Source organism: Sinocyclocheilus grahami, unplaced genomic scaffold (genome assembly GCF_001515645.1).
Source record: "Sinocyclocheilus grahami isolate Dianchi unplaced genomic scaffold, SAMN03320097.WGS_v1.1 scaffold806.1, whole genome shotgun sequence".
Classification (NCBI taxonomy): domain Eukaryota; kingdom Metazoa; phylum Chordata; class Actinopteri; order Cypriniformes; family Cyprinidae; genus Sinocyclocheilus; species Sinocyclocheilus grahami.
The window spans coordinates 122682-176041 of NW_015505985.1; the positions used below are offsets into that span (position 1 = coordinate 122682).

The window sequence follows — 53360 nt, forward strand, 5'->3', positions numbered from 1 at the left end:
TGAAAATGCAAAGTCATTCTTTGCCACTAGGTGCCGCTTTTGGAGTAGTAAAAATAGCGTTTTTCCCCCCAGTAACGCTGTACACAAAGCAGCACTGCTCTCACAAACGCTGCTTTATCAGGCATTAAAGGCATGATGACATGAAAATGAGACCAATCACCGCGGATTAGCATCACACATAGGGGCTTGGAAAAATTAATCGTTGCGTGAATCGTTTGAGAGTCGTTGAGCAAGTAAGGTAAAAACAAATGCATATTATAAGACAATAAAAGTGTTTTTTGACCTTGCGTGCATGTCAACCTGTTGTTGGGGACTCCCAAAACCAAAATATGAACCTTTCATTACCCATAATAGGGGCACTTTAAACGAACCAAACATGAATGTTGTCCAGAACAACATTGGACCCCATTGACTTTCATTGTATGGGAAGGGGGGAAATAGACTGTAAAAATAGATTTTTCGGAAGTTGTAAATAAAACAAATATTATTGGAACAGGCTTTCATGAGTGAAATTTGTTTCTGCACCCTTTTTTAATATCCTATTTTTGTGAATTCCCTTTTTTGGTGAACTATCCCTTTAACTCTTTGCATGTTGTGTGATGACAGATTGATGTGGATTGGGCTTTATTTTCCAGGGTGTCATTGAGAATCATCAATGACGGGCCTTAAACGTGTCAAAGAATATATGGAGTCTGAAGGCTCAGATCACATGGACGCTCAGATCTGACAGGAACTTTGACCAGTCAGATGCTTGACAGCAGCTTGACTTTGAGAAGACATAGCAGGTTCCCCTGAAGCATGTCCACTGACTGAGCTAAAGTCACTCTTCTGTCTTGCTTTTAAGATCTGACTCAAACGCTGAGCTTCAGGTGCGAAAGCCTGAACAATCCTCAAGCTGTGCTCACCAGGCCTGAAAACAAGCAGCGGGCAAGAGTGAATTCATATACTATATGCTCTAATTGGAACATATGGTCTATGAAAGCCATTAGAAAATCTGGATGATGGCATGTGATATCTCTTTGCCGCTACAGAGTTTTCATGAATGTTAACCCTGTAAAGCCTACTGTCTCATACTTGATAGCCTACACACATTTCCAAGGTCTCTAAATTATTAACATGAACAAAATCTTTGATGAAAAACCTATTGTACACAATCTACTACATGCTTTCTGTCATCTGATTGATAATTTACACTTTTTTAGCAAGTAAAACGCATTTTTGTATAATTGCAAAAATGACTTTCATCATGTAAATGTAAGAATACATTTTATAGTGTCAGTAATATTTCAAGATGAACTGATGCAACTTCAGTTTACTTGATTATCCATACATCAAATAAAATTTTGATACACCAAATGTACCAAAAAACATGGTACATCTCACATCATCATTGTACTGTATTTCATTGCACCATTGCATTATATGTTTTGCCCCTTGCAAAAAAAAAAACTACAGAGCTTTGATCATAAAACTAAGCTACTGTATTTAAATATAATCTTACAAGACATATTATTGGCAGTTATAGAATGATGATCAGAAACTGCACCAAATTGCATATTTGTTGCTTAGTTTATAGTTTTTCTCCTATATCATACTATATGAAATGATACTATATCAAGATGTGTTTTTGTGTGTATATACTGTATATATACAGTACATACACACACACACACACACACACACACACGTGCGTGCAGGCAGTATATATGGTTCAATAGATTTTTTTTTTGACTTTATATGTCAAGGCTTAATGCTAGAGCGTTTTTTTAGCATTTCGTAATGTCTTAACTAATAAAGTTGCAATGTAACGGAAATAACAAGAGATCTTTTCTTCCATATTGTGATGTACATCTGAGATTCCAAGAGAAAATGATAACGATTTACCTGATAAGACAAGGGATGAAGCCGCATCAATTGGGTCTAATATCAAGACTGAAAGAATAATGACTGATTTTAAACAAGCTGGGATATTATAAAGCGTTTTTAATACTGAACAGCTTTAAGAACAAATGATCCAGTAAGCACACATATGTTGCCAAAGTGTCAGAGACAAAGCAAATCATTTGAAAATCACTGTGTGTTACTTAAAAAAATTATATTTTGGGTCAAGAATTCTTAAAAAGCGGGGATTCACATATATTCAGAATCACAAACACCATAAAACAGCTGAATGTTGATTGTGCTAGCATGCGATTTTGCACGTTTAACATTTTAGCATTTTTAAAATGACATATTTAAGATGAAATCACAAAGACGTCTTGGCGATGTGCTATCATTATGAAGGTCAAATCGGACGTTTCAAACATTTTTACAACGACATGATGGAAATGACGGGTGTAATGTTTGTATGGATGGACTACATAAATCTGCAAACTTTAACAGATGCTTTATGTCTCCGAGGACTCAATCCACATTTGCTCCTCTACTGGAGATGGCCTACCAAGACTACCAAGACTTGGTGGAGAATTAATCACTTGCTTTCAGCCTGAGGCAAATCCATAAGTGCATGGGAATACTGTGGTGTGTTTCTTTGTTAGAAGGTATTTTTGATTTCCCTGAACAGGCTCATATCTATTTAGCCTTAAAGATGTATGCATTAAAATATAGGACACCGAAAACTAACCTTGAATCGCATTTCTTCCTCTGTCAGCTGGGAAACATTTGTGGAAGACATGCTGAATGGAGAGCAAGGCTCACTCCCTCATCCATATCAGAGGAGAGAGCGACATCTAGCGTTTGATTTGACAAGTGCAACCAAACTGGAGCAACGTGTTTCTACATTTATGATTTACTGCAAACCTTCTTCAAACTTAACACAACTGCTTGAAAATATCAATTAACTATTTGCATTTCTGTCATTTGTTCATGAACGGAAATATTAGTGTTCAGTTATAATCATGGAAATTAGTACTTTTGGCACTCTAAATAATTTGTATCCCGAGGAGAGGAACAGAAGGAGGAAGCTGGTATGTTTGTGTTTGTTGTGGTGTTGTGTATGCCACATAATTAATAGGGAAAGTGAGAGACAAGACAGGCAATTGTAGCAAAATCAGAGGGAAAAGGATCGAGATATGACGCAAGCCAAATTCAAACTCATATTTTCCAAATAAGCACCATAGCACAATGTGTCTAACCACTAAGCCACAGTTCCAACATTCTCTTTCCTCACCAACATTTAAAAAAAAAAAGCTGCCAGTTGATGATCATTATTTTAATCACGATTAATCGCATCCAAAATAAAAGATTTTGTGTACATAATATATGTATGTGCACTGTGTATATTTAGCACGTTATATATAAACACACACACATACAGTATATATTTAGAAAATATTTGCATTAATATAAATGTATAAATTCATATTCTTATATTTTATGTTATATATAAATACATATATTTAATATATTAACATAACATTTTTCTTAAATATATATACATGCATGTGTTTGTATTTATATATACATATTAAATATACACAGTACACACACATATTATGTAAACAAACATGGTTGTAGAAAGCGCACGAAGGAGTAACCAAAATAGACTTTAATTCCACTTTAACACAAAGAACAGGAGAGCTAAATAGCATCAGCGCACGTGTACCATTGAATCAACATTAATCCAGGGGCCTGTACCATGAAGCCGGATTAGCTGGTTTAGCCAGGTAAGTTTCAGTTATGACATTTCATTTATTAATTCCTTCACCTATTTATTCATCACACCGAGGCTTTATTTGGCAACACACCTAGATGAAATGCACCTTGTGATTGATTGCATCTCATCTGAAGCTGGCTTACAGCAGGACCTACATTTTTATCTAAAATGCAATGTCATCCACTTGTGGCTAAACTCGACTGAAAAAGGGGAGATCAGCAAACCTTGAACCAGAATGGAGATACTGCAGCAGAGCTATCCATCACACGCTGCCCTACCAGCATGGGGTCATTTATCTAAGTAGATAGTGTTATGCTTAGCGACACAGATTGAAACACTGATTAGAGGAGCCATTACCACAGTTAAACTCCTGTTGTGCTTCCACCAAGCACATCTGTCATCATAATGGAAGAAAGCATACATGTTTTGCTCTATTCACAGAAATCAAAAGATTCAAAGCTGCTATTAGGGTCAAAATACAGCCTTATATTTAGTATATTTATAAAAGTGTGCTGACATTTCGAGTAAATTTGACATTTTATTCTTTTCTTTTATATACAAGTTTTACTTCATGTAATATGAAGTGTATTAACATAATTATATTATATAATTATAATGATTCGTTATTTGGCCAAGGAATGCTGTGCAAAGCATTTGGCTCTGTTGTAAGAGCTCTGAACTATGAACAGGGAGATCTGAAACCAAACACTGTTTTAGGGACTTTGATTGCTTGTGATGAGTACATTTTGTACCAGGCAGCCTTCCCATCTCTGTCCTGACTCTTTCTGTCCATGTCCCAAATCATAAACACACAAAACTATTATATACAAGGGTTAATTATTCCTAAATAAACTTTCAGTCCAAAAGGTGGCAGCAAAACTTCAGTTTTCACAGCATGGCTTCCAGCTTTAAGCCTGCAGTAAAAAAAAAAGTAAAATAAATTTTAGTATAAACGCATTAATTATTAATGTCTTAAATGACTGCCTTCTGACATTTAAGCAATATTGGGTGAGTGGTAGTGCTATATTATGAATATGAGTAATCAGTATATATTCAATTATTATATATTATTATTAAAACAGTAATTTTAATTATGAACCTACCTGAATTTGGATAGATTTATGGCTTAAAAGAAAATCAATTTACCAATAGGGTAACAAAAATAAACATAGTTCAAGATATATTATCTAAAAATGTCAAGCAACTGCTTTTCAAGGAAACGTATCTTGTTTGAAAGATAATTAGTTTTTTTTTTCCTGGAAAACCTGAAAAAATACTTTTTTTTGGTGGGGTGCCTTATTGTTTTTCAAAATGACATTCATTATTAAAAATTATTAAAGATTGTAATATTCATTCAAGAATATTTCATTAGTAATGTTCATTAAGTGGCACATTTCTGCTAAAGGATAGAGTCCCTGACAGGTGAACAGGTGTTTTGTGTATTTTGGGACAGGAAAACTGTATTGACCAATCAGCATTCAGGACAGGCACCATATGTTTTTATACTGACTGCAGAAAAAAAAAACAGTTAGTAGATAACGAACAAAAAATATCACTCACTTTAGAACGTACTGACCTATCATGTGCCATTCACACGCTCAAAAGCAAATAATTTGGACATTTTAGGCTGAGAAGAGTGCACTATTTTAAACATAAATGTCTAGATATGGAAATGATAATTGACTTTTGATAATTTAGGGGATTCGTGGCCTAATGGTTAGAGCGTTGGACTCGTAACCCAAAGTTTGTGGGTTCGAGTCTCATACTGACAGGGATTGTAGGTGGGGGGAGTGAATGCAATACCATGCTTTCTCCCACCTTCAATACCATGGCTGAGGTGCCCTTGAGCAAGGCACTGCTCCCTGGGTGCTGCAGCATAAATGGCTGCCCCACTGCTGTGTGTGTGTGTGTGTGTGTGTGTGTGTACTTACACTCTTAAAAATAAAGGTGCTTCTTGCCATAGAAGAACCTTTTTGTCTAAATGGTTCCATAAAGAACCTTTAACATTTGAAGAACCTTTCTGTTTCACAAAAGGTTCTATGTGGAGAAAGAAGGTTCTTCGGATTATAAAAAGGTAAGAAAGAGATGGTTCTTTAAAGAACCTTTGACTGAATGGTTCTTTGTGGAACCAAAAAGGGTTCTTCTATGGCATCGCTTGAAGAACCTTTTGAAGCACCTTTATTTTTAAGAGTGTAGGATGGGTTAAATGCAGAGCACTAATTCCAAGTATGGGCCCCAGACACCATACGTCCCCCCCTTTTTTTTGACTGCTGACCTGTATTGTGTGCTTGGATTGATCACTGCAAGATTGTGGTTTTACCTGAACATGTTTACATCTCTGCAAGCTGTGTTTTGGAACAAGACAGTTCCACAGTTTCATTTGATTTAATTCTTATCTAGGCAGTGATAATGACAATAAGTCAATAATAACAAGCAAAGGCCTGCTTTCCAAGCAGAACACAGCATGTTAGCCTGGATAACAGTCACTGTTTGTCTTTGCATGCATAGAATCAAAGTAAAGCTTTGGTGTATTGTACACATTAGGTAACATTCAAAGAGAGCATTTGTATTACACATTCTCCAGCCTCAGGCACCTGCTGTATATTCAACCCGTCAGTGTCACATTATTCACCCCAGGTTCAGTGTAACAGTACAGCAGGGAAGGACTGGGACTACTGGGACTGGGAAAAAAGCCCAGAACCTTTTCCGGCCCAACGCCACCCACAGTGAAACATTTTCCACCATATGTATTCTGTGTGCACATAAGGCAAACCATTGCTTGCTGCATTATATATAGGCAGCACAATAGCACATTTAAATTGCAGAAAAATATAAATGATTATATATAATGGAAAATTGGTATACATACAGTATATACATATATATTCCACCATATCTTCTACATACATAATACAATTTATTTTATCTGTGAAAACCATTTCTTGATGCCTTATCTACAGCTATAGCTATCTAGCCATCAATCTGATCGATCGATTGGTCAACCTATCCATCCCTTTCTCTCTTTCTCTCTCTATAAACCACCAGTCAAATGTTATGCTCACCAAGGCAGCATTTATTTCATGAAAACTACAATAAAACAGCAGTATTGCAAAAATATTATTATTTAAAGTAACTGTTTTCTGTTTATATGATGCTGAAAATGTTGCTTTGATCACAGAAATGAATTCTATTTTAAAATATATTGAAAAAAAAAATCAGTTATTTGAAATAGTAAAAATATTTCACAATATTACTGCTTTTGCTGTATTTTGGATCAAATAAATGCAGGCTTGGTGAGCAGAAGAGAATTCTTTAAAAAAACATGAAACATCTTAGTGTTCACAAACTTTTGACTGGTAGTGTATGTAATGTAATGTATTCCTGTGATCAAAGCTGAATTTTCATATCATATGATCATATGTCATATGATCCTTCAGAAATCATTCTAATATGCTGATTTGCTGATTTGACTTTTGCCGCTTAATATTTTGTGAAAACTGTGATACTTTTTTTTCTTCAGTATTCTTGAATAGAAAGTTCAGAAGAACAGCATTTATTTGAAATAGAAAATTTCTACAAATCAGATTTGAAGGATAATGCGACACTAAAGACTAGAGTAATGATGCTGAACATTTTAAGTTGGAATAATATTGTACACACGTCGTACTGTTTTATACTGCATTTTTTATATCACGTCAGTTAATCTGTTTTTGCAGTAGGGCAAACGGTCCAGTGTTCTCTGATGACAGATTGCACTCACCAAGCCTATACAAGAAACTCTTCATGTTTGTCTTTAAAGCAATCTCTCGTGTGACGCACTTGATGTTTTTTGTTCTCAGATTGTGTTACAAAACCAAAACACTTGGATTCAGAGAGCTTATTCAGCATATAATGGAATCATTTCATATCCCACAGTCTGTTATTCTCTGCACTTCACAGCTTCTGCCAGCAGAGGGCCAAATAACCAACCCATATGACCCCATGCTGGCAAAGTCCTTAAATGCACCAACATGTCTCAACCGCTTTACACACTCAATAAAGCAATCTTAATTCACCTATTCTCTGCTAAATTAAATTTCTTGAACTCCTATTAAGGGGCTTTCGATAAGTCTTATTACACCATAAATTACATTTCAAGCGATGATCCAGAAAAGCATTTAACACGCTATTAAATAAGCACAATGCATTGAATTGAGGAGCTCTGCACTAGACATACAATGCAATAATTAAACATCATATTATATAGTATTATCAGACTGTCAAATTTCAGAGCTGGCTCAGGCAGAGCACTGGCCCTACAGTAATAACATGTGCTTTATAATCGGTCTTTGATTGAATTTCAATGGAAAGTTCAGCTACAGATGTGACGAAATCATATTTCACACATTTCAAACATGCTCAGTGGAACATTGCAAGGTGTTCGGAGAATTTATTGACCATTGAATGATTTTTAAAGGATGTTTATCTCATGTTAAGCAATATGATGGGAATCCTATTGACGCAAAGTTCTAAATCTGATTCACATAAATCTCTCCCTGAAATAGGAATTTAATAAACAAAACAGATAGGATTACTGACCTTTAACCGTTAACAAATAATGCCAGAGAATGATACGCTACTAAACAATTTCTAAGGGACATTAAACACTTTTAACTCATACATATAGGTACTTAAGCAACATTTCTCTCTTTAAAAGGCAAGGAATGGGAAAAAAAACTGGTAAAAGGCAAACAAGACTGATAGAAACATTTTAGCAATGAATCACTGGACACGGAACACTGCACACAAGCAGTATTTGTACCAGCAGAGTCGAGTTTGAATTTAATAGCCTTAGGAAAGCGAGACCAAACTAACTAAAAAACTACATTTGTGTTGATATAAACAGGGGAAGTACTATGTGTTTGCTCTCTCTCAGGGTCCCGCCCGTGGCAGCACTGAAGTGCACATGTTAAAGAGCATGCTTTTACTCCTTTCCTAACTTTGCTCCTCCCTCAACATCACATGAGGGGAAAGTAGGCGGGATATTTTTGTGAACTGATCGGCATGCTTTGCCAATCAGAGCGATTGCTCCTCCCTCTTTTCCAGCCCTCTCCTCCATCCCTCCACCTCCTCTTTCGCTGTCTGCACTGTATGCACGCACAAGGGCAGGGAAAAGTGCGGGGCAGGAGACAGCGAGAAGAAAAAAATCAACAAAAAAACAGAAGCTGCTTCTGTGTTTTCTTTCAAACGCATTCCCGCTGCATCATTACCAGAGAACAGGCACCCCCGGCTCACAAAACCTGCGTTGCGTATGCGTGTGCGCACAACTCAGTCGAGAAGAACCAACTCACAGAAGCTTCTTCTCCTGTAGCACCTGGCACACTTGGTGGACTTGAGAAGGAGGCAGGTGCCCTTGAAGATCACCTGGGAGCAGGTGGAGGAGAACCTGTCACGGCTACCGTCTGACTCCCACGTGGGGGGACTTGTCCTGATGTCAAACGAGGAGTGCCGTTCGCCCATCGGCCTGGACTGCTGCAGCTGCTGTCTGGATCTGGCCAATGGCTGTGAGCCTGAGCCGGGCCGAGCGGGTCACACCAGCCTGGGAAGCCCTACATCCGTCAACCACTTCAGACAGCTCCGAGACCAGCTTCACTTTCAGAACCTAAACACAGATAAGCTCAACAACATCATGAGACAGGACTCGTTGGAGTCGGTGGTCCGGGACCCCTGTTACCTGCTCAACGAGGGCATCTGCAACAGCAGCATTGACCAAACCATGCTGTCCATACTGCTGTATTTCCACAGGTATGTGAAACTACTCGTGCATTCACACACCTGCTCTGGCACACTCGTCTAGCTCAGCTCATAAAAACTGTAAAAGTCTCTGCCAGAGCTGTGATTTCCGGTTAATGGCCAATGTTGGGATGTTTGAGTTTGATGACAACAACATGCTGTGGTTTCACTTGTGTAATTCTGGCCACCTCCTGACTGACTGGTTATGGATGACTTTAAGTGGTAACACTACCATTTAGTTTAAACCAAGCTCATTTTAATGTAGTTCATCATTTACTAATTGTCAACCACCAGCCAACACCAATAAGTGTTGCACACACACTGAACACTACTAGTTATTTACATTTCTTGATGAGTAACATGATTAAGGACCACGCTCAACTGTGCTATTTAAGAACAGGGTGGCTTGCAGTCTCAGTAGGGTTCCAGGAATGTGTAGATTGGTATGAAGAACATGCCTTTGCACAAACTTAAGAGGATCTTGACTCTTGAGTCAGTCCGGTTCTCACTTCTTAAATACACCCCATTCATTGCAACTCATCAGGTTCATGCAATGGTTTTGTGCAAATATTCTAGTTTTTTTTTTTTTTGCACAGAAAGTGCATGTGGATTTTTCTCCCCAACCAGTCCGATTTGCAAAACACACTTACAAAACACATGGGCAATTTACATACCATTCTGGCATAGTCTATCGCCCCATAGCTGAAGTATGCAGCAAAACAAATTCCTTTCCAGGTAATATGCATGTTTATAAAATTTAATGGTCACAGGAGTTTCCAAAACAACCATGGATGCATTAAAATCTCATAAACCTTTAACACTCGCTTCAATCTCAGTGTGTATGCATAATATTGAATTTTGGAACAATCCGATGTGATGTACTACAGTGTCAAAAATGGATCGCAAGCTATCCACAGCAGGTATTTGGCAAAAGTGTCTAATCAGGATCAAGCTCACAGCGCATTTTTCCATGAAACCATGCTCTCCAAACTGAAAATAAACATATATGGAACATATATCAGGATAGTTTGCTAAAATCCGATAGTGTTTGAAATGTTTAGTCTGCGGAAGATTTAGAAATGAGGACTAGTGGAAAAATAGACAGCTAAAGCCAGGTATTAGAAAAAAGACTGAACTATATTTAATTGACATTTGCAGCCAAATGATAAGAATGTATTTCTATGTGTTGTTATTGTAACACACCACCTTTGGATTTGACTTTGGAAATATTCACTGTCAGCACAGCTAAATGTTTATAGCTAGTCTGCATATCTGCTCAAATTGCTATCTTAATTTTTGACAGCAGTAGTAAAATTGGTTAATAACCATCCAGATATCAACAGTCAGAAAATCGTTATTTCTTGGGGTTATAAAATTCATATTTGAAACAGCTATTGTAAACGAAAAGATTGCAATCTGAATGACTAATGAAAGGAGCATGGCATGACATAATAATGAGACATATTGCATATGAAAAAGGGAGTTGCCATAGCAACTCTTGTCTTAAAACTATCTCATAATATTGCATTTAAAAGAACAAATATGCATATGAAAGTAGGGATGTCAATTGACCTTTTTTTGCAATTAATTTAATGACATGCTATGCAGATAATGATATTATTTGATATTAATTAATAACAATAATTAACAAAATGCATAAAATAAATAAATAATCCAACAACCCTAATAAATATTTAAAACAAGAACGTTTAAAGTTCTAAATACGATGCAATAAATGATATGCAATATAAATGTACTCTACTGTGGAATCTTATTTATGGCTGTTCTGATTCTTAAAATGCGATAAAGTTGCTCAGCATCTAATCTTGTCTGTTTTGCGACAAGACAATATACCTCTTAAACTTACTGGGACGCCTCTGAAACAAGATTCCTAGTGTGCCGGTTAATGTTTAATCTTCTTTATCGGGGTGTACTCAGTTTTATACGTGGCAGTGAAAGGTTAGTCTACATAATTAGGTTTACTTTATGAGCCTGGTGTCGGGATGCAAACAAGAGCAGTCTGCATGGGACCTCTGGCCCAAAGACTCTTCACAGTCTCAGTTACTAAATACACAGAGTTCAACAGCCCTCTGTTCTAATATCATCAAATAGCCATTGTTAGTCTGTACACCAACCCGTTCTTGTATTCCATGACAGGAAAGGCATCTTTTTCATGTTGGACTGTTCTATGCCATGGGATACTTTCCCTGTGATCCATGATTTCAAAAAGTAACACTCTATTGTCTTATTGATGAGATGATTCCTTTCTCTCATCCTTTACACTGTATAATATTTCATATTTCACACCTCTTGCAGACTAAATACCGACTTGTTTGTGTTTCACACAAAGGTCCTTGATGTCTTAAGAAATGAACATAGTGTTATTGATGGAACAATTATAAGAAAGGTGTGTCTGTTTAGTAGTATGCACGATACAAAGTAACAGAGTCCTGCCAACAATAAGTCCTGTCCACTAAACCCTCAGATAAATTGCAAAAATGCCAGTTTATTTACTTAATATGCAGAAATGTAATCCACATCTCCAGGCATGCAGAGACATGGATCCAGACATGCCAAGCAGAACAGCTCATGATCTACACTATAGTGTCTGGAAGCCAGTGTTTTTGGGAATTATCCGTGGGGATTTAAATAAAAGGTGTGTTTCTGGTGCCTGGTGAATGGAAATAGGTGATTGCATAACACATTAAAAGTGCACTATATATGTATAAGTGTGTGTGTGTGTTAAATATTTTTGTTTTAAACATGTATTAGGGCTGTTGGATTATTTATTTATTTTACACGTTACTTTTTAAATTATTGTGATTAAATCATTTCATGATAATGCAATAATATCAGTTAATCTCATTATCTCCATATCATTTAATTAAATGTATTAATTAAATATATATATATGCATAATTAGTAGTACTTACATTTTTGATTTACTAATTTTAATTGAATGCTATACTCAAAGTTTCTAAAATACAAAAATTAAAAAGACATTTTTATTGCATTAGTTAAAAAAATAAAAATAAAATAATAATAATTCTGACAGCTCTAATCTTTAACACAAACAAATATTTAAATATCCTTGGTGAGCTCTAAATATAGAGCAATAAATATACATTTTTATACCATATATATTTATTCTTCAGTGTAATTTTGTATGACTCTTCTGATTCTTAAAATGTGAAGTTGTTGCTTAGAATCTGATATCACTATCTAACTGGTTCTATGACAGTTTAGGACAATAAACTTCAGATGACTGAGAACTGACATATGATGTCCACAACCACTACACCACAAAATATCTGTTCCAAAAAATGTTAAGCTCATATATTGATGCAACATATGAACAGCATTTGAAAAATAAAGAAAAAAAGTGTGTCGTGTCATTATATAAACCAGGAACATAAACAAAAATGTAAAGAGAATTGAGAATAAGGCCGTTCACCTGCAAAAAAAAAAAAGTAGTATGACTCATAAATACACAAGACTCTTGGAAGCAATGTTCTACTTAAATCACACCCCAGATCCAAATGCTGAATAGGCAAAACCTTGCAAAAGGCTGTCTACGCCCTCATAAACATCATGAAATGACAACACTGTACCACCCTTCAAGGACGATGTCCATGTGAGATAACATCTGAACCCTCAGCCTTGCCCAGACTGACCCCAATATCTCTGACCAAACAGATTAACAAACAAAATTCAGAACTGCTCGTTCTCAAGCTTCTGTCCCAAGTGAGAATTTTTGGCTGCTCCTTAAAATTCTTTTAACAAGAATGTTGAATATGTGCTACAGAGATTAGATAGATAGATAGATAGAGAGATAGATAGATAGATAGATAGATGTTCACTCAACTATCATACAAATTCTTTGTCTGCAGCCGGCATGTAAAAGGGTTACATTACGTTCTTTCTCAAGACGTTGAAGACTTGTTGAAGCAGAGACTTGAGCAATCTCTATCAATATACGCAAGTAGTACTGATATGTCAAAAATACTAACAATGAACCTCTGTATACTGCCAAGTCTACAGCACAGGACAAAAACGTATCAAAAGATGCAACTATTTTGCAAGAGGTCCTCCTAAAGCCTGCAGGATATTTCCCGGAAGGGAACACGCAGCAGACTGTTACATAAAACCCCGGGGTCATTAGGGTTTCGGTGGTTTTGGCTGAGTGGTCTTTCTCTCAAAGTTGTTTGGAGAATGTCAGCCTGATCCTGCACTATAAGCGTGAAGAAATCAAGGCTTTGATAAACCCATTATTCCCATCCATCCCTGGCTCTCTGTGGCCTCACAGGCCTATTTATTTGACATGGTCATCACTATAAAGAAGATCAGCTATACACACATTACACCGCAATCTGAAGACATGCTTACCACTCCCAGCTGTGTCAACAGAAGCAGGAATACTTCAATAAGACTTCTGTTTCAAAAGAATAGCAACAATCTAAATGCTGATTGGATCAGATTTGGAACAATCAGTGACGATGTGGAAAATTAACCACAGACTGCAATGCTGTGACATACCATTTAGCTGATATACAGCACTGGGGTTTCATTTTTATTGTTTATCACTCGATTCGTAATAACATACTCTTACTATTTTTTATGCTTTATTGTATCTGAAATGTATCGCAGAAGTAGCAAGAGTAGTATGCTAGTATACTATTTCAAATTCAGCCACTGTTTGAATCACCATTTTGCATGAAAAATTGGCAATGCGACTTCTCCTTGGATAAGAGCATATAATACTAACATAATATGAGTACAGAGTTATAAAACTGCGTTTACCAACCTGCGTTTATTTCACCATTATGTGTTCTATGTTTGTGATGATGCTAGATGAATGGAAATGCACAAGACTAACGCTGTGCGGTTTGCTGCGAAAAATCATGCTCAGATTCACAGCAAATGTGCACACTGTGAAAACCACCAGTTTGTGCATTAAACATTAGCTATGTTTTCTTTTTAGTCAATCTTTCTGCAGGATAAATGAATATGCCAGTAGGTGGCAACAAGTGACAGGAGTCATTGACTTATTCAATAAACTGATTCATTTAAAAACATTTACTGAATTCTTGACATAGAAAGATAAAGAAAATACTAAGCAAGTGAATAAAAAATAGTAAATAGTACGCGGTTCCAGCAATTAATTTACTGAGGAATGATGCATCATTCACGTAACCAATTCATTCATTCTGAAACGAAATTGATTCTCTTTATGATTGAATCATTCACTCCGCCAATTTGTTCAAAAAACGCTCTCTAGCTGTGTTTCATTTCGTTGGCTGCATACATCATCGAGTATGTCGCATTTTAGAAAAACAGCCATTATAAAATTGATTGTTGCCATTGTGAGGCATAAATTATTGTAATTTCCTTTCTGCTTTATAATATAATGGTTATTTTTCTGTAATGAGACAGTCCCAATGATGTATCAATGACAAATGCAACATTTGTTGGATTCAGCCTTTAAAATGAGACACAGCATGTGTGTCTGAGGCTCAACAGCTTGTTAGTGGAGCAAAAGTAAACAAAGTAACTGGCAGTAGTAGCTAAAACTATGAGTTACTCAATATTAACTTTGTGTTTATTAAACTGTTGTATAAAAGCAAAAACAATCTAAAAATACAGAGTAGGTATGCACATCCAAAGCCCAAATAGAAATAAATAAAAACGATGCCTGGTAAAGACCTGACTGGTTGAAAAATGCTACACTGCTTTATGAATAAACATTCTGGAGCTTATAGTCTGCAGTCATATCGTTTTTCAATAGAAGCAATCAAAATTGTGCCATTGGTCTGAATAGCTACACGGTTCTTGTGTGACGTTGTTTATGGCACTTGCCCTATTTCAAAAGAAACATTAACGCTGATTTAAATTTAGACCAGCTTACTAAAGAGAATAGCGAATAGCAGCACATGCATTCCACCCGCCTTAGATCATATGCCATCAATTTTCCCTATCATACACATAAAACCTAATGAATTTATAATGTCTCCGCTAACTATTTGAGTGAGATGCAGCCTTTTGATGTAACAGCTGGTCTGAAAATTAAACCTCCATTGAGCTCGTGCTGTGAGAACAAGTCATTTGCATTGATGATTCTGATTATGAGTTCACACGCACTTCTCCGTGTAGCGAGCGCTAGCCTCAACACAAGCTGTTTGAAATAAATGACTTGCAGACAGTAGATGGGGAGTTGTAATAAAATGCAACAGGTGGATCAAGTTTCACAGTGGCTTAACAGGTCAATTGTCTTCATGGCAGAGGCTTGTTCAGTAATTTACTTGTCATAGTAAGACAAACACGCACAGAGGTGTATAATATCCATTTAATTGACTGACTGAATAGCAGCATTGTTGTGACTGGGCCGGTGGAGAGTTGACAGCGAGCCAGAGGCTGGGGGCCAGCCCAGGCTTTGTTGTCTGGTATAAGGTGCTCCTGTTCCCAGAAGCAGGGTTCAGGGTAGTGACAGGCACTGTCTGCAAGCCCACCCAGCACTGGCATTCACTGATCCATAGCGGCCATGCTACTGTATAGCCAAAACACAAACATACTTATTGAGGGCACTGGAGTGCCTCAGAGTCCATGACCTGGGACAACGGACTAAATGTTAAGACAGGCTAATAAAGAGACATTGTGCTGTTATGTAAACTAACAGGGACCGAATAATGTCACTGACAATCATGTGATGTCATTTTAAAATGGAAACAAAGGTGGGGTTCATTCAAGCAATGAAGAAGGAGGCTTATAAATGTTGCCTAAAAATAGCTTACTCTAATAGTAATTGGTGGCATTTGTAAATGACAGGTAAAAAGAAGCAATGCATATTTTATACGCACCATCAAAAGGACTTTATTTCTTCTGTCAATCACAAAAGGAGACCTTTTGAAGAATGTACTTGTCGCTCTTTTCAGTTTTGAGCTTTAAAAAGGATGGAAAAGTACTAAAAGTATAATGAAAGTGGCCACTTGACTCATATGCTGTATTCCAAGTCTTCTGAGGCTATATAAGAAAACTTGATATTTTATTATTATTTTGTCTTCCTCTCCAGTGAGCTGATAACTGTGAACTCGCTCAAAAAAATAATTCATGCACAAATCATACACTGTTATTTCTCTCACAAGCACCATGGAGAGCTACAGTAAGATGGATTTTTCAGTGAATAATGACTTTAATTAAATGTATTTATTTATTTATTTGTTTGTTTCTTTTTTAATATGCCTATTTTTATTCAGCAAGAACACAACAAATTTATCAGAAGTGATAGTCGAAACTTTAGATTGTTTAAAACACAAGGAATTCTAAACAAAAGCTGTTTTCAGCATAATAATTATATACATATATATTAGCATTTTAGAGTAATTTTTGAAGGATCATGTGACACTAAAGACTGGAGTAAAGATGCTAAAATTCAGAATGAATTTAAAAACATTAAAATTACGTCAGTCCCAAGAGGTCATGGATTATTATTTTTTTTCTTTCTTATTTTCTTGCGATCATGACTTTTTTTTCTAATTTCCATTGTTATGTCGAGATCACCAGAAAATTAAGTCATGATCACGAGAAAACAAGAAAGAAAGAAAAAATATGAATGTATGACCTTTTAGGACGTCTGAATATACAATAGAAAATAGTTTTTTAAATACCTATATTTTACAAATATATATATATATATATACACACAGTTTTTACTGTATTTTTGTTCAAATAAGTCAGCATATGAGAGACTTTTACCAAACGTAAACTTTGAATGGTAGTGTCAGTGTACCATAGTTTGTGCACCAGGTTTGGGATGACACAAGAGTAAGTAAATGATGACATAACTGTCATGTTTGGGTGAACTGTCCCTTTAAAGCCAGTGTTCAAGGTGTCTTTCTGTGAGGTAACATCATGTTGTTGATTGTGGCAGGCCTTCAACAAAAATCTATGTCCACAGTATTAGCAGAGAGGTCAGATCATTTGCTTGTGAAATAAAACTGCCCTGGTAGCATGTGAAACAGCCTCATGGGTTCATGGTTTGTTGACTTGATAAAACACTCTTTTGGATGGCTTCAGCTGTGTTTACCTCGGGGCAAAAGAGAGGTCTGATCATGTTGAAGTGGTTGCCAAGGCAGACATAATAGCGTTATGATCACAGACATTCGGGACTGTATCCTTAATTTCCCCCAAGTCCTTTTTAATTGAATGCACTGTACAAAACACCTTCGCTGCAGTCAAAAGTGAAAGGACAGTTATTCTATTGTACAACTTAGTACTGAAAGTGAAAAAAATGACAGTCATTGGCTGAAAATCAATGATCGCACAAACTCTGAAAAATCTGTGGCCAGAGTTCGATTTCATCTAAGGCATTTGTTTTTACGACCTCAAAAGTCTCTGCCGGTAACTGTCTTGTAGTGGAATAACTTGCACCACTTCCAGCGCTTGCATAATGTCCTGAAAAGAAAAACAAGCCCCAGCCCTTTTGCCTTTATTTTAAAGATACACTCAATATTTTCTCATTTACGAACAAATAAATTAATAGTACTTTTGAAAAGTATGCTTAAAGTCACATATCAACAGTAATATTGGTAGTCCATCAAAATATATTTTTATTGTACATGGAGCAGGTTGCACATGGAGCACATGACCTATTATATTATATTATATTATATTATATTATATTATATTAAAGGAACTGTTCATATGAAGACGCAAATGAAGACACATTTATTGATATTTCCCAGTGATTTTGTTTTGCCTTTGTTTATGAGAATGGAATGACTTGGAAAGCATCTGCAGTTGTTGTTTATATGATGATACAGAGGTGAGTCCTGCGAAAAGTGCTTGGCCTTTATTGTCTTATCTGCTCACACCCTGCCAATGACGTCCATTGAGATAATGACAGAACCTGTCAACTGTAGTCTGCCATCTCCAGCGTTTGCCCTTGTTATATCAGTGCCTGGGAGCCCACGTGGGCCGAGCCGAATCTGTGCATGACTTGGGCCTTTCTCACACCACACGCAAAGCAGCGTGTAATTATTTAAGCACCCATATTAACAGATTATAGTATTCAAACTGTCCACACTAGCAGAGCTGTGCTGTATACTGTATCATAACCGTAGCAAAAGGCGCAAATTGAGTTTCGCTGCTGAGTCCACACCATTTTTTCCACACATAGTGAGCTGAACTCAGCAGAAAACATGTTGAAATGCACTATAAACGTCAACATTATCTTTTGCAATATGGAATTTATGAAGGAACATAAAATAATACTGTAATTTACTACATTGTTGGATCAAAAGGCTAGAAGTTTCTGTATTGAAACTGAAGTTCAGTTGAATGCACAAGCTGAGCATGCGGTTGTCATGCTTTTGCTTTGCTTTCACACTGCTTGAATGTCTGCTTTGAAGAGAATTTAGCCATTGTATTAAACCTAGCCATATACGATGAGATAAAGCAATTTTGTATCTATTGCATCACACTGGATGGACCCAACCAAAGTGAAATCATGCTGTACATTTGTTATGCATTAAACATCAAATACATTTTTTTTCTGTTATTTCATAATAAAAAGTAGTGGTAGTAAAATAAATATTTATTATTATTAATAATAAAATTATTCTTATTCTTATTATTAAATATTCTTCTTCTTATTATTATTATTTTATGCATATTTTATGCATTTTAACAACAACAATAAGAAGAATAAGAATATTACAAATATTATTAATAATAATAAACATTTATTATTGTTGTTATTATTATTTATTTGTTTTTAAATAATAATACCAATAACAAACTATTATTATTATTATTATTATTATTATTATAATATTTGTATTTTAAATAATAATAATAATAATAATAATAGTAGTAGTAGTAGTAGTAGTAAAATGTATTAATATTTGTATTTTAAATAATAATAATAATAATAATAGTAGTAGTAGTAGTAGTAAAATGTATTATTATTATTATTATGTTATTTGTATTTGTATTTAAATAATAATAATAATAATAATTGATTATTATTATTATTATTATGCTCAGACAAATTAGCTTTCATCGGAAAACAAAATAGTCATGAATGCACATAAATTCTAAAACTAATCTATACTTCAACTGGCACTTTTTGTCAGTGTAATTTAGTCTAGTTGATTCAGTGTTTTTAAATAATGCATTTGTCTTACATAAAACAATTTTTTTAGCTGTTACCTATCACATTTTAGATTCCCTGACAAAACACTTTTCACTATGATGTATGACAAAGAACACTGTACTGGCAGAGCAGGCCTCTATGCAAACCTCTATGTTTTTCCATTATGCTAGTCTGTAAGATTAACTGTGACACACCATGGGTCATCATGGATTTGTCTTGACTGGTCTGGAACACGGTGTCCTCTGAAACACCTATAGAGTGAATGAATCAGCCTGCTATTACAGCTCATCCTGATCGGCTGCAGGCCTGCGTAAAGCTTCTGCACAGGGTTGTCGCGTTGCGTAGCATCCAAGCAGGATGTACATATGGACTTTGTCAAGTCTTCACCAGTCACATGCTACAAACCAGCGACGAGTCGCCTCTGCACTGGCGTGTTGGGCATGTGTACAGCAGCTTGCAGTAAAATATGTGTGCGTGTGGCTACGCAGTAAACAATTTCCAGTCCAAAACAGCCCTTTCACAGTAAACAACTCTCCGTTTGGCTTCTTAGATTTGGACGGCTAATTAAAGGATCTTGGTTTTTCAAAACACTAGTCTCATGCAACAGAACTAAGACGATATTTTAGGCAGTAAAAGCTGAGATTGTTTTGTGGCGCATAGAGTTGCCAAACTTTAATAAAGTTGCCAAAGCATTATGTTGGGAACTTTGAGTCAACATACAAAGCTTGTCAAATGCATATTATGAGTTTATCTTGATGTACTGAATCAGGATTGTGGATATGGTATATGGATGCCACCCGCATTAATTTTGACTGATAACATACATAACATACAACCCCAAAGCATTTCTTTCCATAAGCATGTAATTCATTATAAACGGCAAGCTTGATGAAGGAAAGGCACTGTGTCTTCACATAAATGAAGAGTGCTTATGTGAAGGGATGTTGACTAATTGTTAGATACTGCTAAAGGTAAACAGATATTACTTACAAGCTTTATTTACGTCGGTTTAACGTTTGTTGCCGTCACTTCTCAAAGACTAAGAGCGGAAGAAAAAAAGAGTCAACAACACTGATTCATCAGGCTTGCTTTTTCATTTGAATCAACTTGTTTGTATTAATAACCCAAAGTACTGCTGTTCTTAAGAAACCTTCCTCTCCTTTTATCGGAAATGTTTGGGTGTCCTGGAAAGCTATTGTAAAGCTCTTTTGCCAAGTATCCTTCCGTAACATGCCCATGCCAGTAGACCGCTCTGTCTTTAATTCTTATTGACTCCAACAGTCACTGTGATAAATGCTATCCGGGTTCAGTGTTGGGTTTCTTGTAAACCGGATGAGGTTGCGCAATCAAGCAATAGCAAGAATAATTACTCTTCACCTTTTTTTGTGCAGTCTGATCAGTAAAAGGGTTGCGTAAAATAATAGTAAATTTGCGTAATGTGAGTCATATGCTATATTTCAAGTCTTAGTTTTGTGTGAGATACAGACGGAACATGTACAACTTTATTCATTGAAAACATCCATAGCTCTTAGTTAATTAGTGTTTATTATAAAGGTAACAAATGTCTTTTGTGTAAGATTTCTTCAATGAATTGGTCATTTCACAAATCTGATGATTTTTTTATCACATTTATCAATTATATATTTTTTTAGTTTTAAAGCTTGGCAGTCCAATTCCCTATTTACCTTCATTAAATGTACAAGAGTTGCAAAGATATTCTTTAAAGAAAATCATAATTTATTTGACTTTTGGGTGACCTACCCCTTGAATCACAGAAGTTAAAACGTGGCCCTGAATCAAAAACCTGTGAACAAGACGCACTTTGTAAGCCATTGTTTACAGTATCTGCCATGTTAAACATGCATGGCTAGTGTTAGCGTTTAGTTTGTTTCTGCATTTCTGCGTCTTGCGTTGTGCTAATTACCAGTGTCATTTACCACGTTTGCAGTAGCATTCTTTCCACTTATATGTCATGGAATGGATCATCATGATGGGTTGGTCATGCAAGCAAATGCAAATAGACAAATGAGTAAACAGAACAGTGAACTCTGGGACAGGCTAATGTAACTTACGAAGCTCTGCCAAAAAATCAAAGACACTGGGATCTGGAATGTGAAACACTCTGCTCTTAGCCTTGTCCAAAGGGGCAATTGGGTTCTTGTTGGACTTAAACTACAGAGCTGTGGTCCAAATTTGCAATCTCACAGGGCCCGCAATTCATGATGTGTCATTTGTTAAAGAACTGGGCAGCTCTGATGTCCAATAACAGCAAAGAACGTTCTAGTCTGTCTTCATAGATACAAGTGTGGCCGGAAGGGTCGTCAGAGGCTCTTCAAGACTGTTTTAACACCACTGACTGGAATATGTTTAAGCAGGACAATGATGAAACAAACTACAGGAGCGAGGTGAGCCGCCTGGCCGGGTGGTGCAGTGACAACAATCTCTCTCTGAATGTGGAGAAGACGAAGGAGATTGTTGTTGACTTCAGGAGAGTGCGCACTCAGCATGCTCCTCTGACCGTCAATGGTGTGACTGTGGAGAGGGTGAGCAGCACCAAGTTCCTGGGTGTGCACATCACAGAGGATCTCTCCTGGACTGACAACACCGCAGCACTGGCCAAGAAAGCACAGCAGCGTCTCTACTTCCTCCGCAAACTGAGAAGAGCCAGAGCCCCGGCCCCCATCATGTGCACCTTCTACAGAGGCACCATCGAGAGCATCCTGACCAGCTGCATCACTGTGTGGTATGGCGCCTGCAACGCGTCCTGCCACAAGACACTTCAACGCATAGTGAGAGCAGCTGAGAAGATCGTTGGTGCCTCTCTCCCCTCCCTTCAGGACATCTACAACACCCGTCTCACCCGCAAAGCCCTCTGCATTGCAGGTGATCCCACCCACCCGACACACAGCTTCTTCAGTCTGCTGCCATCAGGGAGGAGACTGCGGAGTCTCCAGGCCAGGACCAGCAGACTGAAGGACAGCTTCATCCATCAGGCTGTCAGAAAGCTGAACTCCCTCCCGACCTTGCCCCCCCTCCCATCTTTTGCCCCACGCACTACTGAACTCTGACCCTCTGATGGACTCTCCCCCTCCCCCCCTCCCAAATATACACACACACTGTCACTTTAATCAGTCTGAAATAAGCTCTTTTGCACTACAAATCATTTTTTTTGCACTACATCACTTTTCTGCACTGTTGTTTACTTTACTGGTTTGCACTCTATCTTCCATATGCCTTGTGCTTTATATATATATTTTTACATTTTACCTTATTTGTATATTTGTATAGTTGTATTTTGTATTTTTGTATAGTTGTATTTTGTATTTTGTATTTAATCTGTATTTGTTATCTGTATGCACCCAAGGGTCTGAGAGTAACGCAATTTCAATTCTCTGTGTGTATGTGCTGTACATGTGGAAGAATTGACAATAAAGCAGACTTGACTTGACTGATAGACTAGAACATACTTCTCCAGAGACAGCACAGGAGGAGGAGACGGGCCTCCCATACAAAACTTAATGGGGAAATCATAAAACCTCAATATGGCAGCAGCAGCAATGAAAATCCCGCCTGCTACTACAAGAGCCAATCAGACTTTTTTTCTACAGAACATGCAGCTTGATTATTATTATTTTTTTGCATGATTTAAGCTCAAGAAGTATTGATTATGATAGCATTGGTTTCAGTTTATATTGATTTGACTTATACTTTTGAAATGTATTATTTAGGAGACTGGCTACATTGGAAAATATTGTCACGTGACAGGTGCAGAGTGATCTTATGTGCCTTTGCCTTATGCAACATAACCCCACGCTCTCTGGTTTGGTGATGTAAGTTCCTCACTGAAGAAATGCATGATCCTCTATATAGCTGTACCATGTATACATATGTTTTAGAGGTTCCTGCTTTTGATTTTTTGGATCTCAGCATGTACTGTATAGTGTGGTCTTCTCCACAACAAGGCCATGAGTTCAACAGGAACACGCATATAGTGTTTGAATGCACTAAAACGCTATATTCGGATGGGAATAGTTTTCCTTATAGGTCGGGTAAATTAGTGTTTTATTATTTTATTTTATTTTACGAAAGAAGTCATTTATAGTAGTAGTAGTAGTAATAATAATAATAATGCAATTTAAAACACCTGATTTCTATTTTAATATATATAAAAAAATGAATCTGTCATTTCAGTTGTCAGTGTCACAGCATCCTTCAGAAATGATTATCACAGTTTAATATTTTTGTGGTAACCAAAGATTGTTTGATTAATATAAACACAATATAAATAAAAAAGACTGTATTTGTTTGAAATAGATTTTTTGTAACACTATAACTGTTTTTACTGTCACTTTTGATCAGTTTAATGCTGAAAACTTAAGACTTGAAAAACATATCCCGTTGGAATAATGCTTAAGGTGCTTTGAAATACCTGCCAAATATGTAAAAGTAAACATAAGCATGACATAATTATTTAGCAAAATATACCAAGTTGTTTTCAGTAACTGAGGAAAACAGGTGACATAATATAAGTTACATAAAAATAGTTTAATTAGTTTTCATTGTGTTATTTGAGACAGATGTTTTACATTGGATTTCCAGAGGTGAATGTACTTAACATCAGTCCAAAGTTCTGGATGATGTTTGGATTTACAGGACATTTATCTTTTCCTCCAAAACAAATATTTAGTTTAAAATGATACTATGCCAGTCCACTGCAGCCCAGACACATGGAGATTATTGTAATACTCGCACAGAAAAAAAAAGAGATGGATTTTCAAGGCAAGGCATACTGATAGCTGTTCCTTTTTCCCTTTGTTGCATGAAAAACAAGAGTTACTGCATTATGTAAGCCTGACGGTGCATATGGAAATTTGTAACGTAGATGAGACACACCTTTCTATTACTTTAACTAGTAACAGTTATGTTACTAGAGCAGTCTGACAGACCATATCTGAGAGTAAAAGACCGGACTTGCATGAGAGAAATGTCTTGGCATGTTAAATGGATTGCAACAGTGTTTTGCATATCTGTTCTTAAATGGAATCCATTACGTAGGCATGTGGGCCTGTTATTTTAATTCTTTTCTTTTCTTTATACATTTCTTTCGAGTTACTGGGCAAATGTCCGTAAGAGACATTCGAAGCACATTGAAATTCAAAAAGACGTTATCTTTCAGGTTTTAAGTGTTGCCATGGTCACCTGGGGAATCATGGGTGAGGGCCCATCGGGTGCTTTTGTTCCCCTCAATTAGTATTCTAGAATAAGTTCCTTCCCTTCAACATCCTGGCCAAGTGCAACTAGCAAAGGGTCACTTGTGTAGAACAGATTAAAGAATTATAGCGTGCACCATAAGCTGATCTAGATATAAGAAGCACATGTCAGCACTGTCAGCATTTTCACACATGTGATGGGAGACAGCTTTATAAGAGGAGGAAAGTGGAGTTAATTCTTGTATATCTAAAGTATATCCACAATAATATGCAGCATGCCTTGAATATTTAAAATATAAATGTAAAAAAAAATAACTTATGCATACAGATTTGAGAGAAAAACATGTAATAAAATATATCGGTGCAAATCCAGAATGAGTGTTGCTTTGCATACTTCCACCTTGTCTTTTCATAAAAAGGCGTTGAAGGTAATTGTGTTTTGAATCTTTTACCTAAAGAACTGGGAGTACAGCCAAGTCCACTATCAGAGGAAACACAGCAGAACAACAGCTGTGAAAGCCCTCCCACCCCACCGCTTTCTCTTCCTCATTTTTTTTTATTTCCCTGTTTCTGTGTGCACTCTCTCTCGCTCTCTGTCTTTCTAACGCTCACAGTCATCCAGATCTGAAAGAGACACAGGACATCCTTCAGATCAATTTTACGTTATATTACATCACATGTCCGTTTAGATCTTGACAAATGATATAATAGCACGAATCAGAAGAGAACTATATTTGTGCCACCCACACTTCAAACCATGGAAAAACTCTTAAGGATTTATCACGACATCAGCTCTCAAAGAATAGTAGTAACAACAACAATGGCAAAATAAAGAACACTTTGCCCATTTTTAACTCTTTTTACTTCCGTAATATGACATTTCCAAGTGAAACAGGATATTCAGGGAGCAAAACTCCAGAATGAGAACTTTTATATGATAAGATCTTTAAAAATGAGTATTACATGTCAGAATTGTTTCATCCCTGATACTAAAAAAAGTGCTTTGCTAGTTAGTATCGCAGTACATTAATAGAGCTGTTTTGTATAACACAACAGAGACAGAACAGAAATCTAAAAAAGATTAGTCAGGTTCAAAATGCATTGTTTAAAAAAATATATATATAATAAAATGATATATGACCAAGGCCTTTTGTAAAATTAGGAATATAGGAATAAATGTTCAAGTTGGCTTTGATTGTAAAAACCTGCAGGATAACACATTTAAGGTGCTTCATTTTGTTGGAGTCCATCAAATTTGTTTTCAAGAGAGCAAAAAGAGTAGTGAGGGTCTTGCACGGCAAAAACCACAACTTCCATGCCAGAGTCTATCACAGAATGTCTAATAATAGGGCCCATGTCAACCAGCTTCCTTGTTGTCCTCATTTGAGGGTCATGTAGAGTCTCTTCCTGTGGTCTGTTTACTTGGACAGAGTTTCTGAGAACCTGCTGGTGACCATGTTTATGTCACAGGGCCGTTTGAAGTGAGTCTGGCCTTAGAGGCTCCCCCACAGTCAGAAGAAGCGAGATTAATGTTTTCAAGGGTGTTGTGAGGACAGTGAAGAGAGTTCTGTTTAGCAACAGAGAGCGGCTCATAACAAACAACAGGGTGAAGGTATCCAGGTAGAAGTGACTCACCTTGTTATAATCCTGCAGGTACTGTCAGTGTCACACCAAACACCTTCGCTCATGCCAGAAATAGCGCCCGAGCCAGACAACAGGCAAACACTTGCAGACATGCAAAGCACGGAGCAGGGAGGGGCATAAGCAAAAGCACAGACGGGATGAGCTTAGTATGTAGACAATTGCTGAAGTGTTTGACCTTCACAATCTGTGCAACTCCGAACATAAGAAATGCTTTTAGGGCAACTGAAGGTGTTGGAGCACATTTCTGAAATGACAGCTATATTGCAGTCTGCTGTTTGACTTGAGGTTCTGCCTTTGTCATTTTACAGCTTTAATTCCAGTCCTCGAGCTCTCCAAATGGGTTTTTGTCCCATGGTTGGGCTGTGCGTTGCGAGACGATAACCAAATCACTCCATGAAAATGTTAAAGGGCTAGTGCACCCAAAAATTAAAACTGTCACTCCCAATATTTTAATGCCATTCATGTCCCTCCATTGACAGTCTTTGCAACTTACCACGTTGATGCTTTAAAAAGTTCATAAAGAGATCATAAAATGAATTCATATGAACTAAGTGTTTTAGTCCACATTTTCTGAAGAGATTCAATCGCTTTATATGATTAACAGATTTAATTTAGTCTTTTATTCACATATAAAGGTTAATCAGCGCACACCTCAGTTACAGCAAACAGAAGCGCAAGCAGTGAGGTTTGTTCTTATGCATCAAGCAAGTACTGTTGAGCTTCTGTTTATGTTCACTGATCAATGTAAATATGTAAATTAAAGCCTAAATTAAATCTGTTCATCATGTAAAGTAATTGTGTCTCTTCAGAATTTGGACTAAACTGCTTGATTCATATGGATTCGTCTTTTGGCCAAGTTAAACAGTATATTCAGGGAGGAAAATGGGTGGGACTTGATTTTTATATATTTTTTTAGCCTTTAGTTACACCTAAATTATCTAATAGCCCACCTGGAGTAAGTCTAAAGGGAAATATTGATGGGGAAAAATGAGATGGAAGACAATTATATTTCAATGCTTTTGCATTCGCTTGAAAAACGTTGCATTCCCTCAGAAACCTCGCATTCACTCCCTCAAGAAAATGATGTGATGATACAATAACAACTGTATTTAAATGCTTTTATGGGCAAGTTCCTCTAGGGAACGCAGTACTTAGAGAATAGAGAACCCAAAGGTTTTGCAAGCAAATGCAAAGTTTCTTGGGATACTCAAGTTTTGTGTGAGTGCAAAAACATTTCATTACCATTTTTCCTCCATCTCATATTTTTTTTTTCCATCACTGTGTCCCTTTGAAGGCCCTGTAACTAAGTGTCGTCAGAAGAAAAGGAAAGTTGTCTCAGAGAAGGAGCAGGTTATTTCATTTTGATTAATGATTACAAGGACTCTTTTTATGAAGAATACCTTGCATGGATGAATCATTCACAATAACACTAGGAACATGCATCAAAGATGTAAATGTGGTCAAGTCTTATTTTATGTCGAGTATGCACAGAGAAAAACAGAGTTCATGTTCAAACACATTATGTGTTAATACCTTTAAAAATAACTCGAAACAGAACAAATCTAGATGCAGCTGGTGTTTTAAAACGGCTTTCTGCACTTCTGCATTACTCTGGGTGTGGCAGTTGACTTGGTTCATTGTTATGTAAAACCATGTCTGTGTGCCTGCATATCTGAAAATAATAAAGAAAGTGATTCATATTTTAAATATGAATAAAGGCCATACAGAGATATCCTTCACTGCTTCTGATCTTTAGCGTTGTGCCATATATTGGAGCTAATCACTCCTATCAAGTCATATTTTTTATTTAATATTTAATAATATATAAAAAAATCATGGACAGTGACTTAGAGAGAGAAAGTAAAACTGTGTGCAAATACACTGAACTTGCTTTTACCCTTTGTGTTTGCATTAGATTGAAACAGGCTTTCTATTAACTGTCTTGTTTTTACAGTGACTAAGAACTGCAAACAATGTCTTGAAAGACATTCTTGACAGCATTGATCCGCTTCAATCTCAGTATTTGGAGTTTGCAGAGTAGAGTCAAACGGTTGCATGCAGATACAGTCTTTCAACACGCACTATTGGCACATTATGGAGCAAATGAAAGTTGTGCCACTTTTGCACACTCTAAAAATCTGTGTGTTATTCAATAACTATCTGCAATCCAATTTAGTCAAGCACACTATCCGAATTTTATAGCTAACTGAGTTGCCTGTATTGCTATACAGTCGCAATAAAGTACAGCAGACTGCGTCAGTCTGCTACGTACAAGATTGGAAATTGCACCGTGTAAAATGCATTCAAAACTAATTGATGGGTGTATGTGCGACATTACCTAATTTACATAATTCATTCCCACCGATGTACATTACATAACCTAAGGTCATCTGAGGCCAATAGGCGGCCTCATCGAAGTTCAGAAGCCGTGTAACATGCTTTTGCATAGCAGCATATGGCCTCCACCTCCCCTGACTGCTCTGAACATCGCGTGTTTCTGCAAAAGTGGCTGCATGCCAGCATATCAGCATTCTTTGGACAACTTTCTCAAGTCTGACTAGGCTTCTAGATTGTTTTGGAGATATGCTGACAGCTAATTGGCTCAAACGCTGCCTACGTGTAAGAAGCCTGCACATCAGATAAAAACATGTCTGCACCGTTTAGTTGACCTACGTATTTTTGTCCGGTTGGTTGATTTTGATCAGAGCTTTTACGTCACCGCCTCTGTTACCTGCTCATGTATCATCTTTCAGTTCATACCTTTAAACGATTTAATCCTTTTGTGCGGAGAAGATTAAGAATGCACAAAGCCTCAAGATAACACATTTTCATTCTGCAGAGGTAATTGCTTGAATGCACATACATAACCGTACGCAAGTGCACAAACACCAGTACTCAGGCGGCGGTTATGGCTCAAGGTGAACAAGGTTACTCTATTTCTGGGAAATTCCTTTCTTAGCTAGGATCCATTCAAGATGAAGACAGAGGAATGAGTTTGGGGCAGTGAGTTTGAGGCGGCCCAGGTGCTGTAAATCTTCGCTGCCTGGCTGCCAGCTTTATCCAGCCAACTCATGGATCTCATCCGGCCTGATATAGACTGAGAGGGGGAGGATTTTGTGTGGATTTCTCTTGTCTGTTTGTGTATATCTTCAAATGTGCTGTGATGACAACATGTGTGCGAGCTAACACTATTTCTTGACCTTTGCTCCTGTTCCTTAGTTATTTAGACATCAGTGTTTGCCTTAAGGTTTGTGGTTCAATTGTGTCAAAGGCATGTTGCCTGTGTTGTCTTTGGAAACCATCCGATGACAATATCATATCATTTAGTGCAGATAATACCATGCAATAAAGTAAATAATGAAAGATTGTTCTCAGCACTCATTTAATGAATACAGACGCTTTGGATGATTTATGGTGCCCTTTTATTGCACAGATTAACACAATTATGTTTTAAATGGATTTACTTTTGTTTTCAAGCCTCATTGGTCGCAGAGAATACAAACAGGCACTTCCCTAGCCAACAGACACTGAAGTGTACCTGATCAAATAAATTAGTACTGCTCCAGACACGCACATTTTGTTTTCAGTTGAGATGAGATGCACTAATAAATGGATTTAGCAGGAGGCCCGTTGCCAGGCTCTGCACATTGTGTTGATGCCAGCTGATCTATGTTAAAGCGGATGTAATGACCGTGCCTTATGCTCCACCCTCTTTCTGGCATGTCCACTTATCTTCTGAGGCCAGAACACTGGAGCTTCACTTGCATTGCTGCCACTTTGCAGGCAGGGAAGTCTCTGTCTCTGTGGCTCACATCAGACCACCATCAGACACTTTCTACAGCTCTCGCCTCCTCAAGAGCTTTACAAACAAATAATGTTTAGTTTAGTGAGATTATGATGATGATGACCATTCAAAAGTTTGGAGTCTGTAATGTTTTTGAAAGTCACTTATACTCATCAAGGTTGTATTTATTCAAGGAAAAATACAGTAAAACAGTAATATTGTGAAATATTACTAAAATTTGAATTTAATCTATTTTCTATAATAACATATTTTAAAATGTGATTTATTCATGTGATGCAAAGTTAAATTTTCAGCATCATAACTCCAGTCTTCAGTGTAACATGATCCTTCGAAAATCGTTCTAATATGCTGATTTGCTTAAGAAATATTTCTTATTATTATCAATGCTGAAAACAGATGTACGGCTTTATACTTTTGGGGAAACGGTGATAAAAATTTTTTTGTAACATTATATGTCTTTACTGTCACTGTTGTTTAATTTATTGCATCCTTGAAAAGTAAAATAAAAAAAAATCTATTTAATATAAAATTAATTTAATTATATAAGATTTAAAAACATACACAAAGTGTTTTTCTGTGGGTGTAACTTTAGAATAATATCACATGAAATTGAAAACCTAAAACAAGTTTGTATTGTAGACAGTACAATTACAATGATGACGTCAATGCTGACTTTAATTATAGTAATTATTTTGAATACGCGTAAAACCACTGATGTTGGAAAAACATTGACGGAACATATACAGAAGACTTATATTAACACATTTTTATGATTTCACTGCTGTAGAAGAACTGCTGCATTGACAATGATTTCGTGACTTGGCTGTCGACTGGGTACATAAGCACTTTCTGAGGGAAGGTGCTCTTCCTCATTGCCGAGCCCGTGGGTGGTCACGGCCCAGCGAGAGGCATTGATTAGTATGACCTGTGAGCAGCCGTGCAAGAGTAAAGCGCTCTGACGGCTCTCTGCACAAATCAATGCATTATTAATTAAGAGTGTGTGCAGCAGTACATCCACATCTGGTGCGATCTCTTTTCATGTCTGCACAGCAGGGGCCTCTTGAACACGTGGATCATTGGTACATACCGTACAGAGCTGAAGACCGATCCATTCATAGTTTCACCATATCATATTTGTATGAGAAATTAGAATAATCACTTCGAGACTGCTTGTATTTACACATCCCACTATACCAATTTGTAAATGCATGAATGGAAATGGAGGTTTTATTCAACGTAACCTTGGGACTAATGCTCTGAGGTTATGATTATATTAATAATGATGACACTTGCGTCATCAGAGCGCTCTCTCCTTTTGCTGCTTGAATATCTATGACAGACTAATTAGAGCAATTTAATATAACTGCACAAACTGCAGAACAGCCATTTTTGTTGGACCAAAGGTTCTCCCACTGGACTCCATTACTTTGATTTGAAATCACATCTTGCACATTTTGTGAAAAGGACACAATCTTCTTGAACATTTTGTCAGTCTGTGTTACTCTAGTTTATTGCTGGGACAATGATATTCATAGATTTATGCCAAGAAACATTTTTTTGGAAGCAGTCATGACTAGCCAGTTTGTTTCTCCAACAATGCATCATACTGCACCCCAGACCGACACAGAATCATTGGCTCATGCATGACTTCAGGCCAGGACTATCTGTTTGACGAAAGATGGGTGGGAAAGATGCAAAAGGGCAGAAGATGAGTGTTTAGGATTTTAGGAATTTCATTTAGTGACTTTACCTTTAACACCAGTTTGCTGTTATCAACACTCCCATTTAGAGTAAGACTGACATAACAGAACATTTCTCTCCCCTAATTCATATGTGACTCCTGCATTTCATACTTTAACATGCACTTTCCATGCATTAGTCAGATTGATGCAATTAGTTATGCAATTTGAAAATGGAGACATGGAACAGACAAATCATTTCCATAACATTGTGTATGCACAGTAATAAGACTGCAATGTGGATTCAAGAGAATCAAATATTGCGTTACATAATATTTAACTGCTCCAATCAACAAAAAATATGAAATTATGTAGCTAAAACACTACAGTTCAAAATCAGCATATTAGAATGATTTCTGAAGGATCATGTGAGACTGAAAACTGGAGTAATGATGCTGAAAAATCAGCTTTATCATCACATGAGTAAATTACATGTATCTATACCAATATTTGAGTAATCCAGGATGAGCCCAGCATTGTTGTTCCTTGTGAATCTGAAAATAAATAAATGCAAGACCATAAAACAGGAGAGGGCAGTAGATTCTCTTTAGTGGGTAAAGACAGATGAGTGCATTTGCTGAGCTGACACAGAACTCAAGCGTGTGTAAATATCCAGCAGGAATAGGGGCATTGAATGTCCGCAACTGCCTCAAGTGTATTACAGACTCGGGCTTTCTGTCATGAAAAAATGAGATCTTTAGTAGAGACTGCGCAAAATTTCCATGAGGCCGTTGGAAACAGAGTAACCACAGGTGTTAGTATAACCCATAGGCACTGCAGTCCACACTGAGTCTTGTCTAGACAGATAACAAAGCAACAAAGAGGGTCGGATATGTGACACACCTGGGCTGTAAAGGTACAGCACCTGCCAATACTTGCTTTATGATTACAGGTGGTTTTATAACTGTTCGAATGTGGTCTTATGTAAGCAGCTCCTCCATGCACAATGATAATATTGCCACTGACATTCTGACCGTTCCTAATTGCTCAGTCAGCCAATGCACAAAACTCCGAGCATGAGTGATGTAATGACTTGTTTTGCACCTCATTTCATCCCATGCCAGTGGGAGCGTGCATTCACGAGCATTGCACAGGACCGCAATCAAACCGATGCTACCAATCAAAAGGTAGATTATTTGGATTTTAGATTATGCATTTATTTGAAAAGAAATAACTTTTACTCAGCAAGGATGCATTCAATTAAACATGACAGTTAAGACATTTATAATGCTACAAAATAATACTCAAAAACGGGAAAAACAAGCAAAAAAGTACCTACTCGCACATCATGTTCAAAAGGAAGGTTTAACTTCTGGAACATGAAAATGATTTAGTTTACAGATGCCAACAAACAAGCGCCTTATTTGCCCACAGGCTGACCTGAATTATGTCTGTAAGAATTACTCATGCGTTCTTGACTCAGGCAATCAGACAATTTAATGTATCCAGCGAATTAAAGTAATGGATGCCTAATCTCGTTTTACATAACAGTGAGACTGAAAACTGGAGTAATGATGCTGAAAAATCAGCTTTATCATCACATGAGTAAATTACATGTATCTATACCAATATTTGAGTAATCCAGGATGAGCCCAGCATTGTTGTTCCTTGTGAATCTGAAAATAAATAAATGCAAGACCATAAAACAGGAGAGGGCAGTAGATTCTCTTTAGTGGGTAAAGACAGATGAGTGCATTTGCTGAGCTGACACAGAACTCAAGCGTGTGTAAATATCCAGCAGGAATAGGGGCATTGAATGTCCGCAACTGCCTCAAGTGTATTACAGACTCGGGCTTTCTGTCATGAAAAAATGAGATCTTTAGTAGAGACTGCGCAAAATTTCCATGAGGCCGTTGGAAACAGAGTAACCACAGGTGTTAGTATAACCCATAGGCACTGCAGTCCACACTGAGTCTTGTCTAGACAGATAACAAAGCAACAAAGAGGGTCGGATATGTGACACACCTGGGCTGTAAAGGTACAGCACCTGCCAATACTTGCTTTATGATTACAGGTGGTTTTATAACTGTTCGAATGTGGTCTTATGTAAGCAGCTCCTCCATGCACAATGATAATATTGCCACTGACATTCTGACCGTTCCTAATTGCTCAGTCAGCCAATGCACAAAACTCCGAGCATGAGTGATGTAATGACTTGTTTTGCACCTCATTTCATCCCATGCCAGTGGGAGCGTGCATTCACGAGCATTGCACAGGACCGCAATCAAACCGATGCTACCAATCAAAAGGTAGATTATTTGGATTTTAGATTATGCATTTATTTGAAAAGAAATAACTTTTACTCAGCAAGGATGCATTCAATTAAACATGACAGTTAAGACATTTATAATGCTACAAAATAATACTCAAAAACGGGAAAAACAAGCAAAAAAGTACCTACTCGCACATCATGTTCAAAAGGAAGGTTTAACTTCTGGAACATGAAAATGATTTAGTTTACAGATGCCAACAAACAAGCGCCTTATTTGCCCACAGGCTGACCTGAATTATGTCTGTAAGAATTACTCATGCGTTCTTGACTCAGGCAATCAGACAATTTAATGTATCCAGCGAATTAAAGTAATGGATGCCTAATCTCGTTTTACATAACACATTGCATGCACATCTCCTGTACCAACATGTTTTATGTAGGCAAACAAACACACAGCCATACGCTGCACGCACAGCAAAACTGCTTTGTTGCATTTCAGACTGTCAGACGCACAAAACAAAGCTGTCTGCTGAGAAATGAGCACGCTACATACATACAAGTTGAAACATGTCTTTTCTCTTCCAACAAAAGGGAACTTAAACTTTAAAAACACATACCATAAATACACATGGAAAATTCGAAATGGAAATTTAACATCATCTGTAATGAATATTCTAGGAAATTCCTGATTGCAACAGTGAGACTTCATTTGTATGGCATTGTCATTTTGTTGACTTTAATAATTTATCATCCTCTGAATATTCTGCTCTCAATCTTGTCGCAATGAGAGTCACTAATCGATCTTGCCATGTGCAAAACAGAAATTCTGGGTATTTGTCTCAAGAGAACAGTCAGAGAGAGAATGAAGGGGAAAAAAGACACAATATCATTGCATGTCCACCTCCCTCCCATCCAGCTGAGAGAATGGGACATTTTTACTCCATCCACACTGCTGATCTCAGGCTGCGTCTGCAGTTAAGTGAGCAACGACCATGAGTTTGCCACCTTTCTACTCACCTAGTCTATTTAAGAAGGGGTAAGTGTAAGAATAATGGAGTTCTGTGAGTGTATCATTACTACTGACAGCTGACAGATTAATTGTGAAGGTGTGAACGTGAGTGAGTGCAGTTAGTCTCGTTTAACCACTCAAACAGTCTTGCTCTACAAGGTGTAAAAATCGTTAAGTTTCAGTCAGCGAAGTGCGTGACAGTGTTTATCATCTGCTGTGGATCATGTTAGAAAGTAATCACAGATGGGTTATGCACATCTTGCATAACTTGTTTTTGTAGGATACAAAGTCAAGAGTTTACACTGTAGATGGTGTTATTTACATATTTGATTCATAAGTATGGTGAAGGTCTCTCTCTAGCTGTCCTCCCAAGTAAACTAGATTGAATTTTTTGACTTAATAAGCAGCAACTATTCACGGAATGCAAACTTGACAGACTGAAAATGTGTCATTCCACACATTCCCTAGTTATAATTATTGGTGTGTCCCTACGTATGCAAATGCTAACCAAGTTTACCAAGTATGGTTAGGTGTGCTTTGTGGGTTTTTAGTAAATCAAGTTTAACTTGTTGCATTAGGGGTTCAAGCATAAATAATTAGCGTTTCTGAACTAAACCTATAATATACAGTATACACTAAGACCGGTCTTAAAGTTTCCAAACTGTGTAGTAGCAGTGTAAAGGATTTGTTTATCGGAGCGAGTCTAGGACAGCTCCACCCTGGCCATGGTGACAGACGGAGACATACTGTACCATGGCACATCTGTGTTTACTGTGATGTGCAGGGTTTTTTTAGGAGTGGCAGCTGAATGAAGCATCTGCTTGCTCATCTCGCTGCATCACAACAATGCATTATTCCATTAACTATTAATGCATTATTTATCCAATCCCAAACAAGTTTTAAGTACATTCTAGTTCCACTGGAATGTAATGTATGCAGTTTTTTCTTTGTTCAAAAGGCTGGTTGTCCTCGTTTTGTCACGTCAAGCCACTAAAATGAATACTATTACCTTACAGTAAATCTGCAGAACAGGAAGGTTCTGTTGACACTTAATTATCTGCAGACCTTCAGCAAGATACATATTTCTTTAAATTAAGAGGGCACTTCATGGTCTTTCCCCCTTCATCTGTGGTACGATTATCATTTCATACAGTACAAACTGTACAAGCGCTTGCCAATTACCGTGACTACAGCTCACCAGGAGTTCAGCATCTGTCAAACGAGAAGACGTTAACTTCCTTCTGGGGTGTCCCTGTGAAATCTAATCTGGCAGCATGACTAACTCTGCATGAAATGGAAAGTGACAGCACTAGGGTCACTAATTTGTGCTTTTCTGTGAAATCTCATTAGGTGGATCAACTTTAAGCCGTCACCTTTTCAAAGGGCTTCACTGGGATCTAGACAAATTCTTACTCCACTCAGAAAAGATGATAGATTGTAGTGAAAGAGTTGATAATGTGCATATAGAATGCATTTTCATAACATTGCAGAAACTTTGTGTAACGTTGCTAGCACATGCCATCCCTAAAAGTATTTACCAATAACATAAAATAATATTGAGTGAAAGAAAGAGGGATAGAGAAATTTGAGATTCCAGTTTTGCTTGTTTTTTCATAATAATTAAGAATTTAAATAATGTCATATATTTAAGTAATAATCTATATATTTTAATGCCACCTTACCTAATGCATAACGTACACATACATACATTTTTGTGAGACTTTTTAAAAGTTGAAATAATTTGTAGTGAGGTAGAAGTGTATTCATTTTGTCTTGTTCCCATTAATTTTTTTTTCTATTCACAAAGCTGACATTTTTAAGGCTTTTTGTAAGCTGGGGATGTTACATTAAGGATTGGTTTTGTTATAATTGTATTTACATTTTCAGTCAGGTAAGTATACTAGAAGGATTCTAAATTTGATTCATTGTATGGTGTGTTTTCTATGCCTTAAAACGTTTTTATATCACTGGAGCATTGTAAAATTTGGTATGAGCTAAAATAAACTAACGGACCGTTTAACACTTAGATTGTTTACATTCTGTGCGAGCAAAATGTGCAAAAAATAGCTTATTGACTAATATCCAAGTGTTGAAGAATCAGGTGACTTCGATCCCAGCCTTCAGGTTGAGCACATCGGTCATAAACAGTTTGCCCAGTAGAGGCACTAAAGGCTGAAGCTAAACACTCTGGACCTACTGTGAGAAAATTCTATTGTTTAAACTCATTTCCAGTGTTGCCAACTTAGCAATTTTGTTGCTAAATTTAGCAACTTTTCAGACTACCCTAGCAACTTTTTCTTCCGAAAGCACCTAGCAACAAATTTAGCAATTTAAAAAAGTTATTTGGCAACTTTTAGCAACTTTTGATGAGGACTCAGACAATAAAAAGGCACACATTTTCCATCCAAATGACACAAAAAGATTAAACCACAGATGCCCAGCAGTACACACATCACGAGTATCGAGTTAGCTGATATTTGCAATTGTTCAATTTAATAATAATAATTGAATAATTTGATAATTGAATATTTGTTCATTTATGATACACTTTGTTAGTAGCTTGTACCTGCGATTGTTGATCAGTTAGTACACTAAGAAAAATGGAAAATCTTTCAGGACATTATCCATCATCCGTTGTAACTCTGTAACCCAAAAACACAATGCCTAATTCAAAATGCAGGTAAAAAAACCATTACAGAAAATTATTTATATTAACATAGTAGATTGTGCCTTATTTTTACAGACGTTTCTTAGAGTGTAGCATACTAACTAACTACTAACACACTGCTTAAAGCATAATTGTTGAGAATGTGTAGAATTACTAGTTTACTAGCTACTAAAAAAACTGAAATTGTAATCATTCAGAAACGTGTACGTTTTCAATAATTCAATGTATTTAAAAAAATACAGTTATTTATATTTTAATATTATATCATGCATATTATTTTAAAAACAAATCTAGTTTACTAGCTACTAAAAAAACTGAAATTGTAATCATTCAGAAACGTGTACGTTTTCAATAATTCAATGTATTTAAAAAAATACAGTTATTTATATTTTAATATTATATCATGCATATTATTTTAAATCTAAATTAACATGATGATGTGACAATTTGAGCAATGACATCACAACATCATTTAGCAACTTTTAGCAACAAATCGACCTTCCTTTAGTAACTCTCTCTGAAAATTAGTTGGCAACACTGCTCATTTCCCATCCGATTCCCAAACTGTCTTGTGTATGAGCTGTCAGCTGCACAACTGTAAACTTATGAAGACCTGGAGGCATAGATTGTGTAATTTTAGCCACTCTAATAAACTGATCACTGATTTTCACCATGTAACAAATTACTGAGGGTTATAGGTACATGTTGTTCCTCAGTGACACTAATGTTACCTGGACAACATTTTCATTTATTTATATTTAACTGTAAATTTAAAGTGCATATCCAAAACAACCATATCTTGTACACAATCTTATTTTTTAATATATTAAGTTTGCACACCTACAATATATAAATCATGCTCGATAGATGTAAATATTTGGTAATCCAGAGCCTATTTGCATAATTAACATGATTCACATTAAAAAATGCTAAATTTAAGTAGAAAATTAGAATCATGCATTCATTCCAATGACATCACAACATCATTTAGCAACTTTTAGCAACAAATCGACCTTCCTTTAGTAACTCTCTCTGAAAATTAGTTGGCAACACTGCTCATTTCCCATCCGATTCCCAAACTGTCTTGTGTATGAGCTGTCAGCTGCACAACTGTAAACTTATGAAGACCTGGAGGCATAGATTGTGTAATTTTAGCCACTCTAATAAACTGATCACTGATTTTCACCATGTAACAAATTACTGAGGGTTATAGGTACATGTTGTTCCTCAGTGACACTAATGTTACCTGGACAACACAAATGCATTCTGGTGGACTATCTATTTCACGAGGCTTGTCATAAATCGCCAAAACGTATCACTTATCAAAACATGATGCAACGGTCACTTGTTAATGTGTTTTGAAGGTCTGTCCTGCGGCTGGCTGCCGCTGCTGCATGCTCTTTGAGCGAGTTCAGTGAGAGGGCAGGAAGACAACCTATGCCACAAGCCTCATTTGAATAATATATGCACGCGTCATGCGACGTCACGCGCCGAGTATAAAAGCCCCGCTGCGGCAGAAATAGCATCACTAGCCGACAGTGTTTCTCCGAAACCGCTCCTAGTTCTTTCATAGTGCCCGGCTTCTCTGTTCTCTCTCGCAACAGAGCAACGAAGCAAAACAACCAGGATTTTAAACTCGTGTCCAAACAAGTCGCAAACGTGGCGAGAAGTATTATTCAGACGGGTCTTGTCCTCAACATGAGCACGGAGATGTTCAAAACGCCAATGGAGCTCGCAGTCTATCAGCTGCACAATTTCTCCATCTCCTTCTTCTCGTCCTTCCTAGGAGGGGATGTAGTATCAGTCAAACTAGACAACAGGTAGGCCGATTTTATGGGATTATAGGATGCATTTTTTAACAGTCGATAGGAATTACGGTATATCGCGGACTTCGCTCGGTTCACCGCGCTTCGATTATAAGAGCTTGTTTACTACTGCAGTGGTGCTGAGCTGCGTTCTAATACCTTGTTTCTTTGTCTTTTGCAGTGCCTCTGGCGCAAGCGTTGTGGCAATTGACAACAAGATCGAACAAGCAATGGTAAGTCGTTTTAACATCACCATCAGATCCCTACTAGAATGAGCTTACGACTGTAGAAGTGCAGTGGAAAGTATCTAGTTTCTGTGTAGGTTGTAACCAGAGCTGTGGCACGCTCTAGAGCTGCTGCATCTACCTTCATTGCCTGTGCTTTGTTGGCCCACCTGCAGTAAAAGTCAAAGGTCACCATACAACAATACATGCACCCTTTTGTTTAAACCATGTCTTTGTTTTACCCGGTTTCACCCCTCTAGTGACATCTGCAACCACATTTTTACCAAAGGTCTTAATGTATCGTTCATTAAAATGTATTAAATATTAATATATAGGTAACAATCAGATCAATAACTACCATGTTCAGTACAAATCATTTTTAAACGGTCATTTGTTAGTGTTTTAAGATTGCTCGTACAGTATATAAATCATGCTCACAATAGATGTAAACATTAGTTAATCCAGAGCCACACTTGAATAACTTGACCGTAGATTAGGATGTTGGAAAATGTAATTAAAATAAAGAGAAACATGCATTTATTTTTAGATTATGATTTTCATTTTAGTAAGTGTTTTTTAAACCCATTTAATCCTCCTAGTAAGTAACCATTTAGTACCATTTTCATTTATTTATATTTAACTGTAAATTTAAAGTGCATATCCAAAACAACCATATCTTGTACACAATCTTATTTTTTAATATATTAAGTTTGCACACCTACAATATATAAATCATGCTCGATAGATGTAAATATTTGGTAATCCAGAGCCTATTTGCATAATTAACATGATTCACATTAAAAAATGCTAAATTTAAGTAGAAAATTAGAATCATGCATTCATTCTTGAATTGATTCTCTTTCCCCCTCAAAAAAGGTAAAATTAATAATTAGAACATAATGTACAGTCAGCTGGTCAGTATTGTAAAACAGACCCTGATGGTGAGATCAGGACCCCTAAAAAATAACACGTAGTTTATTTCATTGGACTATTCAAGGAGTAAAATTTGGATGTTTGTTCACCTTAACCTCATTCTACTCAATTCATGCATTACAGTGTAAACAGATCAGTTGCATTGTACTTGATGTCTTGTTGTGATCATGGAAACTCAACTCTCTCTCATATTTTTTTCCTCACAGGATCTTGTGAAGAATCACTTAATGTATGCAGTCAGGGAGGAAGTTGAGATCTTGAAAGAGCAGATCAAGGAACTGGCAGAGAAGAACAACCAGTTGGAGCGTGAGAACAGCCTGCTGAAGAACCTGGCGAGCCCAGAGCAGCTGGAGAAGTTTCAGTCACGTTTGCCCTCAGACTCCAGCCTCCCCCTGGAGCCTCTGGAGCTGGGGTCCCCCGAGGACGGCGAGCTCCAGTACAACAGCACGGGATCTGCTGTATAAGTGGCTCTGCCATGGGGCGGGCAGAGCCACAGCTCTCACCTGAAATAGACCTCCAAATATGCAACTTCAAGATGAAGCTGGCTGTACAGATGAAAACCTGACCTGAAATGAAAGCATTGCGACAAGTGGCCTAGTTCAGTAATATCTGACAATCTCTTCGGACTAACGCGGAAAAGAGAGAGTGATGTAGATGTCCGAGGTTACTGTACAACGGGACTGACGTGCCCCTTGTTAGGAAGGGGGCCCAGCCTTGCTTTCCTTTGGTCCCTCTCACGAAGAGACGGAGAGGGGTTTGCCTGATGGAGCTGGCAGAGAGCGCATCTTTGGCCTATCCAAGTCAAGCCAAGGAAATGTATACGTCCCTGCGAGACGCCCCCACAGCTCCACCTGACGCAAGCTATACGGGACTCACTTCATGCCCTCCATTGATCCCTAGTGCTGTGGACATTTCTTAGCTCCCGTGGTTAAGGACGTTCGAGACGGACCTGTACGGAGCGCTGGTCCTCTCGTCCACAGTGGTGACTCCTGCCATATGATTTGTATAGCATCGCTTGTATCTCTGCAGATGGGGCCTGCTGCTTATGGGGATTATTGCTTGTTTGTGTTGTGAAACGGAACAAAATCAACTTGTTTATATGGGCTATGTGTAAAAAATGATGTTTTTCTTATTGTGGGAATGAAAATCTGTATACATTTGCATAGTTCTGTAAATCAGCGACTGATGTAAAGAGAAATGTTCTGAAACGGAGGCTGCGAATGTTCTGCTGACATGTCGAACATCTGTTCTGTTGACCTTCTATGCCAACCAACTACCAGGCACAACGGTGTCTGAAGAGGGCCACATGTTTTCGAATGAACTTTGTATTTTCTAACTACCAAAGACTTGCCTAATACTCACAAGCCAACAGGACCATGTGGAACTTTTCACAGGGAGAAGTTTTTTTTTTTTGACCGCAGTCTTTTTGAAACATGGGTATTGTTGCCTCATTGTGTCCAATTTTTATTTTTTATTTTTTTTTTACAAATTATGGATGCAAAATGCACATTGCAATAAACCTTATGTTTACACTAAATATGACGCACGGGTCTTTTCTTTTTCTTCATGTAGGACAAGGACATTTCTCCAGTTTTAGATTGAAATGGTAGCTCACATGAATACATATGACCTCTAACATTTTAGATAAGATAAAAATTCCAACTTTAAATGTTAATTATGAAGTTGGCACGATTGGCCTTTAATATAGGTTTGATACCAGGAGTAAAGTTCATGCATTTTTATATAATAAAAATAAGGTACAGTTTGCCAGGCAAAATAGGCCCCGCTGATGAGAACAGCACCCCTAACAAATGGCATGCAGTTTATTTCACTGGGCTATAGAAGGAGTAAAATACAAGTGCTCAATTAGATGGGCAAAAATTGATTTAATGCAGTTCATGGCAGCCTCATTCTACTGAATGCATGCATTTTTCTATAATTAACTTAAGTAGAACATAATGTATACTTAGCCAGGCAAAATAAGCCCCAACGGTGAGAAGTTTATTTATGCAGTTCTCAGCCTCATTCCACTGAATTCATGCATTACAGTGCAAACAGTGCAAATATTCATAAAAATTCCAATTTAGATGTAAAATTGGCATAATCTTCATTGGCTTTAATATGGGATTTTAATAAAGTGTTTGATATCAGGTGTAAAGTCCATGACGATAAGGCCTTCACGATGCAATTATTTAGCCCAATATTGTCCCCTTAGCATGCATGGTAGTTTATGATTGACATTTACTATTCAAATATACAGTGGCATCTCTCACTGCTCACATTTTATTACATGCAATGAAATCTCTTTATAGGAATAATCAAATTCTTTTAGGTAATTACATATATATAAAGATACAGTAAATGTCATTGACTTCAGTGAGCTCTGCATCATGTGCATGATTAAAAACTATACATAGTTTGATCTTTCCACTGAATTGTAAATTGTTTTAAATATACGTGGAGACAGGGTTTAATAGATCTAGAGGTAATTTCATAATGGCTACTGTGCTGTAGTAATCCAGAAGGCTTTGAGAAAACAGAGCTGGCATGTGAAACCCTCATCTTTCTCTCCTTAGGAAAGCCAGGCTCAGTGTAACTCAAGCCTCTGAGAGGTCCCTGGGGTAAAACTTCTACTTAAGACCCAGATTTCAGTATTTCTGCAGAAGTTCCGATAAGGTAAACAGTAATAAAGTAGATTCAAAGGATATGCAGATCTAGCGAGTTGCGTCCACTGGGTCCTATCGCAAATGGGTGGAGGCTTAAAAGGAAATGACTTCTGAAAATATCAGAATCCAAATGCGCTCATATCTGAGGTTTCATTAATGTTTTATTGCCACTAATAAAAGCAAGATCTACATGCCATCAAACTAAAATCCCTTGACTTGTACTGAACATCTATATAGCACAAAGGCAGACAATTTGATTCCAAAGTGAATAGACAAACCACACATTAAATATAAATTAATAACTATTTGTGAAGTTTGTGAATATGAAGGTTCATACTTTAAGAATGTTATTTCATTGGGTAATAATGCATCTGTCTTTTGGCAAATAACTAAACCAATGAACTATAATAATAAAAATAGTAATTTATGTGGTATATTTGACTGGGCTAAACAACCATGGACACTGACATAGACAAATGAATAAATATTAGTAAAGTTTACATCAATGTGAAGACTCATGCTTTGATGTTATTTCATTCTGTAATAGTCAATTTAAGTGTCTTTTCGTATATAACTAAGCAACAAATAAAATGAAATAAAATGAAATTAAATAAATGACTGGGTCAAAACAACCTGGTGTAAAACCTGTTCAATGGAATTCACTGGTGATTTGGCATTTGCTCTTCTTCCCAAAACAGCTGCAAGACCTCTGCTCTTATGCAACTCCCAAACATCTGTTTCAGTTTGGTGTAGTGGGCGGCTTTCTATGTCAAGGCCTGGTGAAATGTAGCCGGCTTTGCATGCGAGCGAGTTACAGTGCACTGAGAATTGTACTTGTTTGTCCTCTCATGTAAATATAGGCTCACAGTAGGCTGTTTGTGCCATTTTTCAGCAGAGTGACATTATTTCCTACGCCTCAGATCTAATACCCTGTTGTGGAAAGTTATTGAGTGTGATCCGCCGTGTAAACGTTGTTACCTCATTCTCACGTTATACAAACAGCCTCCCTCTCGCTCCCAGGTGCATCCTGTAGAGACAGAATCAAACGTGACAGATGTTTACTTCGGGAATTTTTTTTGTCGATCCTTTAGAAGAAAGTTGACAGTATAAATAGACAAAGTCATAATGAGCTGAAAGTGTTTACGGTATATAACTAAGCAACAAATAAAATGAAATAAAATGAAATTAAATAAATGACTGGGTCAAAACAACCTGGTGTAAAACCTGTTCAATGGAATTCACTGGTGATTTGGCATTTGCTCAAACAGCTGCAAGACCTCTGCTCTTATGCAACTCCCAAACATCTGTTTCAGTTTGGTGTAGTGGGCGGCTTTCTATGTCAAGGCCTGGTGAAATGTAACCGGCTTTGCATGCGAGCGAGTTACAGTGCACTGAGAATTGTACTTGTTTGTCCTCTCATGTAAATATAGGCTCACAGTAGGCTGTTTGTGCCATTTTTCAGCAGAGTGACATTATTTCCTACGCCTCAGATCTAATACCCTGTTGTGGAAAGTTATTGAGTGTGATCCGCCGTGTAAACGTTGTTACCTCATTCTCACGTTATACAAACAGCCTCCCTCTCGCTCCCAGGTGCATCCTGTAGAGACAGAATCAAACGTGACAGATGTTTACTTCGGGAATTTTTTTTGTCGATCCTTTAGAAGAAAGTTGACAGTATAAATAGACAAAGTCATAATGAGCTGAAAGTGTTTACTACTTTTATGGAGTGCACCGACTGGTGTTCAGCTCCCAAATAAACTAATTAAAAATATTACTTTAAATTAAATCACAGCATCCAAAGTCCAATCCAAATGAATACATAAAAGAGTTACTATAAACTATATGATTCATATAAAAAAGGCTATATAAAAATGCATTTGAAAATCATTAATATCCTCCCTTACAATGGAATACAAGAATCATTGTATAAGGTTTCTAGGGCAGTGCTAGGCATATGGTCAAGCTGCTTCTGACATACAAGGCAAACAAATGCATGACCCATTGTTCAACTAGGGTTGCATGTAAGTCATAACCACAGACATGTAAAAAATTTCCATTGTACAATTACAAACCACATTTTCAGATTCTTTGTGATGTGACAGCAAGATTTACGTTTGTGTATGTACTGACTCATGAACTTTTGTAGTCAGTATGCATATAATATCTCATATATTGAATCTTTCTCCAATTATTTGGGGTGTTTCATCTCAGTATTTACCCTAGCCGGCCTAACCCAAATAATTTTGATCTCAAGTGTCTTATGATTTAATATCGACCTGTCATATTTCAAATATAATCTTTTGAATGGTCTCACTGTTTTGCAAAAGCAGTAAACAGTGAATAGTTGGAGACTAATGAGTTTAATTTGTCTCCAAGAATAATATACGACAAAGTTCTGTTTATTCCCATAAACATACACAGCTATCTATCAAGACAGAGCATTTTGTGTTCACAAGACCAATGGTCTGTTTATTTGAGGTAAGCCACTACGCTCTTGTTTTTACACGGGTGTGGGAATGTGATAAGTTTACCGCACTCCACCTATAGAAAGAGGATTTGGAAAGCAACACTAGTTACTTTCACACGACCATAAAAGGATGTTGCCTCACAAACATAACTGGGTGGTAGTTCCTCCCTAAAAGCTGTACTAATCCCAGGGCTGGTGCAAGAGGTCAAATATACCAAGCAGAAGTTGCCCAATGACTCTTGCCCTTCACGGGTGATTGGCTTGAGCACGCAAAACATATGTTTGCTAGTTCCTCAGCTTGATGAGTTGTAAATGATAAGTGTGTAAAAATAGCAAGAAAGATCCTGCAACTTTATCTGAGTGGCTTTTATTAAGCTCTCCTCAAAAAGAGACCCTTTGTAAGCGGCTGAAGGGAAGGTGCTCTTATTTAACAGTGCTGGAATTCTTCCTAGACACATGAGATCGGAGAAGAACTGTGTCCGTCTTTCCCCAGGGGTTTGGAAAACACTGTGAATCGCTGTCTGTGTGAGAGGTTTGCTCCTCTGTGGTACCAGCCTCGCAAGGAATGTGCCTGGAACATCTTATTCTGACCAAGTGGGGCAGAACAAAGGCCACCAGCATGAGGCTGAGGATTTCAGAGGAAAGCCTTGAATTCAGAGTCCTACCATGGGACAAGCACAGCTTGTTTTCTAGCACTGACATGTGTCATGGGGGAAATTGAGGCATCCTTATTACATAACCTGAATTTTTCCTGATGAGCCTTGAGTACTTCGAAATTGTTGGGCTTCTGAGACTTGTTTTTTTTATTTGACTAAAGATATTATGTATTACGACATGACAACTTCCAATTAACTCCTCGGATAAACTGCTCAGGAGTGGGTGATATGAGAAATTTTTAACCCTGTTGTTTATATGCATAACCATTTCAGTCATACACATCACCAAACAGTAATTAAGCTTGTCACGACACTTCATAACTCCTAATATCACCTACATCAACTTATACAACTATATCTATTTTTACCCAGGTACATGCAGTATACCTGGTTAAGCAGTATGTACTATATAGCAAATATTAACTGCTTGATTGTTATATAATCGCAAAATGTAAACTATTGCACAGCTCTATATATAAAGTTGTATATACATCCACTTACAGTAGCAAACCTCAACTCCCTGATTTTTTTTCTTCGCAAAATGTAACTATATTATCCTCCATCTCTTTATATAAAGTTGGATATTTACTCGTGTGGGGTGATGTAACTATGATATGTAACTATAATATTGGCCAGCTTTAATCTGCTGAATAGCACTATAAGGAATGAAGATATTAAGATATTATAAACATTAACATCAGAATTTTCTGTAAAACTGCTTTGAAGAAATTTGCCTGTAATGTGATATACTGTATGTGTGCCGGACAGATCAACTTGTTTTTCTGCATCTGATGACTGAAAGGATATAGTATTCTAAATGGCATGGTTTTGTGCTTCAGATTGTAATCTGAACAGTTGAATTACTGGAGTATTGTTGTTGTTGTATAACTTTATGTTGAATGTGTGCGAGCACAGGATAGGTCGACTCTGGGTCAGATGTCTCACCTGGGATGCACTACAAAACCAGCTGAACTGAACCCTTTGACCTCTTTAGGTCCCCTAGGGAAAGTTCAGACAGTTTTAATTTCACACGAGTGGAACAGTTTAAGTAGACATGTAAAGGGCAGAAAACAGACAATTGTAAGACTCAATAATTATTGTTGGTTGTGAAATAATTCTTGCTATGAATGTCTCTCTTTTAAGAGACTCATATGGCCAAGTGCTGTTGAACCATCAAAGAAAAGCTTATTACGAAAGAAACCTTTGTATTCCATTAAATAATATGCATAGCATTTAGTGTTTCATAACTGAAATATTTTTTAGCTGCAATTATGATGTGATAACTCATGCAAATACCATAGTCATGTCAGTTCCTGGAAGTGAACGCATTTGTCTTCAGGACACCTCACGATTGACAGTAAGGCATTTAACCTTCTAACCTAGTCTAGATACATGGCAAAAAACAAAAGGTCTGTCAATAAGAAACAAAGGAATGCCTTACATTACTTGCGGAATTGTCAGCATTTCAGTTATGAAATTTGACACGCCTACTTGATTTGCTTGTAGAAAGCTGTAAGATGCTTTCCTTACACTCACATGCAGCAGCATGACTGAACACCAGAGCGTCTGTTTGAAATTTAGTGTTTCATAACTGAAATATTTTTTAGCTGCAATTATGATGTGATAACTCATGCAAATACCATATGTCATGTCAGTTCCTGGAAGTGAACGCATTTGTCTTCAGGACACCTCACGATTGACAGTAAGGCATTTAACCTTCTAACCTAGTCTAGATACATGGCAAAAAACAAAAGGTCTGTCAATAAGAAACAAAGGAATGCCTTACATTACTTGCGGAATTGTCAGCATTTCAGTTATGAAATTTGACACGCCTACTTGATTTGCTTGTAGAAAGCTGTAAGATGCTTTCCTTACACTCACATGCAGCAGCATGACTGAACACCAGAGCGTCTGTTTGAGCCGAGTGTGACTCTCAGCCAATCAGCACTCGGATCCCCTGGGAGTGATATCAGCATGTCTCCTGCCATAAATACTCTCTCCAGTCCCACACACAACCCACCGGCCATCTCAAAGAGACAGGAGGTGTGAAAGCAGAATCCATCCATCCCCTCTGTTCGTTCATTGATATGTCTGTCCGTTCGTTCGTCCGTCCTTCCATCCATCCATACGATATCTATCTATCTGTCTGTTCATCCATCCATTTGGTTTGTGTTAATGCAATTTCCCAAAAAAGATCTTATTAGTTGTACTTGAGATAATATGAGGCCATCTGCCACAGAAGTATATCACTCCTTAAGATTCCACATTTCATAATATTGCGTGTTAACAGCAGTCTGCTTTTCTTTTTCAGAAATCATCTAAAATCTAATTTTGCAGATCTCAGATGCTCACACAGAGAAAACTGAGAAAAAAAATAGAAGAAAAAAAAAATCACCACCAGAGTTTCTTGAGGCAAATTTTTCTTGGAATGCTTACAGGTTTGGAAGATTAGTTTCTGAAACACACGGCTCCTCGATTACATTCCATAACAACAGAATAGCTGCTTAGAAGATGCTGGAAAAATTCTGGAAACTAGGCTTACCTCACTTATTTACACTGCATTAATGATGCGTGTAGCATAATTGTAAAATTGTGTATTTTTTGGAATTTTTTTTTGGAGCCTGTCACGACTGTGGAATAATCAAACTTGTGGATCTGCTTGGTTTGGCAGTGCTGAGTCCTACAGGAAACTAAATGCAGTAAACAACACTGGATATACCTCAAGGGTGGGCATTGTTAAAAGCGAGTGTTTTCAAAACACAACCCGGATGTTCATCTCTTCCTTATGACGTCGGTTCAGTCCAACAACAGAGGCCTTGGAGTGCAGTGTGCCTGATCTCTGCACAGGTGAACCATTCTTGCCATTGTCTGTACAACTGCTTCTAAAATATAAAAGGAGGACAGCTGGGTCTATTCTTGTTGCTCTTTAGTCCATCAACATTTGCATTAACAGTAGGATTATGACTTCACCTGGTCAATGCTTGCATGTTATAATTTGTGTCCTAAATAAGAACAATATTAAATATTTTGATCTGGTTGCTAGGTGTGGAGGCCAATGAGTGTTGTACGTACAAATCTCTCATGATATTCCCACCACGAGTGAGTGTATGTTGATTTAGCCAGCACTGAGAAAGTACAATTTATTTCTGATCACTTAAACCATTCCGTTTTTCCTGCCTCAGGAAACTCAGGATTCATAAGCTTCCAGGCTAGATACTATTTAAGGAAATGTTGCCCCATGACGTGGGGAGAAGTTCACAAAATGCTTCTAAACAATGGTGCGACATAAGGTAAAATTAAGGCCTGAACCACCAACGCAATGACAAGGTCATTGTGTTATCTCTCATGCAGTACCTATGCAAAGAAATGTATGATTTATTTACCAGAAAAATTATTTAACAGGCAAAAGCAATGCATAATTTCTAATAAATGAATCTGCAGTTAAGTGCAGTAGCACAATGCTTACTTGTTTCATCCAGTGACTTTTTCTCAAGGACTATTTTTATGTTATAAACCACGAGTTGTCACTGTTGAGAAATCATTGAGTTTTTGGGAGAACAAAGAATTATTTCACTCGGTTACTTTCTAATGTAAAACATAGATGGGTTGCTCAATTCTGGTCCATGTAATTACAAGGAATAGGGACTGAAGCTTTGCAAGCATGAAAAAGGATGTAAAAGCACCATAAAAGTGTCAAAGCAGTCCATATGACTCATACAACTGTATATATTCCAAGCCTTTCGAGTCATATAGTTCTGTGTGAGAAAACGTAGGCTGTAATTCAGTGATAATCTTCCCCTTCAGCAAGCTACTGGGACCAGCTCATTGAGTCAGTGATTTGAACTTGAGAACTGGAGCAGTCAGATTCACAAACGAATCAATCAGATGAACTGGACAAAGTGATTCACTGAAAAAGTCAGAACTAGGGCATATAGTATATAAATAATGTCAGCCAGGTCTCATTGCTAATACGTAGGTGTTAGTATAAAACATTTACAGGTTTGATTGATGCTGAAATGTACAATTTGGACGGTGAAATTTCTAAAATGTAAACATTACATTTTAGAAATTTGTGTATGTGTATGCACTTTCAACTTTTTAGCGATAAATCATTTCGATTTTTATACCCCTGATCCCTATCCCCAAACCTAAACATTACCATTTTAAATATAGAATATAAAAATATATAAAATGCAGTAGAAATGTGCAGGAAAATTGTACGTTTCAGTGTCAAAGTATATAAATCCATGTGTGGCAGAACCACACTTGACAAGTCACATTGACCTCTTATATGACACTTTTATGGTGCTTTTTCTCATTTTGGAACTTCAAGGCCCCAGTCCTCAATAACGTTTTAATTATATACTGAAAAGAGAGACGGAGAAAATCTCCTTTTGTGCTCCACAAAAGATTTTGCAACAACACGAGGGTGAGTCCTTTAATATGTTACTCTTGAGGGCAAGGCCTGCGCTCATTTCTAAAGGACTAAGTAAATCTTCTTAGATCTGTTTGCCTTAGTGTGGAAAGTGAGAACACATAACACACATTACAAGAGAGGATTAGAGACTAGTTCCATCTTATTCAATACAAAAATGTACAAGCTTGTCAACACATCTAAGACATTTGGAGTCTGAGGCAAGAGAACATGCTAATCAGACAGTTATATAACCCACCGTCGTTTCATCCCATGTCTACAGCAATAAAGAAGGTATTAGTGTAATGGACACAATTAAGTCTACCTTGGCAAGGTACACACTTCAACTCAGCTTGAGCTTAAGCTGCTGTCTGTGCGCTCATGTCTCCTAGTTTTCAAAACACAGTGCAACATTTTCCTAGTTATGAAATCTCAAAATATTTACTACAGCGCCCTCAAAATGTAGCCAAAGAACTGTACAGAAGTCTCCAGATTAATGTGTTGACAATGTTTTATGATTGATACCTCACTAACAACTCTGCATTTACACTTGGCAAACTGACTCTTTCTATAGCAACCAGAGCTTCTAAAGGCAGCTGCAGTGATGCATGACTCTACCTATTGGCGATTGGCTTTTATACTGAGAAGGTGGGACTATTCCGCCATATTGCATGTTGCACTTTCTCCCATTCATTTTTTTAACCTAACCTATGGACGAACAAACTACCTACGGCAACAGTGTAAAATAAGCCCAATGCTGCAGAAAAACCATGGACTTGGCAACATTAAACCTGAGGTAACATAATTCGCTGCTGTCACTTTTTGGCAGAATGATTCATATCAGATTTATTGCCACACTGTATGAATGAGGCCTGAAACCAGTCAGAGAATATCGGAATCCATGCACTTTTCCCCTGCTTACATGTTTGTGGGTCATATACGATCTGTGCCACATAAGAGGAAAAATTCTGAATTTGTGTCACTTGAACTATGTAATGTAAATGCAGCCAAATAACTTTGCAAGTAGATTTCAACTTATTCTACTAACCCTAAAGTGATAGTTCACTCAAAAAAAAAAATTCTGTCATTAATTACTCACCCTCATGTCATTACAAACCCGTAAGAGCTTTGTTCATTCTACGGAAAACACAAATTAAGATATTTTTGATGAAATCTGAGAGCTTTCTGATCTTGCATAGACAACAATGCAACTGACACATTCATTGTGGTACACTTGTGAACTTGTGTCGAAGGAAGAGAAGAAATTGTTGAATAAAGTCGTAATTTTTGTTTTCTTTGCATACAAAAAGTATTCTTGTTGCTTCATACAAGTACGGTTGAACCACTGATGTCACATGGACTATTTTAACGATGTCTTTACTACATTTCTAGGCCTTGAATATTTCAGTTGCTTTTCTGTCGGATTTAATCAAAAATATCTTAATTTGTGTTCCAAAGATGAACAAAGGACTTGCGGGTTTGGAACGACATGAGGGTGAGTAATTAATGACAGAAATTTCACTTTTGGGACAATTATCTATGGAAGCCCATTTCCGCCACTGAATAAAAAATAAAAAAAGGTTATTGCGACTTGTTATCTCACAATTCTGACTTTTTTTTCTCAAAATTGTGATACAAACTTGCAATTCTGACTTGTTTTCTCAGAATTACGTGATATAAACTTGCAATTGCGAGTTAAAAAGTCATTTTGTGAGATACAAACTCGCAATTCTGAGAAATAAAGTCAGAATTGCGTGATATAAACAGTTTATATCTCACAATTCTGACATTTTTTTCTCACAATTTTGACTTTTTTTCTCACAATTTTGACATTTTTTCTCAATTGTGAGATATAAAGTTAGAATTGCGTGATATAAACTCGCAATTGCGAGTTAAAGTCCAATTTTGAGGGGAGGAAAAAGAGTTTATATCTCAATTCTGACTTTATAACTCGCAAATTGCGTGAAAAAAAAGTCAGAATTTCTCAGAATTGTTTATATCAATGTTATATATCACGCATATAATAAACTAATAAACATTTATATAAAGTTTATATCACGCAATTCAGAGAAAAAACAAGTCAGAATTGTGAGTTAAAAAAGTCGCAATTACCTTTTTTATTTTTTATTCAGTGGCGGAAACGGGCTTCCATAACCATCTCTTTAACCCTAACCAGTCTACTAATATTGTAATATTCTAATTCTAGTTGTCGTGTAGTTGCAAAGGTATTTATAGTCAAGAGAATGTCTAAAGGGGACCATCAAAAGTGAAAAAAAACAACAACGACAACAACAACAAAAAAACTAAATTCTTGTTATTTATTTATTTATT

The 53360-nt window shown here is 37.1% G+C and overlaps 1 protein-coding gene across 1 annotated transcript; it reads left to right on the top strand.

Moving 5' to 3' along the window:
- The first annotated feature begins 8762 nt into the window (after positions 1-8762).
- On the top strand, positions 8763-42327 carry LOC107562102 (uncharacterized). The gene is made up of 4 exons (XM_016246666.1): positions 8763-8943; positions 9030-9439; positions 39851-39902; positions 41033-42327. Exons 2-4 carry the CDS (start codon positions 9126-9128, stop codon positions 41288-41290), a joined length of 624 nt encoding a protein of 207 aa, XP_016102152.1. The 5' UTR covers positions 8763-8943; positions 9030-9125; the 3' UTR covers positions 41291-42327.
- Positions 42328-53360: the final 11033 nt, after the last annotated feature.

Bases quoted from the DNA above. Each gene is read 5' to 3' on its own strand.
- LOC107562102 (XM_016246666.1), top strand. From the start codon at position 9,126: ATGTCAAACGAGGAGTGCCGTTCGCCCATCGGCCTGGACTGCTGCAGC. The intron at 9,440-39,850 runs GTATGTGAAACT...TGTCTTTTGCAG, and splicing joins ATACTGCTGTATTTCCACAG to TGCCTCTGGCGCAAGCGTTG. The intron at 39,903-41,032 runs GTAAGTCGTTTT...TTTTCCTCACAG, and splicing joins ACAAGATCGAACAAGCAATG to GATCTTGTGAAGAATCACTT.